The following is a 72,089-nucleotide window of genomic DNA, read 5'->3' on the forward strand; positions in this document are numbered from 1 at the left end:
CTACATTTAAGATATGTTTGTGTTTCCTTTCGACAATCCCATTTTGTTGGGGTGTTTCCACACAAGATCTCTGATGGAGGATACCTTTTGTATGAAAAAATAAGATCATATTGAACTCAGGACCATTATCAGTTCTAAGGATCTTTAAAGTGGATTGAAACTGATTTTCCATATAAGTAATGAACCCTTCTAAATGATATGCAGTTTCTGATTTACATTTCATGAGAATGACCCATGTATACCGTGTGAAGTCATCAACAAGGGTAAGAAAATATCTATGACCATGTAAAGATCGAGTGGCATAAGGACCCCAAATATCAGCATGCAAAAGTTCAAGAAATTTGGTAGATTTAGATGTACTAATTGAAAATGGCAATCTGTGTTGCTTAGAAAATTGACAAATATCACAGGGAGAGACATGTTTATTTGGAATGAAAGTATATTGATTGGACAATGTTTGTAAGACTGTATGAGACACATGGCCAAGTCTATAATGCCAAAGTACATGGTCATTACTCAAAATTGTATCTGAAACTGGAAAATTACAATTGAGGGAACTATTATTAAAAACTGTATGGGATTGCAGAATAGGAAGTGAGCTGCTGGTCTTTGGGATGATTAACATGTAGAGTCCTCTTCTGAGTTCAGCTGAACCAATCATGTCCTTGGTATGTTTCTGTACAATAAGACAGGTGGAATCAGAAAAGGTGATAAAACATGGTGAAGTTTGAAGAAGCTTAGGAACTGAAAGCAAATTCACTGTAAATTCAGGAACATATAACACATTGTTCAATCTAAGCTTATCAGTCACATCAACCATTCCACTGTACTTAGCTGTAATTTGATGTCCATTCGGCAAGCTAATAGAGATAGGCAATATTTCATGTAAGGATGTAAAAGCAGAATGTTGAAAGCATATATGGTCAGTAGCACCTGTATCCAATATCCAGTCATGAAATGATATACCTCCTGAGTTTGGCTTTTATGCTGTCATAGCAGAAGCTTGAACCAAATTGGTCGAATGGTGCAAGGATGCTGTATTAGAATGCAACAATTGAAGCAATTGCTGATGCTGCTCAACAGTAAAAGGTGTACCAGGTGCTAGCTGGATGTTATTGTCTGATGTAACAGCTTGATTAGTGCTTCTCTTTGTCCTGTAGCCAGGGGGAAAACCATATTTGAAGTAACAATTCTCAATTGTGTGGTTTGTCATTTTGCAATGAGAGCAATATTTCCCTTTCTCTCTGGTGTTGGTACCTCCTTTAGTGAAAGAAGTCTTTCCCTTAGCTGTGTTGATATTATTCTTGGAAGCAGAATCATAAGAGAAGGCACGAGATGTGACTGTTACATCAGTATGAGTTTGACTACCTAATTTTCTCTCTTGTTGTACAATCATGGAAAAGGCCTTGTTAACAACAGGAAGTGGATCAATGAGCATGATTTGAGAACTAACATGCTCATATTGATCATTTAATCCCTTAAGAAATCTAATCACTCGATCTCTATCTCTGATCTTGCGCATGCTACTATATCCACCACAAGAACATTGTACCTGACATGTGCATCTTGGAAGTGGAATCAGGTTGTCAAACTCATCCCAAAGGATCTTCAATTCTGTGAAATATTGAGCAACTGTTCTGTTTCCTTGCTCTAATCTGCAAATGTCGTCTTGCAGATCTGATATCCGAAAGATGTCAGCCTGAGAAAATCGATCCTTGAGATCATTCCAAGCATCTTCTGCATAGTCGATCCACAAAATCGATTGTGCAATAGAGTCATCAACCGATCTTTGAATCCAGCCTAGGACTGTGTTATTGCATCGCTGCCAATCTGAATAGTTTTCATCAGATCTTGAAAGAATCTTCATAGATCCGTCTATAAAACATAGTTTATTCTTTGAACTAAGAGCCATCTGCATAGCTCGTGACCAGGAATGATAATTTGAACCATGCAAAAGCGGTGAAACAAGTATGGTGGATGGATTTTCATTAGGATGAAGATAGAGAGGATTTCGCGGATTATTCAGGAAATCAGACGATTGGATCTGATTTTCCTTCGAGGTATGTGTATGGTTGTGGTTTGTGTTTGGATCTTGATTTTCTGCTTCACTTGAGTTTTCCATGTTGAAGTCTGAAGGATCCATGGAAGCACTCGAAGTAAACGCAGCAAAAGAATAGTGGATACCAGAGCTTCAAAGCTCTGATACCATGATGATGATGCAGAAGAAGATGAAGCGCATCTCAGAAAGAGGAAAACAGAAAAGAAAGCATGTATTCATTGAATAAAACTCGTGAACCAGTTTAACACTTGGATGAGTATTTATACAACTCATTAACTGAATAACCAACTTATCAAAACACATTTAATGCAACTAACTAATACAATTAGTTAGTGCCACATCATCAATTATATATGATTACAGTAATTTATGTAGTGTATATTATATTTAATATTCAATAATTTAAAAAATGAAATTAAACTTAAAATATTCATCAATTTAATATAAACTAAATATTTATATTAAATGATAATTGTAATCCAACGAATCTAATAGTTGGAACTAAAAACTCAACGCAACGCAACCTTTGAACTTTTTTTGAATTTATATAACGCGTGTTGGAGTGTCGGACACGACACGTCAGAGTTTTTAAAATGTCGATGCTTCTTAGCTCTCCTCTCTCCTCTTTACGGGAGACCAATGGTCCTGGACCACTACATATCTTCCTTCTATTGGGCCTTCATACATGTTATTTAGATTTGTGTGGCAAAAGAAAATACAAAAACATTTTAGAGATATTTGCTTTCAATGAATAAATAATAAACTAATAAGGATAAAGAATGTCAATAACAAAAAATAATGACATTACAATTAAGTATATATATATTTTTATAATGTTATACTTATAATTTATTCTCGTTTACAACTTCTTACAATCATATTTTAACCGTTGATTTTCATCAATTTACGGTTGTTATTTATTGTGAATTAATAAATTTAATTTGCGAAAATCTTAACTATTAATTGACGGAAATCAATGGTTAAAATGTGATTGTAAGAAGTTATAAATAAAAATAAGTGGTAAGTATAACCTTCCCAGTATTTTTAATCTAAATCTTACTGGGCGTTTTAAATTCTCCTTATGATCCATTTTCACATTGAACAAATGAATGGTGAAAATCTGAATTCAATTCTAGATCACAATTTCACGCTTTAAGACTTGTCATGGTCGTGGTCAGAGAGAGGCTCAAGCGCAGGAGATTATTTAGAGTGAACCGTGACTATCATTTTTTAGGTGATTTCTTAGTGTTTTAATAGTAGAGTAAAATTGGAAAAGAAAAAAATAACAAGAATAAAAAAGAAAAGAAAAAATTAATAATGTAAGAGAACTACTAAAAGATTCAGGAATCCTAGACCATGTTAAATATTTCACAAGTGCAGACCTATTGCAATTGTAAGAAAGAGTAGTTGCTCGTATTTACCACTGACCATTTACTACATTGTTTTTAGTACGAGAGCGTTGAAATTGCTACAATATAGGGTAAAAGAACAGGGTGAAGTAGGTGAATATCGAATATTGATTAGGATAGGGACCCTGCAAGTTACAACTTGGAAAAGACTCTGCTGATTATTTGTGAAAGCTTTTACTACTGACACAGCCCCACAGGGTACACAGACTGCGCAGCTGCTGCACTAACGTGATGAATGCACAACGGCGCTCTTTGCTTCTTCTGATATTTTCAGATCACCTGCATCTGTAATGTATCTCAAACACCAATGACAAATAAATCATTTAAGTATGTTGCAGCAGTAGACACTAAAAACAGCGTTCCGTTTATTTGCAAATAGGGTAATGTTATATGAACTTGGATTTAAATATATAAAAATATAATAAATCGCTAAATATGTAAAGAATAGACAAAGATTGATAAATAGGCAAAGAGTTTCTGTTTTTATTGATAAATAGGCAAGAGTATCAATAAGCTAGTAATATTGTTTGTAAGAGTAAGAATTTATGATGGAGAAAAATTCTGAATAATGTGAAGGAAAGAGCGGGCTTAAATAAATGACAATTGTGTCAATCGCATCCAAGGGGGGCAAGTTATGCTGCTGGGTCGCGCCTGGGGTAGACAAAATATCCAAACCATGCATGTTTGGCTTGAGCACGAGTGGTCATGCCTAATTGAGACGTGAACGACATAGGTATCTCGTCTGCTTGGGATGTGAGTAAAGACACTCAATTTAGACGTGACATTTTGCAATAGATCCGTAATGAAAACAATTATATATTCGTAATTATTTAGTTAAATTATAATTTTTTAATTTTTTACCAATAAATTAATAATAAAAAAAATAAAGAATAAAAAAATTGAGATAGTAAAAAACGAACGAAAATCCGAGTGCATACGAAACTAGATTATGGTTTTTATCCCTCGGTCCGCTAATGAAGCTTAATTGAGCAAAAAGAATGAAGGCTCGGAAACACAGGCTTTTCTTATAGGCCCAATTGGTTTATCGTCATAGTTTTATAGGCTCACTTAGTCATTGCATGCTGTCCATACCCAAAAAAAAAAAAAAAAAACCCAATTTTTGCACGCGTTAAACATTGTGAAGTTTTTCAAGAGTAGTTGTTGTCAATGTTAGAAAGTACTGTGTTTGGACTAAATTTCCAATTTGAAGATTATTTGTTGAAGATGAATTTCGATCGGGTTAGAAATAATTAGATTTTACCCATAATATTTAAATAGTTATTGTTAGTTTTAAATTTTTCAAGAATATTTAGATAATTAATAAGCATCCAAAGGTATTAAGTCAAAAAATATTCAATATCTTTATTATGTGTTTAATTACTTAAATAAGTAAATTAAGTATTAAATATTTTATAATTTTATAATATTTAAATGATTTTTTTTTATTTCCTTCACGAGTTCTCTAGTATCTCTGCTGCAAACAACATTATTTTGATATTACAATAGATAATTTTATCTTTTATAACATGTAACAAGAGAGACACTAAACTCATATTGTTTATTGTTTATTTAATTTTTTTTATCTGTAAATATTATATATGATTTGTTTAAGATAATTTTATTCATTTTAAGTATTCAAAGTTTGCGGAGGAAGGGATATAGTAATCCTTGTTGCATAGCATGGCTAGAGTAAAAAAAAAAAGGGAAATTGTAAAACGAAAATAAAAAAGGGAGAATAAAAAAAGAGAAAAAGTGAATAGAAAGAAAAAAAAAAGTGTTCATCTACAATGAAAAAAGGGCTGCGTGTAATTATGGAGGGTTTTCTAAACCACAGGCCATGCCAGAACATATGATTGATGAAGCAGAAAGACCATGATTACAGCAAACAATTAGGAATACTTGTACTGGAACGTGTTTGATATAATAACCATACCACATGACTTTAAATGATTGTGTAACTCTACGTGTTCCTCCCTATCTGTCTCTTCCAGAAAAAATGCTCCTAATTAAATCTCAATTAAAAAATTAATTCTTTTTCCTTTTTTTTAAGGTTCACATCAATCAACAATGAGCCATCTGCACATGGCAAACCAATAAATTAGAACTCATAAGAGAACCAATATTTATATTGAATATGACTCGAAAATAACAAGTTTTCATAAGGGCCAAGACCGTTTGGATTGTTATAAAAAAAAAAAAAAAAAAAAGACCGTTTGGATGGATTTATGAAAAAAAGTACTTGTATATCTTATTTATTTTAAAATTGTTTTTTATAAGAGTTAAAGTTATTTAAATTTTTTTAAAAATATTTGAATTTTGACTTTTGCTTTTTTTATAAGTTAAAATTTTAGCTTAAAAAAAACAGATTTTTAACTTTTTTTTATAACTTCTGTTTTTTTTTTTTTTAAAAAAAACAGACATTCAAATATATTTGATAATATAAATATATATATATTTTTGTATAAAAATATAAATATTTTTTTTTTCTTAAAAAAAAGCAGCTTTTGATCATAGGCCTAAACATAACATATGAATTTGAGTGGAAAATGCATTCTGTGACATATTACTCACCAGGCCAGTGCGTTACACCGATTCACACATTGTCACAATCACAAGTGATCCAAATTGAACCCTGTTGCTTTCGGATCACTAATTTAATTATTGTAACCTTCATGCCAGGATATCCGTTACAAAGCTCGGAAACACACCCACCATTATATTATCTTTGACTTTATTTGAGAATAGCTTGACTACGAAAAGCCATACCAAGCAAATAAATAATTGATGCCTGATGGTGATGAAATGATAATATATAATTAACAGAAAACCGATACGTTTTAACATAAAAAATAATTGACGTGGGGTGGCAGGGGATGGATTTAAAGATAAAAAAGGAATTCAATTAATCTTTGGGAATAGAATTAGTCTGATCATTAATTTTATATACATCAATGGCATAGCATTTCCCCACCGTTTAGCAAGATTCTTTGTTCTCATATATATATATATATTATATCAGCATGAGTCATAATCACGGCTAATACTAGCTAGTACATTAATGAACAGGAGCCATGTGATAGTAGCTAGTAAATGGGAGAAGTGGGGGATAATGTTACAAAGTCCAAAAATTAAAGCTCTGAGCTTTCAAGCCATGACTCATTACTCTTTTGACAACTAGGTTGGTATTCTCTTATCCCATTTGGTGCAAGACAGAATGCTGCACATATGATGCATGTAACACTTCTTTGGAAGTCTTTTGCTATTGAACCAGTTAACATGAGGGCCTCATTTGGTCCCTCTCTACACAAATGTGGCTGAAAATCGTTGGTTGAACCTTTTTTCTTTGTCTAACTTTAGCTCCTTCTAAATTATTTTAGACAATAAATGACGTTTGTTAAACCTAATATTAATTGAACCTTATTTCATGAATGATGATGATGGTGTACTCCATTTGGATCCTCATCCCCTCTCCTTACATAATGGAGTATGAAATTCCTCTTCTGGCTGGGAATTTAATGCCTTTGTATTCTTCCATTGACAAGTGACATATAATGATATAATAGTCGCTTAAAATGGCCAAGTTAAAAGTGAGATTTCTTTTCATAGCAAATAAAGCGTCGGTAGATACTCTACCGGAAATTGTATATGCAATATTTGACTAAATTTACGGTGCACCTAACAAATTGGATCCTTTGATTATAAGTTGTAACTTCATTTTAAGCATATATAAATTTTTTTTTTTTTTTTGGAGGAATGGGAGATTGCTTGACTCCTAATCCATTAATCAAGGAATAATTTTATGAAATTCTGACCAAAATAACAACGAGATTGAAAACGAAGGGCATTGATGTGAAACAGCATGTGCTCTTGCATGTGCACAAAGGAGAAATTATTGGTTTGAGAAAGACTGCCACATGGCAACGAGTAATCAGCACCAGGTGTTTGAGGTGTGTATATATGTGGAGGTTGCTATGTAATTGTCATAAGCCAGCCATAAGTACCCTCTTCAAACTACCTTTCTTCAACCCAAGCCAACTAACATGGCCGTGCTTTTAATCAAACCCTACCTTAACTACCCAACAAAGACCCTCACGTTAGTTTTGTCCCACAAATCACTTTTGATTAAAGTTGGATTCCCATTCCAATTCCCATTCTCATTAACCCCTCTCACGCTCACGTCCGTTATGTCATGAATCAACGTTTTCCATTTATCTTCAAATCCATTATGAACGGCTGGGATTACTCCAAACGACAAGCGTATCTATAGCGGAGAACAAAATCCACAAACGTCACGACGTATTATCTCGAAACAGTTGCACAAGTCATCAGCCAGGACCTATCGGGTAGGACCAAGTGTCGAGTTCGTTTTCACTTTTCAAAACGACAAGTGGTTGTCGCGCACCTTGTCGTTAGGCGTTCCCGTTGTGCCATGTCAGCATGTCATGCGGTATTCTTGTTTATAGGTGTGAAATTTCGGCATAGTTTGCGCTTAGGAAAATTTAATATAGGGGAAGATAATCAAAGCGTAAAAGAAAAGGAGGGAGAGGGATACGTTTGGCCCTACCTAATGCCTCCCGAGTTTGAATTTTGAGTGCAAAGCATGTGCTTGTCTCACGAAGGGATTTTATTTTTATATCCTAATTATTTTCTCACATATATCGAGAGAAAAAAAACAAATAAATAATTGAGCTTGAAATATATTAGGATTCTTTCTGTTTCATGTCATACGGAACACAATTCTTAGATACTTTCTTCCAAACAAAACATGCAATATATACGAAACTTTTAAATTCACATTGCCAAGTTGAATTCTTATATTGATGTTGTGCTATCGGAAAAGAAAATAGTGTCTAAAGAGTATTAAGAATGGGATATTTTCCAATTTTAAAAATGTACGGTAAAATTTCCGTTTCATCCCTCATAAATAACTAGGGAAAATATTTTCTATACATTCATTAATGCTTCACATTTCTCGTATCGTTTAGTAGTGTATTAAATTGCAGGCACTTAAAATGCTTCCAAAATAATGTTCTTTCGACGGAAATATTTTTTTCTGAATTTTCGACGGACATAATTGGTCCATTGAAATTGTAATTCTAACGAGATAAACAAACGATGTGATTTTGGTAAAAAAGTTCTATCAATTTATATCTTTTTGACAGAATTCCGATGAAATTCGATGGAAAAGTTCGGTCGATGATAATACATTTTCTAATACTGATAAGAGGTCAATATTTAATAATGTGCATGGCTTGGTTAATTAATTCAATGGATTATGTTAATGTGTGTCAAAGTGTATGAGAATTTCTACATACAACCTATGATGGGAGCATGCTTCTTGCAATTTGACATAATAATAATAATAAAAATAATAATAATTATTATTATTGTTATTTTTGAATCATCAAGAGAATTAATTAAAAACATTATTGAAAAAAGGTGGTAACATAAAAAAAAATTAAAATATTACTTTTTTTAATAAATAATTACGAAAACATTGCAATTTGGAACTTATTTACGAATCTGTAGCAACCAATTGCGTTAAAAATAGGGTAGAACTGGTCATGCCCAAAATCAAGTGCGCTAGGGGACTTGGTTGCACCTCATTTTGGATGGGATTGACCGTGCCCAAAATGGAGCTCGAATAGAAACACACGAACGAAATTAGAATTTGAACTCATTTTTAAATAGATAAACAAAAAGTATGAACAAACAAGCGATAATGTATCTAAGAGAACGCGATTATGAGGGAGAATAGTTGTAGAGAGTGCGGAAAGAAGAGATGTTTATATAGGGGAGGGGTAAGGTGATGGGTGGTGTTGATTCGACTAGTCACGCCTAAAAGTAGGCATGTTAGGCGCGTGTGTGATCACACCCACATTTAGGTCGGGCCGAAAATAAGGCTTATTTCAATTCCCGACGCATCAGTCTTGACCAGAAATGGTTCCTTGAAATTCGGTAAAGCCAGAATTAGGGCTTCAATTAAGGAGGTCTTCAGATCACAAAAAGCCTTGTCTGCTGCTGGAGTCCACAAAAATCCATCCTTGGTCAAGAGATCTGTTAAAGGGGTTGATATGGAAGCATAATGTCTTATAAAGTGGCGATAATATCTAGATAATCCCAAGAAGGCTCAGACTTGGTGAACTGAGGTTGCAACAGGCCACTCCAGAATAACTTCGGTATTGCTTGGGTCAGGTTTGACTCATTTTCCTGAGATGATATGTCTCAATAACTGAATTGAAGGTTGTACAAAAATGCATTTGGATAGCTTTGTGTATAAGGAATGAGTCCTTAGGATATTAAGAACTTGTTCTAAGTGCGAAATATATTCCTGAAGACATGAATTATACACCAAAATATCATCGAAAAAATCACAACAAAGTCGAAGGGGCATTAGACAATCCGAAGGGCATAACCAAGAACTCATAATGGCCCTGATGTGCTTTGAATGCTGTCTTATAGATGTCATCAGGATTTATTCGAATCTGGTGATAACCAGATCACAAATCCAATTTGGAGAATATAATTGCTCTGTGCAATTCATCCATCAATGGTTGGAATTGGAAATTTGCCACGAATGGTTATAGCATTTGAGGCACAATAATCTACACAAAAGCGCCAAGTACCATCCTTTTTCTTCACCAATAGGACCAGGGAATGAAATGCCAACTAACTAGGTTAGATTAAGCCATTCTGAAGCATTTCTGAGACCAGCTTTTCAATTTCATTTTTCTGGAAGTGGGGATATCCATATGGTTTGACCTGCATGAGTTTAGTGTTAGTTACTAACCGTATACGGTGATTATTGGGTCGATCAGGAGGCATTGAAGTTGTTGTGGAGAAGACATCTGTAAAAGTTTCAAATAAATGCTTAATTGATGGATCATGTGTATCACTCCTTGGAGGCACTCATGGAGGAGCAGCAATTATTGCAGTATTAAGAAAGAGATACGTAAGGCAAGAATCCAATGATTTTTAAGTCATTTATTTTTGCAATTGAGAAAAAGTTATCATGGAAGTAGCAATGCGGTGGTCTCCTTATAGAATAACTCTTTCACCTCGATGATTCAAACCCTTGGTCATATTGCTATAATAGGTCAAAATGGGCCCTAATATGGCCAACCATTGATTGTGACTCCTGAAGTTGAGAATTAGACTCTTGGAGGCCCATAAATTGTTGGTATCTCACTTGCAGAACGAAATTACTGCTCCAATAAATCTAAGGGATGTGTGTGCTGCTCCAAGGCATTGAGACGATGTGCTATGTCATGTAGGCGAGTGTTTTCAGCCATTAGTGGGAAAGATGAATTTAAAACGAGAGCATCAAATGTTAGAGCACCAAATGTTATTGTTGAGTTAGGAATTTAGGAAGAAGAAAGATGATATAAGGGTTGGAGAAGATGGAGAGAGAAAAGATTATTCAAACTTTTCATATCCTCTTTTACTTTCTGTATTTTCAATTTATATGGTCCCTTATCAAGTGGGCTTACTAGTATTCATTACAAGGCACTATGGCCCAATAAAAGCTTCTCATGTCTCATACTCCTGCAAATACTAGGGCTGCCTAAGGACTCTTATGGGCTTTGTAACATCCTTTAAAATTAACTCTTATAAAGAATATTACATGATTTCTTTAAATTTATGTTTTTTTATGTATAAATAGTAAAAAATAAAATTGAGAGGTATCGGCGTGGTTAATAAAAGAAAACTTTACCGTTAATATTAAGAATAATTTAAGTAAAGAACTATAGAAACAACAAATTTTAATACAAATTTACTAATGTTGCTTTATACATAACTTCAAGCTAAGTACACATTGAGACTATTTTAGAGTAGTTCTATGTCCTACTATACATGACATCACTTCATTACTTATTTTACATCCTGATGTCATATAGTTACATAATACATCAGTCTTAGTCTAATATAATCTATAAGTGTAGGTCTCAACACTTTCAGCGTATAAGATTGCAGCAGCTCTTTGATTTCCTACTATAATATAGAACTTCATGTGATCCTCGTAAGAGTAAATAGTAATACTCCACCCTTCACTTGACAAGCTTAGACTAAGCATTATGGTTATCTGTGTTAAGAATGTGGCTTCCATACTCAAGAGGGGGGGGGGTGAATTGAGTATTACAAGATTTTCGCAAAAACCCCCTTCTAGTTTCCAAATAATCATTTCAAGCAAACTTTGATATGTAGAAAGCTAATCAATATATTCAGACAGTTCATAACATATAATATATCACAATTATAGAACTTATACTAGCACATACAAGATATCAGAGAAGTAATTAAAGTGCTAAAAATAAAGAGTTTAGAGTTTAGAGAATTGCAAACACAATATATCCTGGTTCGGTCACCACTACTTGTGACCTACGACCAGACTGAAGCCGCTCGATCAAATCTTTCACTAATGGTCAAGCTTCACTGGTGCTTGACAAACCTTTACAATCTTTCAAGACTTCGGGTTCTTGGATACCTTACAATCTCCAAGTTTACGGGTACTTGGTAACCTTACAATTCACTCCAAATTTACTTAGGTATTTGGCCACCTCTCAAACAATAGGTCTCACAACCCTTTCAACTCAAGAATACAAGGAGTGAAATATTTAGAAATGAATATACACTCTCAAAGTGTGGATATACAACTTGAAGCACTATGAGTATATGAATTTTCAAGATATGAGCTCAAATATATTTGATCTTTGAAAGATATGAAAGAATATGCAAGTGATAGTGTAGAAGCTCTCAAAGTATGCTTAATATGTGCAGGAATGATGCCCAATTATTTTTAGAGTAATTGAGAATGCATATATAGTGTTTCCAAAAACTAGCCGTTTATAGCCGTTGGAAAACTAGCCATTTATAGCCGTTGGAAAATTAGCTGTTGGGAAACTAGCCATTTATAGCTGTTGAAAAACTAGTTGTTTATAGCCGTTGGGATCTCATTTGAAAAACTAGCCGTTTTATAGCTATTTATAGCCGTTGGGATAGCTTTTGAAAAACTAGCTGTTTTATAGTCGTTGGGATCTGTTGCAGTAGTAATCGATTCCCAACTTGACAGCAAGAACATTGTTTTATATTTTGGCTATAATTTGAGTTATACTTGTCGGATTGATGTGATCTTGGTCTCGTTGGAAAGATAAAAGAGATATCTACAACTTTTATGAAGAACACAAGATCCAAATCCATTATCTTAGATACGAAAAATTGTATGGAAGTCAGCAGCGAAGTTAAACAACAAGTTTTAAGTTCAAATGTGTTCTAGCTTGCTTCCAACTACTTTTTATGAAAGATCTTGACTTGATAAATATGTTTTGAAGTTATAAAATATGTCAAGGATATTTTCCATGAATTTTTCAACTTTATTTCAACTATATAAAGGTTATGATTATGCAATTTGAAAAACACATTTACTTTGAGAAAAACTTTGAGCTCATGCAATGCAATCTATCATATACCCTCACATATATTCTAAGTCCTAAGGATATATTCTAAATATGATTTTAGACTTAGCTTCATGTCTTGTGTCTTGGATCTTTTCTTGAACTTGATGCTTTGACTTGTTGAATATGACAATGCTTGACACTTTGCTGGTTTTGATAATTTTTCACCATGGTTATAATATTGAGCTTCTCTTAGATGTTATCCATGGTTAGTTGTCTTTGATCTTGTTATTGCTCTCCTAATTATTCTTTGTTGCTCTTGATCCAATGATCTTGCCACTTTGATATGACATCACTCTTCTTGTGTGGCTACATCATACATCTTCAATATCCACATATGGTTGATGTTTTTTGCTCTTGATCAAATGATCTTGCCTTTTTGTTGTTGCCATTTTGTTATCTTCAAAACATACATTGTATCTACACTCTGGAAAGGTTAGCACAGAATAAAAATACAAATGAGATAAATCTCAGTAATATTGATGTTTTCTAACTATAACCAGTTCCAGCCGTAATAACGGAAAATACCATTCTCTCAAATAATTTCTTAAACTGAAATAGTATAATAAATAATGCATTGTGTAATATTTAACTGAAGATAAATAATTTTTCAACTTTGTGGGTTTCTGCATATGAAAGATTTATTGTGGAGGAGCTCAAGCCACGATAAGGCATCCCTTATCCTATAATCGTTTGAACCCAAACTCTACGGTTCAGTTCATAGCATTCTTCATCAATTAAGTTTACATATTCTCTTCGTAAATACTTGGTACCAATTAATTATCCCACTTGATAATCATTTTGTGAAAAGAAATCAAATTTAAAAGAAAATAAATATACTATAAAAAAATGAAATCACTGAATAAAATCAAACTACTGTAATGGAATAAACTTGAACTAAAGAATATATAAAGAAAAAGTTTGGCAGAACGACAATGGCATGTAAATTAATCTTCGTTTTGAAGAATAAAAAAAGACGAGAAAACGTTTTTCATCACCCAATATTATTTTCTTCTTCGTTACTTTCCTTCTTTATTTTTCTCAGGTTCCTCTCTTTCTCTTCTCGCTGTTTTCTTTTTTCTTCTCTTATGGTTAGCAACACACACACGCACACACACACATATAAAGAAAAACTTGCTTACGTTCGAATAATTATCGTATTTCGTTACCTTTTAACAAAACTAGTTAAATTCTAACTAGATAATCATTATTTTTCAGATGATAATTAACCACGTAATCATCAACGTAAACATTTCTAGAACTTTTTTTGTAAGCGTTTGGTGGGGCACTTCCACGTGTTTTCTGTCATGGGTTTTATATGTATAAGGTTTGTTTGTTTTCTGTAGTTTATTCATATATATATATATATATATATATATATATATATATATATATATATATATATATATATATATGAGTCAGGATCATTTTACACTAGTGTTAGTTACACTCTTAATCTTGTCCGTTGATCCCACTTATATTCAAGGGCTCTAATTTTTTAGTAATGTGAGCCATTGGATACAAGTGAATCAATAGTCAAGATTATTGAGTGTTAGACTTGTAACTCTAACACTGGTGTAAGAATATCTTGTCCCTACATATATACATATATTCATTTATTTATCGATTATTATATTATTAATTAATTATTTTATTATTATTATATTATTTTTATATTTACTATTTATTTATATTTTATTATTTAATAATTATATCACAATTATTATATATATGTGTGTTCAAGCCATTTGCGCTCAAGTAGCACTCAACTCCTCCAAATTTGGGAGCCAGCGCTGCCTCAACGCTGGCAGCTTCAAATTTTATTTATTTATTTTTTTTATAATTTTGTTTTTTTGAAATTTGAATATTACAAGCTTTAACCCTATGTCCTTGTTATTATTGAATTCTGCATTGGCTTTGATACATTCATGGACAATATTTCATAGAATTGAATGAATTATCTTTATTCTTTTGGCAGAAATTTCACATAAAATAAGTTCACTGAATTTAACTTATGCATGATCAATCGCACTAAAGTAGAAGACTGCAGTAAAGAATATGCAAAAACGAATAAGGAAAAAACTCATGTTAATGATTATTTATTTATTTATAAAAAACGGAGAGTCACGATTTAAATAAACTCATTCAAAGATGAAACAACACATTTGATTGTCGATTGAATCACACATTTTTTAAAATCAAACTTCTTATTCATAAAAATAATTAATTCAAAATTAATTTCAACAAAAAATTATAATCATTTTCCAGAGTCATCGCGAAAATAATTTTCACTGAGTATTCCAACTCAGTTAGAACAAAGTTTTATGCTCCACAGACCGCAACATATTGCATCAAAATTAAACTCAATTTTTTTAGACAAATATCCCCTTAGAATATTTTGATTGTAATTCTAACAAACCAAATTAATTTAAACATGGGCAAAATAGTTTTCTATTAAATAAAAGCTTATTTCATAGTTAAAATTACCTTTTTTTTAAAAAAAAACCTCTGTAATTTAATAAACTAACTAGTTTAATCTTAATTTTATTTCCGGAACACGATTTAAACGCAATTGTTTTCCATGGTCACACAAGTAAAGCAAGAGTTGGGGGACCCCATGAAAACCTAGATATCAATGGGCAAGCAATTATATGCCATGGAGATAAAAAATTTCTATTAATTTCCTTTTAGGTGTCCCAATCTTATTATTATGAATATGGACTCCTACAATTACTGAAGTGGAAAGCACCTCGGATTAAGATAGTAATGTTTTTCTTTATATGGGAATCTCTCTATCTACCTATACAGCTAAATGCTTAACAGCAAGCATATATGTGTGTGAGAGATGATTAGATGAAATATTCAATATTTCAATAACAAACAAAAAGTTGTAGGGTGTTACCCGCACCTTGATTAGACCTATCTTGGTGTCGGTGTATGTTTTCATCGTATCATTATACCTGCGTACATTTCCTCTTCAAGTGTGTACTAATCCCATCATGTTATTGCATGTATATTAAGATGAAATTATATAATATATTAGTATTTGGAAAAAACCATTTAAGGAAAATATTGATTTTCAAAAATCACCACAAAAACTTGCAATAATTATTTGATATACTATTAAATTAAAATTATTTATATTAAATATGATTAGTAAATATATAATATATATAGAGAGAGAGATATCTTTTGACAATGGCATCAAATTAAAATTTTGACACATCATTTGAACCGTTGATTTTTTGTTAATTTGAAATTATAATTTATTAAAAATTAATAATTATTTAATGGGTCTAACCTAATAAATTACAACAACCAAATTAGTAGAAATCAACCGTATTAAATGATCCTATCCCTTTAAAATTGTGATAAATTAAAAACTCCTTTATGATACAAATTAACAACGTAACTATTTAATTATTAATTTTTCACCAGCTGGGCTGGCGTGGTTCACCTTTTCTTAAAGCCCTACGTTGTGTTGTTTATGAATGAGTTTCTCCAATGTCCCAATGGGAATTCAGAATGCAGAATATGGATATCAAGCTCAAGATTTTCCAAGATGCCTCCTGACTTAAAGGAATAGATGGACCCATCATAGCAAACAAGTCAATCTCTTCCACTAGGTAACGCTTTAATTTTTCACGATCTAACTCGACCGTTTGGATAAAACAAAGTCAAAGTATAAAGAATTTGCTGCCAAGAACATATATCACACAGGATGAGAAAGAATTTATTTTCACAGCCAATATAAACTAATTTAGTTAACTGAAGTTCCCAGAACTTCATTACGTGATGCTTGACTATTCTCATATGAGGCATTGATCTAGTTAAGTCTAACTGCTGTAATTTATTAACTAATTGTGATCACATGATTGTTTCTTTCTCGTTCCAGATTTTTTATTTTTGTTTTCTTTAATAAATTGAAGCTTTAAAAGTTAGATCAATGACTCATATTAAGTATATAAGACTTTTACTTTTATATATACACGTATAAAATAAGCCTGTCGCATATAATGTATATATATAATTTTGATCTCAATGAACCAACTAACTACGTAGTAATTGTAGAATTTTGCATGTGACACTATATACGGATGCTCTCAAGTAATGAAATTTTACATAAGAAAAAATTTGAATCCATCTCTCTTGGTAGACATTTTAATAAGGTAATGCCTTTGTTATATGAAAATTTTATATCTATCTCACTTCATAGACATTTTAATAAAGTGGGATCCTAGAATCCTTTCTTTGAAATTATAAAGATTTGGGTATAGACGAAGAAAAAAAGAGAAGAGTAAATAATATTGGATATCAATATATTATGAAGTGATTATTGAGATAATTACCAAAGATAAAACACTAATTTCTATGTTTATAAATAGGGGCTCTAATATAGTCTAAATTATATTAAAATACAATCTTAATATTATAAGATATTATTCAAATAATATAAAACTTTCATCGGTTAAAAGCTAAAACCAACATTACTTAGTATTAAAAGAAGGCCATACATTGTTTAACAAAAAAAAAAAAAGAAGGCCATACATTTGATTGTAATTAGTTACTTACACTGTTTGGACTTTCCACCATCATTTGGGGTTCGCTTAAGGGACAAAACTGCCCAATTGGAATCCCGTAAAACCAGAAATCACGAAGCACCTTGGTCCCACATGTTCAGTTTAATCACGCCATTGAGCCCGGCTTTAGTTCCTTTATATACACCTCCTCCTACGTACATTCTTCTCACCTCATTCCTTTCCTTCTCACAACACTTAGCAAATTAAAGAAGACCAAACATGACCACCACCTCACTCTCTTTGATCTTCTTGCTCTTCTCTTTCCTCACCCCAACCCTCATTTCCTCTTCACCTGTTCAGAACCCTGAATTTGTGACACAAGAGGTAAACAGGTAAATGTTAAAGTCACAACCTTTATGCTTCTCCTCTCTATATACGTACATAAAATGTGCATTATGTAATTGTATACATACAATATGTCAAATGCAAGTACATTTAGAGAAATGTCTTCCGAATCATATACTAATATTAATGTTTGATTTTTTTAATTTTTTTTTGGGGGGCAGGAAAATCAATGCCACTGTAGCTAGGAGGAATTTGGGGTACCTCTCGTGTGGGAGTGGCAACCCCATTGATGATTGTTGGAGATGTGACTCCAATTGGGAGAATAATAGGCAAAGGCTAGCAGATTGTGCAATTGGTTTCGGAAAGAACGCCATTGGTGGAAGGGATGGTAAGATATATGTTGTCACCGACTCCGGCGACGATGATCCGGTGACCCCCAAACCGGGGACCCTCCGGTATGCGGTGATTCAAGACGAGCCATTGTGGATCATATTTGCAAGAGACATGGTGATTCAATTGAAGGAAGAACTCATCATGAACTCATTCAAGACCATTGATGGAAGAGGCGCGAGTGTGCATATTGCTGGTGGTCCATGCATTACTATTCAGTATGTTACCAATGTTATAATACATGGGATACATATACATGATTGTAAGCAAGGTGGGAATGCTATGGTGCGGAGCTCCCCACGGCACTACGGGTGGAGAACCATATCGGATGGTGATGGTGTCTCCATCTTCGGAGGAAGTCACGTATGGGTGGACCATTGCTCCTTGTCTAACTGCGCTGATGGTTTGATCGATGCCATTGAAGGGTCCACAGCAATTACTATCTCCAACAATTACATGACACACCACGACAAGGCTATGCTGTTGGGTCATAGTGACTCATACACTCAAGACAAAAACATGCAGGTCACAATAGCTTTCAACCACTTTGGAGAAGGGCTTGTTCAAAGGATGCCAAGGTAAAATAAATAAATTAAAGAAGTACCAATAAAGTGATAACAAAAGTAAGGGGAAAAAAAAAGCATAGAAATCAATGTGTATGGGAGTGACTCATGAGTTACTTTGTCAATACTCCTAATTAGCTTTTACAATGTGGGGCCACATGTGCTGAAATTTGAAAAAACATTTGTGATGTTTGCAGGTGTAGGCATGGATATTTTCATGTGGTGAACAATGACTATACTCACTGGGAAATGTATGCCATTGGGGGAAGTGCTAACCCAACCATCAATAGCCAAGGCAACAGATTTGTTGCACCCGATAACAGATTCAGCAAGGAGGTAATCATTAAATAAAAAATAAACACTTTTTTAAAAGTTTCTTTTGATTAATTTTGATTAAATATATTAAATCATTTTTATAATGAAATATTTAATTATATTATGTGAATTTGGTTAGGTGACAAAGCATGAGGATGCACCAGAGAGTGAATGGAAGGGGTGGAACTGGAGGTCAGAAGGAGACTTGCTGGTAAATGGTGCGTTTTTCACAGCATCAGGGGCAGGGGCCTCTTCTAGCTATGCAAGAGCTTCTAGCTTAAGTGCAAGGCCATCTTCACTTGTGGGTTCGATAACTACTGGTGCTGGTTCACTCAATTGTAGGAAGGGTTCTCGTTGCTGATTAAGACCCCTCGAGCAACTGTCTCTGCAGGCCGGTCCATTAATTCCAAAAATATATAAGAAAACAAAAGGGGAGGAAGTGGGAAAATGAATAGCCCTATATACTATGGTCCTTTCTTTAGCTAGGATGTACTTTTCCTATGAGAAATTTCCTTCCTCCATTATTTTCTTTTCTTTTCTTTTTTAACATTGTTTCTTGCTATTTGTCCCCCCTTTTTTTTTTTCTTTCTTTTGGTTTTCTGATTTCCTCTACTTTTTCCTTGATTACAACCTCCGCCTGTTAACCTCTTAGTACCAAATCTGAGAATATGGTATAAGAGAACAAGTGCAGAAGAGTTGATATGATATATAAATACATAATTACATGTTTCTACGTTGAACTCTCTCTCTCTCTCTCTCTCTCTCTCTCTCTCTCTCTGTTACCGACACATGCGCAGACACACAAATGCACGAGTTGACTAAGACCGGGAAAAAAGTGAAAGTAATAAATTGAAAATCCAATCGAGAACAAAAGATAATATTCTTATCCCACCAATCAAGCTAGGATAGCATGTGCATATTGCAGGAATCAAAAAAGTTCAACGACCGAAATAACCGTAACTAATTGGTGAAAAGAAGGTACAACTACCACCTGAGTAGAACCCAATAGATTTTCCCGCGTTAAAATTTGTGTTTATTCCTTTTTATAAATATTAAACAAGCGGAGTTGTATTAAAATTATGAATATTATGAAAAGGTTAGAAGATCCTTCTCAGTATATCATTTGCTATTATAGTAAAGTTCTTTAATAATTCTTTATATTAATAGTGGACAAATGGATCTTGGGGCAAAAATTGTTTTTTTTTTTCGTAGAAGATAAGAATTAATTTTGAATACAAATTTTAATAATTTAGAACTAAAATAACATTAATAATTAGAAAAGGAAAAATTAAGAATTTCATAGCACAAAATTGTTTCTAATGTGAAAATCGGAACAAAAAATTACTTTATTCATGTTTCCTTTTTTATATTGTTAATCCTTAGTTTTCAATCAATTAAAGATACATGTTTTCAATTTCATCTAATTTCTCTATATTATATATTATTCAAATAAAAAAAAAATCATACTCTATAAATTTATTTCTCTTTTTCATTATTATCACTCACTCAATTTTTTTCTTCCCTTAATGATGTTTAGAAAAGGAGGGGAGGGGCACAAAAAGCCACTTAATATATGTTTGAATGTTTCTATCCGCAATCAGAAAAGCGAAAAAGTGGAAGATATAACCACAGTGGTTGATTTATACAGGGACACTTTATATACTTTTAATTCATTTTTTGACCAAGATAAATATTTTTTTCAATCACCAACTAGGTGAAGATTGACTGTAGAATATTCGAAAAAGAAAAGGTGCCCCGACAGAATACTCGAAAGTTACAAATCCCTTCCACCAGTTTGGGGAATAGCGATGGGATTCAACTTAGAGCAAAATACGTGGGAGGAAGAAAAGAAAAAAAAAATGCACATGGATGGGCCTCTTAAGTGGAACTTCATTTCATGGACGCACCTGCCGTGTGGTGATTGTGGGCGGAGATTAATTAAGGTATTTGTTTTTACAATATTTAGTTTCAAAAATAATTTTTTAAATATATTATTGTGAATTTTCTTGGGAACTTCTCTCTCTCTCTCTCTCTCTCTCTCTCTCTCTCTCTCTCTCTCTCTCTCTTTTAATTTCACTTATGTTGTCTTCATTGAAATGCTATATAAGTTAATAAAAGTGGACTAACAACAATAATTTTTGTATAATTAATTACTCACAATTTTAGACTAAGGATGGTAGTTAGAAAACAACAAATTTAAATAATTTATGAAAACTATAAATTCAAGTCTTTCTTAAAAAAGGATATACGTGTTGGATGATGTTTCTCTAAATTAGGAAGTAAAGATGTATTTATTATTAATTTAATTTAAAATGTATCTTAATTTTAACTCACTAAAATTCAATGATAGATACATTTTTACGTACTCAGTTCATAGACAAATTCTTTCTAAAATAATTTGTTCTCTACATGTTATATATTTTGAGTGAATTATCTAGAATCTCAATAATAATGATGCATACAACAGAAAATGAGCAAAACGTACTATGATACATTGTACATTATGTATTAAGGTACGATTAAGTGTCTTATGAGGGTTGGAATGGATTGGTTTGGAAATAAAAACTTCACCAATTAGTTTGATTTAGATTTCGAACTAACTTAGCAAAAGCTAATTGAAATTAGTTTAACGATTTTTTTACCAAAATCTTTAAGTCTAGTGTTTTAAAACATGACTTGGACCAGCTGAGTTGACTCAGGTTTTGGTAATCCGGTGCCCTCAGCGGTTCGAGTTGGACATCAAATCTCGAACTAAACCAAAATTTGATCCAACCGATTTTATGTTAAATTGTATAAAATATATATATATATATATTTTACAAGTAAGGGGATTCAAACTTGAGTTCCTTGTTTGAAGATCAAATGACTTAAAACTGTTTAAGACTATAATTCAGCGAGCTAAAAGCAAATATCCCTTTAAAAATTAAACAAAAAAATAAAAGAAAAAAATTAATTTGACATGCATAAAAATAGGAAATGTACCACAAGAACTACAACCATCCTTAGCAGATGGACCTGGAAGAACCGTTCCCAAAAAGGGAATGCTTACTGATACGATCTTATTGTCATTGTTTTTCAGTCTTTTCCATACTCTGATACATACATACTGTATTTCCAAATTTATGGATGAATCAAATTTTTTTCCTGCCCGATTTTGTTGTTCTTTTTCATGTTATGCTCATATGATACCTATCTCTCTCACGCACACATATAGGTTTAATCAGTATTAAAATGGCATATTGTGATGAAATTGTAACTATGTGAGTTTAACTCTCTCGAACTCTGTCTCTACACTAACTCTACCAATTTAGAGGCTGCTCTTTTTCATTGGACAAATCAACAGGTTTTGTGTTTTCATCTTGTGATCAGCCTTCTCCAAATGAAAATTAGCACCCGAACTTTCAGGAGTTTCCTCCTTATCTTTTGGTAACATCTTCCTCAACTAACGATGTCATGTTCTACCTCTGTTTTGATTAACATCTTATTGTATTTCATATACAATTATAGGTGGCATCCTATTTACTATACGCAATTCTTCTTCTGCTAGTCCCTTTTCATGTCATGTAAACCGAAAAGATCGTACCTATGAAGAGTTTGTACTTATTTGCTAAAAAGAAAAAAAATATTAAATGTGTAAATATTATTTTTTATCATATTTAATAAATGGGAAAATATACTCTTATATTGTAGGAGAAATTTTTTTTCTTCTACACATACATCGATTTTCGTGTTATTTTTTTTATTCTTTTTCTATAGTGGGTGGATCCCACACATGATTATTTCTATTGCACGAGAGAATTCTCTCTTATTGCATAAGATTAATAAAGGCTTTAATAAATAATATAATAAGTGCTCGGTACAACCGAAGTACTAAAAACATTACGTTACCGCGTGGCAGCCTCTAGTATACATATCCACTGTGTTTCCCTTGTCTACCAGGTAGTAGTTTTATAATCATCTTTCCAAATTTTACAACTTTTTTTATTTTTATTTTCTTACCTAATGTAAATGTTAAGTAATATCATAAATAATATTTACTATTTAATAATGAAAATATTAAATAATATAATTATTATTATATATAATAATAAATTTATTAAATTAAATAATAATTGTTCGATCTGAGAGGATCAGGATGTGCAACTTAACGTTCGATCTTAGAATTATCCAGTGGCGGAGCCAAGATTTTATTTTTGTCGGGGCCAAAAAATTTGACACATCAAATTATTAAAACATTTATCGTAATTACACAAATCTATTAGGAAAAAAATTTACCATAAATTCTAGCATACTTATCTAAAAAGCCATCGAGATGCTGCATAATTTCATAATTTATCAAGAGAGAGTGTATAAAGTCATAAAGCCGAATCAAATATTTAAGGAAACATGAAAGACCAAAACACTCAAAGACACTCCACTCTAACAAGCATATCTTCACAAAATAAAATCAATCACGGGGAAAACTAGAAAAATTTCAGAATGAAAAAGCACCAATTTAAGAGCAAATACCATTAGGGTCTAACTTTGAGAGAATAGCAAGCAAATACGAAGTCACTGTTGTAGTTTCCAACTCCACTCAGAATGTATTAGGCTATCAGCTGAGAAAGAGAGCATAGATGGGGCCAAATTTTAACTTTAGAAGGGGCCAAATAATAATTACTTATAAAATTATATATAATAATAATTTTTTTAAAAAAATCAGCAGGGCCCAGGCCCCATCTACTTATGTAAAAAAAAAAAAACACGTTCGATCCTTAGAAGATCGTGATGTCCAACTGGTGATTGATAATTATATCTTGGATTTGTACTCTTACAGGACTCTATGGAAGAACGCTGGCAAAAGATAGCAGATCAGTATGTACAATAATATTGTGTATAGCCCAAGGCATGTCACATGTGGTGTGTGCTCGATGACAACTAAGAGAATATAGAGTTCAGTGTGGGTATAGTAGATTTTATCTCTTATTTATATAATTTACTTGTGAGTAGTGAAATTTTGGATCTTTAGTGAATTGTGGAGTCCAATGTCTAATTTGTCACTGTCGCACTAGGATTAACATCTGTTAGGAATCTTTTCAACTAACCGTAAATAATTTTCCTTTAGTTGATATATCTTTTGATCTCTCCAAATTTATAGACGTTAAATTTATTATTAATAATAATTTAAGTTCATTGAGTGATATACCTTGCATAAACTATATATAATTATTTGAATGAAATAACTTGTAATGATATGATAGACAAGATGTCCAATAAGAGATTGATATGTTAATATAGAATCTGTTTGTCCTCTTTCATGTACCTACGAGGGAGATATCCTAGAGATCAGCGGATCACTGTGCACAATAATATAAATGACATAATCAAGGTGTGAGGTGTGTGCACAGTGACAAGTGACAAGCTAATAGAGAGAGTTTATAGTATGTGTACCTTATTGACTTAACCTCTTATTTATAGATGAGTTACCTTACATGAATGGACTTCTGGGTATTTTACGAGTATTGAAGGTCTAATTGTTGATCCATTGCTGTCGTAGTAGGATTAGTAGAATTAAGAAATATTTCCTTAATTCTCTCTTAGCTGTTAGCTCTATTTGGACTTTCTAAAATATGGGCTTTTATCAAATCCATAACATAACTATTTGTGAAATATCACTATTTTTATTATTTGATTCTATTTATTTTTTGGGTAATTAATCAACATATTCTGATATTACATTGATTTTTTTTTTCGGTGATCATATTATTTAGTGATCATATTATTTGATTATAATATGATTACCAAAATGTGACAGTTTGTCACAGTTCACTACCAGAAATTCGGTATTTTCTGGCGGATGGATAAAGTCGGTTGTTTATAAACGCCGTTGATTAGGTCCATAAAGGAATGATAAGATGGGATATGATAAATGTACCATTATTTCTTTGGAATTTTATAACCATTATCCTTTCAAATAATTCTACGCACTTTCTCAGCTCATATTTCCTCTTCTTCCCAACCTCCCTGTATAGATCTTTCTTATTTTTCCTTTCTCTCTCTCTCTTTGAATAACTGTCTACTACACAGCAACAGATCCCTGTGACTCGGTGGCTATCTCGCTTTTCTCAAATGATTTTTTCTCTTATTTTCTTGGTATTTCTCTGCAACCAAGCACTCGAATATTGTTCATCTTCCTTGTATTTTCCTCACTGATCCCTAACGATCCTATTTAGATCTCTCTTGTATTTCGTTCGTGAGTAGCTTCTCTATCCATATCTTTTTGCAGCTCATGGAATCAATTTGTAAACCCTAATCCCAATTGTAATTGAAAAAAAATTGGGATTATGTTTTTTGATTTAATTGTACTTTGAATTGTACAATTTTTGATTGCCAGAGGGAACGACGTGATTGTGATTGATAATTTCTTCACTGAGGAAGGAGAACCTGGTGCACTTGTTTGGGAACCCGAGGTTCGAGCTCATTCGTCACGATGTGGTGGATCCTATTCTGTTAGAGGTGGATCAGATTTATCACCTCGCTTGCCCTGCCTCACCCGTGCATTCCAAGTACAATCCCGTTAAGACCATTGTATCCTTGTTTTTTTCTAATTGCAATTGGAATTGCAGTGAGTACAAAAGATCAGTTTCTAATTGAATGTCATGTTATTAGATTGTTTTGGGATCCTTAACTGTGTTTTGTGTGTGTGTGTGTGTGTGTGTGTATGGGGCTTACAAGACCAATGTGATGGATACCCTTAACATGTTGGGCCTTGCAAAGAGGATTGGGACAAGGTTTCTGCCTCCATGTCAGTGATGGTCACAATCTAACTGTAAGCTTCTCGATTAGAGATATTTAATTATGATTATGATATATACATTCGTTACCAATTAATTAATCTCTCTCAAATTTCAACCTTGTTAATCATCATCTTTTTTCTTTTTTCTTTTTAAATTAATCCTTTCCACATCAACAAATTAATTATGATTCAGGATCGCCCATCAACAAGAGTCAAATCGGTTCCTGGTGGACATTCATCGCTTGGATACTTGTTTGGAGATAAGTGACATTTTCTTTTATATATATATATATATGGAATTTCCTGGTAGTGGTGCCTCTGAAAAGAAGTATCAACAATTAAGTAGTACATCAATATGTGCTTTCGATCTCTGGTAGTTTATATATCAGTGAAATCAGATGTGTCAAGAATATGTTAACATTATATTTGCTGTAAATTTCAGTTTTATGTTGGTTGATCTTCTCATATCATATACTTAAATTCAGTTGGCACAAAACTTGTTTAATTCTTCGTGTTATGTTAATTGCGGAGCTTCGATCTGTTGTTGATTCACTGGTTGTATATTAAGTCTTTTAATGAGTATCAGATTGTTACTTTTGCTTGTAAAGATAGTAATATATCAATGGCTAACACTTCCGTTTTAATTTTACGTGGATCTGATTAAGTTTTATAGTTTATTCTTCTTCTTGGCACAATCACTAAACTTCCAAGTTCAAAGTTAATTTAGAGTTCACAACCCTATGGGTGCGCTTTCCGTTTTCTTCATCAAGTTATTCCCCTTCCTCCACATTGTTATTCCAGAAAATAAAAACACTCACAACCACACACTTGATAAAAACAGCAACGTACAGTTCTTCCTTTGTTAGTAATTAATTGTTTTATACCTTGATTATTGTGTTGCATATTTTATGTCGAATGTATTTTTAATTTTAGGGGACTTTTCAGATTGCATTGTGGCGTGGAATTCAAGTTGCTGTCAAAACTTTTGGGGAGGAAGTGTTCAATGATGATGAAAAGGTGAGTTTGTCTAATTATACAATCTGTTATTTTGCTTGGGATAATTGGATTTTTCAGTTCACAAATTGTATTCTCATAATCGGTTTTTAATGTCCTTGACTGTCTTCTTAGAAATGAGCTTACATTACTTCAGAAAATAAGGCATCCAAATGTAATCCAGTTTTTTTATTTATTCTATCAAGGGTATATAAAAGTACTAGAATTATTTATTCTTACTACTATCTCTTATACATAAAAATAATCAAATAAACCTCAGATTGGCCGGTAACTTGTAATTAAATTTGCTTTGCTAATATTTACGTGGTAGAATTGTTTGTCTTGTGAACCACATCATTATTGTCCTCCCCATAGTTTAAATCTTTCACTATGACACTGAATAATTTAAATCTTTGGCTGGCCTACAATAATTTAAATCTTTCACACTGAATATTTAAATCTTTCACACTGAATAGTCTCAGGCTAGACACGCAGACTAAAAATTTGTTATGGTAGGTATTGGCAGCAGCTCAAACACCTGGTGAATCAGGGTACTGCCGATGTTGTAAGACAATTTCTTTGGTTGTTTGAGGTATGCCATTATTCTTTTTCCTGCTCATAAAATTATAGATTAGGCAGAGTAGTTCTTTTTGTCAATAAGCAGATAGGATTGACACAGATGCAAGAGTTTAAGATTTGACTGGCAAGGTATTTATGTCATTCTAACATTGACAACACTGATTGATTAGGATGCTGAGCATAAAAACATAGAGAACATTCTGATATTGTGTGGTGATCAACTCTATCGAATGGATTACATGGAACTAGTGCAGGTTGGTATTAGCTGTTTTGTTCATTCACTTTCACTACGTGAATATTTCTAATGACAACTGATTTATATCTGCAGAAGCACATCAATTCATGTGCTGATATATCGGTTTCTTGTCTCCCTGTGGATGGCAGATATTCTAAGTAAAGTTTCCCCTTAAGACCATATATTCCATGTTTTCATTTTTATAAAAAAATTATTTTCATGTTAAAAAATATTGTTGTTTCTTTTAGATAATTTTATCTTGAATTTATTGCTATATTCCAAATAACGTTAACTGTTTTATCTCTAAGTTAATTGAAAATGTGACAAACTGTGAAAAGTTTATGTTCGAAGAATCGAAAATTTTGATTACTAAAATTCTTCAGGTTTTATCAAACATTTGATTTTTTGAACTATTAGAAAAAAATCTTATTGTTATTAATAATAATTTGATGTTTTTGAATTTGTATGGATTTCAAAAAGAATTGCACACATGCAAAAATAAAAGTCATTTAATATTTGACTGAATATATTTGATGTCAATCTGTAAAATAATAATAGTTGATTGTTTGTGATTATAATTATGAGATACTAATTATTACTTATGTACTAATCAATATTTATTGTCAACAATAATTTGATTATTTCCCCCTTTTATGAAATATTTATATTATTTAAGTTGAGTGAGCGATATTAGCATAGCCTTTAATAGTTTAAATGATAGAGTTATTCATTAAATATTATGATTCTTGTGCAATGATTTCCATTTTTTTGGCGATTAATTAATATACTATATATTTTTTTATTTTTAACATATTTAAAATTAGAAAAACCAGGAGAAGTTAATATTTCAAGAAACAAAATCTTTGGTAACTTAAAATTTTAGGATATTATAAAACATTTAGATTTTTCTCACGAACAGGAAAAACTGAAAAATCAATTATTATCATTGATAATATATTTAATAGTTTTGAATTTATAAAGATAAAAAATATCACTCACATAAATGAGAATAGTTTAATTCTTGAATCTTCATTTAATTAATTAATTTGATTTCTATTTAAAATAAAATTTCCTTGCTTAATATTTTATTTATTAAACTTTAATAATTTTTTATAATATTATTTAATATTTAAGTGAAGAAGGAGAAAAGGAGGTGGTAAGATAGGAAAAAAAACTTTAATGCATTAGATGTATTACATCTTTTTTAAAAGGAGAAAAAAATTCAAAGTGGTGGGAAAAAAATTCAAAAGTAGTGAAAAGTTTTCCAAATATAAAAAAAGAAAGATATACACAATGAGATACATCTATGTACCAAAGATATTTTTTTCATTCACCAAAGAAGTAAATAACTTTGAATTTATTTATTTTTTCTTTAATTTGTGACTCTCCGGGCCTTCCACCATTGTTGGGCCTCTCTTAAGGGGAAAAATTGCCCAATTAGTATCAGTAGATTAAGAAATCACGATTCACCCGGATCCCAAATATGCCATTTAGCTCAGCTTTATTCCCTTTATATGCACCCCATTCCTAAGTACATATTCTCACCTCATTCATTCCATCTCACATCACTTGGCAAAGTAGACCAAACATGACTACCACTTCATTCTCTTTGATCTTCTTTCTCTTCTCCTTCCTCACCCCAACCCTCATTTTCTCTTCACCTGATTATGACCCTGAATTTGTGGCCCAGGAGGTAAACAGGTAATTAAAGTCACAACCTTTATGCTTCTCCTCTCTATATACATAAAATGTGCATTATGTAATTGTATACATGATGCTAGTACATTTAGAGAAATGTTTTCCAAATCATATACCAATATTAACGTTTGATCTTATTTCATTTATTTTTGGTGACAGGAATATCACTGCTTCCATGGCTAATGCAGATTTGATGTCCCGCTCTTGTGGGACTGGCAACCCCATTGATGATTGTTGGAGATGTGACCCCAATTGGGCTTACAACAGGAGAAGGCTAGCAGATTGTGCAATCGGTTTCGGCAAGAAAGCCATTGGTGGAAAAAATGGTAAGTTATATATTGTCACCGACTCCGGCGACTATGACGCGGTGAAACCGAAACCGGGGACACTCCGGCATGCAGTGATTCAAGACGAGCCATTGTGGATCATATTCGCAAGAGATATGACTATTAAACTGAAGGTAGAGTTAATCATGAACTCGCATAAGACAATTGATGGAAGAGGCGCGAACGTGCATATAGCTGGGGTCCATGCATTACTATACAATATGTGACCAATGTTATAATACATGGGATACATATACATGATTGTAAGCCAGGTGGGAATGCTATGGTGCGGGACTCACCACAACACTACGGGTGGAGAACCATATCGGATGGTGATGGTATCTCCATCTTAGGAGGAAGCCACATATGGATTGACCATTGCTCATTCTCTCAATGCACTGATGGTTTGATCGATGCCGTTCTTGCGTCCACTGCAATTACCATTTCCAACAATTACTTTACCAAGCACGACAAGGTTATGCTGTTGGGTCACAGCGATTCATACACTCAAGACAAAAACATGCATGTCACTATAGCTTTCAACCACTTTGCAGAAGGGCTTGTTCAAATGATTAACTCTACCTTCAGTTTAATAGTCATATCTATATCTCTTGCGAATATGATCCACAATGGCTCGTCTTGAATCACTGCATGCCGGAGTGTCCCCGGTTTCGGTTTCACCGCGTCATAGTCGCCGGAGTCGGTGACAATATATAACTTACCATTTTTTCCACCAATGGCTTTCTTGCCGAAACCGATTGCACAATCTGCTAGCCTTCTCCTGTTGTAAGCCCAATTGGGGTCACATCTGCAACAATCATCAATGGGGTTGCCAGTCCCACAAGAGCGGGACATCAAATCTGTATTAGCCATAGAAGCAGTGATATTCCTGTCACCAAAAATAAATGAAATAAGATCAAACATTAATATTGGTATATGATTTGGAAAACATTTCTCTAAATGTACTAGCATTTGACATATTGTATACAATTACATAAACAGGTGAAGAAGCATAAAGGTTGTGACTTTTATTACCTGTTTACCTCTTGGGCCACAAATTCAGGGTCATAAACAGGTGAAGAAAATATGAGGGTTGGGGTGAGGAAGGAGAAGAGAAAGAAGATCAAAGAGAATGAAGTGGTAGTCATGTTTGGTCTACTTTGCCAAGTGATGTGAGAAGGAAAAAATCAGGTGAGAATAATGTACTTAGGAATGGGGTGTATATAAAGGGAATAAAGTTGGGCTAAATGACGTATTTGGAGACCAGGTGAGTCGTGATTTCTGAATCTACGGATATCAGAGAGGCTCAAAAATGGTGGAAGGCCCAGAAAGTCACAAATTAAAGAAAAATAAAATAAATTCAAAGTTATTTACTTCTTTGGTGAATGAAAAAAATATCTTTGGTACATTAGATGTATCTGATTGTGTATATCTTCTTCTTTTTTATATTTGGAAAACTTTCACTACTTTTGAATTTTTTTCCCACCAATTTGAAATTTTTTCTCCTTTTTAAAAAAAGTACCTAATTGGATACATCTGATGCTAAAGTTTTGTTCGCGAATTTGAATCAAACTGGCTGATACAATGCACTGGACACCAGCCCTCAAATTTGGTGTTTAGAGATTTGGATCCTCTCATGTGAAAAAGTGATTATATGATCATGTTATTCGATTACAATCACTCATTTAGAAATCATATACTTTTCTCTCTCTTATCTCATCATCAATGAATGATTATGATCAAATAAAATGACCACATGACCAGCTTTCACATGATTGATCCAAATCCAGCGTTTAGGATTAGGAGGACCTGTCACCTGACAATTTCGTTATCGTCCTACATAAAAAATTTCCTATCTTAGCCTCTTTTTTCTCCTTCTTCACTTAAATATTAATTAATATTATAAATAATTATTAAAGTTTAATAAATAAAATATTAAGCAAGGAAATTATTTTTTAAATAGAAATCAAATTAATTTTATTAATTGAAGATTTATGTGAGTGATTTTTTTGTATCTTTATAAATTCAAAACTATTAAATTTATTATCAATGATAATAATTGATTTTTCATTTTTTTCCTGTTCGTTTGAAAAATCTAAATATTTTATAATATCCGAAATTTTAAGTTACCAAAATTTTTGTTTCTTGAAATAGTATCTTCTCCAGGTTTTTCTAATTTTAAATATGTTAAAAATAAAACAATATATAGTATATTAATTAATCGCCAAAAAATGGAAATCATTGCACAAGAATCGTAATATTTAATGAATAACTCTATACTTTAATCTGTTACGGACTACTTTATCAAAAAAAAAAAAAAATGTTACAGACTATGCTAATATCACTCACTCAACTTAAATAATATAAATATTTCATTAAAGGGGAAATAATCAAAGTGTTGTTGACAATAAATATCGATTAGTATCATAAATAATAATTAGTATCTAATAATTATAATAAAAAACAATCAACCATTATTATTTTACAGATTGACATCAAATATATTCAGTCAAATATTAAATGATTTTTATTTGTGCATGTGTGCACTTTTTTTTTTTGAAATCCATACAAATTGAAAATCATCAAATTATTACTAATAACAATAAGGGAAAAATGTTTCCGCAGTTAATGCAGAGAAGTTATCTGCATTTATTTCCAAAATGACGTCGTTTTGGTATTAAAATCTTAAAAAATTATAAATATAAAGACTATTATAACCCTAAAATAAATTAAAATTACAAAAATACCATGATTTCCGTTCCAAAACGACGTCGTATTGGCTTACTGCAGATAATTTATCTACAGTAACTGCAGAAAACATGAACCCTAACAATAATTCATTTTTTTTTCTAATAGTTAAAAAAATCAAATGTTTGATAATTAATCCTGAAGACTTTTAGTAATCAAATGTTTCGGTTCTTCGAACATAAACTTTTTACAGTTTGTCACATTTTGAATTAACTTAAGATGTAATAATATCAGAGTATGTTGATTAATTACCCAAAAAAAAAGTAGAATCAAATAATAAAAATAGATATATTTCACAAATAGTTATTTCATTCAAACAATTATAGTTCATGCAATGTATCACTCAATGAACTTAAATTATTATTAATAATAAATTTAACGTCTATAAATTTGGAGAGATTAAAAGATATATCAACTAAAGGAAGATTATTTACTGTTAATTGAAAAGAATCTTAAAATATATTAATCCTAATGCGTCAATGGCGAATCAAGTATTGGACTCCAAAATTCATCAAATGTCCAAAATTTCACTATCCACAAATAAACTATATAAATAAGAGGTAGTCTACATGTAGCAGATCATTGTGTACAATAGGGGTGTTCGCTAGGGGTGTTCATCAACCTATCCAAACCGATTCAAACTGCGGTGTCCGAACCGAAAAATTGATAACCGAATAAATTGAAAACCGAAAAAAAATTGCAAATTTTAATTGGATTGGATCGGTTTTCGGATTGGTAGATGAAAACCGATCTAATCCAAACCGATCCAATATATTAATTTCCTTCTACCTACTTGGGTCTTTCTCCAATCATAATTCAAAAATTTCTAAACCCAAGACCCATTAACCCATCAACTAAACCAAGAAAAAATCTAATCACATCTCATTAACAAAATTTCATCTATGTATACCTTCATATCTCATTGTCTAAAAAAAAAACTATATTATCGTTTACTGACGCTTTTGTATTTTAAAAAAAAAATTACATAGCCAATATATACAAAAGATGTTATTTGCACAATAATCATAAAATAAATTTTAGGATTTTCAAAAAACCAAAAATCGATCCAATCCAAACCGAAAAAAATTAGATTGGATCGGGTCGGATTTGAAAAAAAATTCAAACCGAATGGATGATTACATGCTCAAACTGAAGGGATTGGATCAGATGATTTTTGCTTCTAAAACAGATCCAATCCAGACCGCGAACACCCCTAGTGTTCGCGTTTGGATTGAATCGGTTTTGGAAGAAAAAATCATCTGATCCAATCCTTCGGTTTGATTATGTAATCATCCATTCGGTTAGGATTTTTTTCAAATCCGATCCAATCCAATTTTTTTCGGTTTGGATTGGATCGATTTTCGATTTTTTGAAAATCCTAAAATTTGTTTCATGATTATTGTGCAAATAAAATCTTTTGTATATATTGACTTTGTAAAAAAAAATTATTGAAATACAAAAGCATCAGTAAACGATAATATAATTTTTTTTTTGTCGAAGAAATATGAAGCTCTACACAGATGAAATTTTGTTGATGAGATGTGACTAGGCTTTTTTGTGGGTTTAGTTGATGGGTTAATGGGTCTTGGGTTTAGAAATTTTTGGGCTATGATTGAGGAAAGACCCAAGTAGATAGAGGGGATATAATATATTGGATCGGTTTGCTGGATTGGAACGGTTTTCATCAACCAATCTGAAAACCGATCCAATCCAATTAAAATTTGTGAGTTTTTTTTTTTGGTTTTTGGTTTATTCGGTTATCGATTTTTCAGTTCGGTCACCGCGGTTCGAATCGGTTGATGAACACCCCTAGTGTACAATAATAATGGCTTATAGCCCAAGACGTATAGTGTGTTCATTATGACAATTAAGATAGTATAGAATTCATTTTGGGTCTCTTCCATAGACACTTGCGAGAGTACAAATACAAGATATAATTATCAATCACTAGTTGGATATCCTGACCCTCTTAAATTGAACAATTATAATTTAATTTAATAAATTTATTATTAATTTAGAAAATATAATAATGTTATTCAATATCTTAATTATTAAATAGTAAATATTATCTATGATATTAATTAACATGTACATTATGTAAGAAAATAAAAATAAAAAAAGATGTGAAATTTGGAAAGATGATTATGAAACTACTACGCGGTAGATAAGGGAAACACAATGAATATGCTTATTAGGAGCACTTTTTTGGTGCTGTAGCATGTATGTATCCCAAAAAAGTAAAAATTTGAGATTCGATGGGAAATACTTAAAAAGAAATAGATTAAATGAGATTTTTTTTTTCTTTTTGATAAAAAGATGTATCCACTTGAATACATCTGATGTACAGGAGAAATTTCAATTTACTATGGGTCAACTTAATGTTTTAGTATTTCGGTTGTACCGAGTACTTATTATATTATTTATCAAATATGATAAAAAATAATATTTTTATTTTATCCTTATTTGTATTATTATTTTTACCATAAGATCAGTTGAAGTATACGATATAATTTTGTAGACTTGATTTTGGTCCGGTTCAAACTGGGTCAACCGATTATTCGAGATCTGATGTCCATCTTCAATCGATGAGGACATCGGGTTACCAAAATTCGGGTCAACCCAACCTGTCTGAGTCGTGTTTTAAAACACTGGTCTAAAAGATTATGATAAAAATCATTAAACTAATTTCAATTAGCTTTTGCTAAGTTAGCTCGAAATAATCAAACTAATTGATCCGAAGAACTAATTGTGTTAATTGGTGAAGTTTTTATTTCCAAACCAATCCATTCCAACCCTCATAACACACTTAATCCTACATTTTATACTTACGCCCTATGATTGCCAAGAATTATAGGGTGTGCATGACAATCATTATGTTCCCTGGTACTGTTTTTGAGAAGAAATAATTTTTTTCTATTTCTGAGTCTTGGAACAGTTTTTGAGAAAAAAAATTGTTTGATAATATGTTCTATTTTTATTCCGAGAATGATAATTGCGTTTGATAACACAACAAATAATATAATAAAAAATTATTTCTATTAAGCATAAAAGAATTTCGGATCATCACTTTCCTTTTCATGTAATGTGGTGGTGGTGGTGGTGGTGGCAAAGTGGCTGTGGTGACAAAGTGGCGGTGGTGACGATAGTGGTTTGTGGCGATGATGGTGACTATAATAACCCTAATTATATGAATTTTAAATTAGAGGGTTATGATGAGGACCTTATGGTCATAAATAGAATGAGAATGAAATTCTAAGAAATTGGATACCCATATTGAGGGTATTCTAGTCAGGTGAATTTTCATCTGTTATTTTTGACTGCTGACGCAGTAATAGACCGTAGAATAGCTCCAGTAAAGTGAATTTAAGTTAGAGAGCTATCTTAATGATATGAATATCATAAATGATGTAAGCATAAGATTTGATGAAGTTTGATACCCATATTGGGGGTATTCTGAACAGTTGAGTTTTCAGCTATTGTTTTTGATTGCTGACGCAGTCACAGTCTGTAGAATAGCTTCAATCTAGAAAATTATAGTTAGAGAGCTAATCTAATTATATAAACATCATGAATGAGGTTAGTATATGATTTGATGAAGTTTGATACCCATATTGGGGTATTTTGAAAAAGTCACTTCTGCCGGATATTTTGTACTGCTGTAGGAGCAGACGGTAGAATCCTGGAACGGGAAAAAGATGAGAAAATGGAAATAAAGATCAATATATGCCTAACAAGTCATAATTAGACCCATAATGTTAAAGTTAAGAAGATTATGAAATCCTGGTACAGTTAAGAACACCGGTAAAAACTATAGTGCAATTAAACAACTGTTAGTGGATCTGTGATCTACTAATCAAAATTTTAAGTTATGAACATGATAATTAGACAAAATTAATGTTAAGTACTTAAAGTTAGAGTCTTGGGGGTTTTCGGGTAAAAATTTGACGATGGTTCAGATAAAAATTACACCGGGTCTCACTGAAGGACAAGGTGTCACTTAAGTGACATGGCAACCCTAATTAGGGCACCTTCCCCTCCATTTTCTGGTCAGATTCCAACATCCCTTTCTCACTTCTCTCTCTAAAATTCAAACTTCAAACTTTGCTCTCACTTCTCTATAAGATTTCATCTCCAAAACCTCACCAAATCACCAAACCTCCTTCATCAAAGTTGTTCCTCTTATCATCCTCTTCAAGAATATACCATTTTTGTTGCTAGAAAACAAAATTTTGTGGTGACTCTCCTTCTATACAGCCACGGTTTTGACAAGTTCAAGCCTTGGAGATGATGTTTTGAGTTCTCTTTGAAGAACACTGATTTGGTTCTTGTTTACTTGAGTTTTAGTATAACTATCTTGAATCTTTTTCTTGAAAAATCTCACCTTTGAGTTGTGTTCTTGAGTTTTAACTTTGAGCCTTTCTTAAAGGTGTGTTCATTGTGGAAAAGATGCATCCTTGCTTGAGAAAAGTGGAATCTTGAAGCCTTGGAGCTAACTTGAAGAAGTAAGCATGATTACTTGGAGAAATGTTGACCAAAATGCTTTCCCATCCACCTATATGATTCAGCCATCATGAGTTTTCTATGGGGTTGATGTTTTAATTTGATAAAAATGGGTTCTTGATGTTCAAAAGTGTGGATAACCATAAGTGGAACTAAGGAAAAGGTTAAAAATGCAACCTTTAATCTTAAGAACACTAATTATGACCAAGGAATGAATTTGAACCCTAATAATACCACCTAATCAAATCTGTCCTAAATAGTATGATTAGGGTTTTATGTTTAAAATTTAATTAAATGATGGATTAGTGGACTAATTAAGTGTAGGGCTTAATTAACTAATGAAATGGTAAAGTTAACAAGTTAAAAACCTAGTTTTTATAACTTAAACAATTCAGCCACCTAAGGACCAATTAGGGTTAGGATGTTAAAAATTGGTTCAAGACCTAATTAGGATACTATTCTAAGGTTTAAGTGAGGCGGACCATGCATAATGAATTAATTAACTATAAAAACCCTAAAATGGACCTAATGAGGGTTTAGAAGCACTAATTATGTAATTAGTGAACCTAATGAACTAAGACCTAATGTGACTATGTGAGAATGTATAAGTGACCTAATAATAGAAAAATCCTAAAATTAAAGTGACTTAGAGTTTCTAACCAAAGATAATTAGGATTTGCTAATTAAACAGTTTTTAGGCTAACTTTAGGAGAGAATATCTCCCTCCATAGAGGTACAATAGGGATGTGCCATATATCATTTTGAAGCTTGAGATGTTAGTTATGTGTTGTCAAAGGATTTGTTAATTAAATAAAAAGGTGTCTAGTTGTCTGCATAAAAATTTGAGAGAAATTGGTTTAGTATATTTTCCAGAATCGCAGAAATGGTAAAGGATGTTTATGGCTCTGTTCGGAGTTGGCAAACAGCTTTGCTTGTCCAAATTCAAATGGTGATAACCGGAGCTAGAAAACTCCAAATGAGGCATGTGTTACCTTTTTGGAAATTTAATTGAGTATAGATTAACATACTAAAAGACGAGAATTTAATAACAAGTGAGTTGCGCTTAGTGACTAGAAAACAGAAGCATGTACAGTTGTGAGAATATAAGTTTAAAAGGGGTCCTCAAGGATCTTCCACCCCAAGCTCACTTACATGTGCAATATAAGTTTAAAAGCAGTTCATCAATATCATTTCTAAAACAGTGCAATGCAGCAGATAATCATGTCATGTGTGTCAATTCTATTCTACTGGCCAGAGAAATGCATGATTTATATACGTCTAATACCCACAAATAGTGCAAGACGCTACTTGCATCCACCCCGGATCACCGTCTTGTATGACGCCACATACTCAGGCTTACCGTCAAGATAGAATAACACATGCATATTAAAAGCCATTACACATAAAGCTCAACAGCATTTCAAATATCCAAAACATGTAACACAGCATGCATATAACCCTACCCCCATGGGACATGGTGGAACCACAACATGGCTAAACTGAGGACACGAAAGCTTACCTCGCAAGCTAAAAACCCAAACCAAGGTCCACACTAGCTCGAGGTCCACAAACAACACAATCACAATCTGTTTTAGACCAACAATTATATCAATATTCATATTCCAATATTTTACCATGATAAACAGAATTTCCAGCAACCAAAACGCGACTTATAATAGACACTGAGGTCAAACCACTGTTTCAATGGCTACGAAAATTTACAGAGTTGTAGCCCTATGTGTTAGCATCACATAGGTCTAGACGACACTCAATTTGGAGCTCTGTAGCCCAAGATATCGAATTTTTACTAAAACAGGTTCGTTGCTGTCCAGACCAAAATATCGGGATATCTCCAACTGAATATCGGGATATCTGATATCCGGATATTTCCAACCAAATATCGGGATATCCGATATCCGGATATTTCCAACCAAATATCGAGATATCAGATATCCGGATATTTGCAACCAAATATCGGGATATCAGATATCCGGATATTTCCAACCAAATATCGGGATATTTCGCGTCAGAATGCAGATTTTGCATTTCGCGAGATATCAATCCCAAGGGTCCATTTATAACACTTAATTACGTTAAAGCATGCATCTTTATATTGATTAAGGTCCACACCCCAGTTGGTTACTTGATTAACTCATTAAACATGCAAAGATCACACCTTTAACCCATTAAAACACAAGTTCAAGGTAGGTACAACTCACCAAAGCTCAAAACATAGAAGCAAAGGCTCTTGGAGCTCCACACTCTGCTTCTCCAAGTCTGACTTGAAGGGTACACCAAAAAGCTACCAAAGCTTGGCCCTTTCAACACAAAGGAAGCTCCTTGGAGCTTCACAAGCCAAGAACAAGACTCTCACCACCTCGACTCAAGAGGACAGCCCCTCCAACATTCACAAACAGCAACCCCAACACAGAACAAGGTCAACAACACAGCCCCAAAGCTACTCTCATCCACACCAAGTGTTTAAGAGAAGGATTTGTGAAGGAAGTTTCCTCACAGCTCAAGAAATGGAAGAGGAAAAACAATGGAACAGTACTCAGCAGTTGGCCAGCCCCAAGACTCACGTAGAAAATGTGTTATGGCCTAGGGTTTTGTGCTAACAAGCCTATATATAGCCACTTAACGTTTAAACACACAATATTAACTTTAATTGCTACGCTTAGCATTTTAATCCCAAACTTTGGAATCTGAAACTACACATTTTTCCAAGAATTAACATATTTTTCTTATAATTTTCTGAGCACCTTTCTGGTATGCGCTTTTCAAAGCCAGTACCAGTTTCTAGCACCAGTTCTCATTATTGGGACTTGAAACTCGTTTTACAAGTCCTACATATTATTCTAGTAATTATCAAGCACTTAATATAATTTTTCGGGATACTTTTTCGGTACGCATTTATAGCGACTAGCAGAACCAGTATCTGCACTTTTCTTCCGAAAAGCGACTTTCAGCATTATTAATCACTTACTATAATTATTAAAGCCTCATAATAATTATTAGGGTCAATTATGGAATCATTTCCTATTTTCACATAATTAATTAATTAAATACCTTAATTAACGGTGCGGGTTCTTACATTCACCCCCACCTTTTTAGGATTTTGACCTCAAAATCAGAATATACCTGTCTCGGAAGTCGGGATACTGCCGGAGAAGCTCGTCCTCTCGCTCCCAGGTACACTCCTCAGGAGTCCTTCCTGACCATTGCACTTTGACCATCGGAATGATCTTGCTCCTCAGCTGCTTCTCGCCACGATAGAGAATCTTTAGTGGTCCTACGGGAGTCTTTAAGTTCTCCCGAACCTCCACATCATCCGGTTGCACCACGTGTGACAGATCTGTTATGTACCTCCGAAGCTGAGACACGTGAAACACGTCGTGGATGTTAGCCAGGTTCGGAGGCAAGGCAAGCCGGTAGGCAACAGGTCCTACTCTACCAAGAATCTGGTATGGCCCAATAAACCGCGGGCTCAGCTTCCTCACTCCGAGTGCCCGTCCAACACCGGTGACAGGTGAAAGTCTCACAAACACGTGCTCACCCTCACTGAACTTCAGTGGACAATGCTTGACATAGTAGTAGCTTTTCTGACGATTCTACGCCTGCTTCTGCTTTTCCCAGATCATCTGGATCTGTAGGGTGGTATCTTGGACAAAGTCCAAGCCAAACAACTCACGATCCCCAACCTCAGACCAGCAGGTAGGTGTACGACACCTCCTACTGTAGAGCGCCTCGTAGGGTGCCATGCCCAGGCTAGCATGAAAACTGTTGTTATACGAAAACTCCACCAATGGAAGGTACCTATCCCATGCCGAGCCCTGCTCCAACGTGCAAGCCCGCAACATGTCCTCCAAAGTCTGGATAGTCCGCTCAGTCTGTCTATCAGTCTGAGGGTGATAGGTTGTACTCAGTCTCAACTGCGTACCAAAAGCTCCCTGCAGCGCCTCCCAAAACCGAGATGTGAACTTCGGGTCCCTATCACTAATGATACTCTCGGGCACCCCGTGAAGCCTCACGATCTCGCGAACATACAGTTTGGCCAACTGCTCTGTAGTGGAGCTCACCTTCACTGGAAGAAAATGGGCAGACTTTGTCAATCTGTCCACAATGACCCATATCGAGTCACAGCCAACCTGAGTCTTCGGCAAACCCACAACGAAGTCCATGGAAATGCTCTCCCATTTCCACTCTGGAATCTCAAGAGGTTGAAATTTACCAGACGGCTTCTGGTGTTCAATCTTCACCTTCTGGCAGATCAAACACTTGGACACATACACAACTATGTCCTTCATTCCTGGCCACCAGAAATTTCTCTTCCGGTCTTGGCACATCATTGTAGCACCAGGATGAACAGTAAACTGCCCCTTATGGGCCTCCGCCATAACCTCTTCGGTCAAGGGACCTCGAGGAATCACAATACGCTTCTGAAACAACAGAAGTCCATCCTCATTCCAAGACACACCGTCTTGGTTCTTCACGTAGTCAAGACACTCTCTCTGCACTTGTGCCTCTTGGATTTTCTCCATAAGCTCATTCCTGACTCTCACAGTCTCCATCTCGAGAAGTGAACTCCCAAACAAGGTGGTCACCTTCAGATCTCGAAACTTCTTTATGAGGTCGAAGTCACCCATCGTCAAACTGGATAGACTCACGAATTTCCGACTCAAAGCATCAGCTACCACATTGGCCTTGCCAGGATGGTACTTCAACTCAAAGTCGTAGTCCTTCAGAAACTCCATCCATCTCCTCTGCCTCATGTTCAGCTCTTTCTGATCAAACAGATACTTCAAGCTCTTGTGGTCACTGAACACCGCAAACTGCATGCCAAACAGGTAATGCCTCCAAATCTTGAAAGCAAACACAATCGCAGCCAACTCCAAATCATGAGTCGGGTAGTTCTCCTCATGAGGCTTCAACTGCCTCGAAGCAAAAGCAACAGCTCTACCAAACTGCATGAACACATAGCCCAGCCCCTTTCCAGAAGCATCACAGTAAAGCTCAAATTGCTCCTCAGGATCAGGAAGGATCAACACAGGTGAAGAAGTTAATCTCTCCTTCAACTCCTGAAAGCACGCCTCACACTCGTGAGTCTACACAAATGGAGTCTCCTTTCGGGTAAGGCGAGTCAAAGGGAGAACCATCGTGGAGAAACCCTTGATGAACCTCCGATAGTAACCTGCCAAATCTAAGAAGCTCCTCACCTCCGTAACTGTCTTGGGCCTCTCCCAATCCAGTACGACCTCAATCTTGTTGGGATCCACTGCAACTCCATCTGCTGAAATCACATGCCCCAGAAACTTGACTGATTTGAGCCAAAACTCATACTTAGAAGGCTTAGCATAAAGCTTTTTCTCCTTCAGCACTTGCAGAACAATCCTTAGATGCTCCGCATGCTCCTCCTCAGTCTTGGAGTAAATTAGGATGTCATCAATGAAGACGATCGCAAACTGATCCAGATACGGCTGGAAAATCCTGTTCATGTAATCCATGAACATTGCCGGCGCATTGGTGAGTCTGAACGGGATCACCAAATACTCAAAGTGACCGTATCTCGAACGAAACGCGGTCTTAGGGACATCCTCCGGCTTCACCCGAATCTGATGGTATCCGGACCAGAGATCAATCTTTGAATACACATAAGCACCCCTGAGCTGATCCAACAGATCTTCAATCCGAGGAAGGGGATACTTGTTCTTGATTGTCACCTTGTTCAACTGCCTGTAGTCGGTGCACAATCGCATTGTCCTGTCCTTCTTCTTCACAAAGATGACCGGTGCTCCCCAACGAGACACACTCGGTCTGATGAAATCTTTCGCCGAAAGATCCTCAATATGCTTCTTAAGCTCAGCCAACTCCGGTGGCGACATCCGATATGGAGCTAAAGAAATCGGCCCCACACCAGGCAACAAGTCAATGAAGAACTCTATCTCCCGTTGTGGCGGGAACTCAGGAATCTCCTCAGGAAACACCTCGAGGAACTCCCCCACCACAGGAATGCCAGTGATATCCTCCTGTGTCCCACTCACCAAACCTCCCAACATGACATAACCAAATGCCCCTGCTCTCAAGGCCTTCCTAGCCTGCAGCAATGAAATATATGGCGAGGAACTAGCTGTAGAATCACACGGAGACATCACCACGCGCTTTGCACAACAATCAATCAGTGCACATTTTCTAGACAACCAATCCATGCCCAGAATAATCTCAAGGTTGGCCATCGGCAATCCTATCAGATCTACCGAGAACTCACGACCATCCCACTGAAACGCTACATTGCGATGTACAGTGGTAGAATCACAAACTTCTCCGGTGGCGGTAGTCACCCGCAACGGTGGAGAAAGCACAGACATGGGCAACTCAAGCCCCAAAGCAATCGGGGTAGCAACAAACGAATGCGTAGCCTCAGAGTCAAACAATGCATCAACAACAATACCACCAATAGACACAGTACCTCTAACAAGGTTCGGAGCGCGGTCCGACTGCTGCCTACCCAAGGTGTACACACGCCCAACAGAAGGTGGCACTGCAGGTGCCGAAGTAGAAGCCATCGGAACCATCTGTAAAGGAACTGCCTGAACAGCTGCAGCTCTCGCCGTCGACGACAGACAGTCTCTAGAAAAGTAGCCCTCCTTGCCACACTGGAAACAAACCAACTGCCCCGAAGCACAACGTCCCACATGCTCCTTTCCACACCCCGCACATCTCGGAGTGGAATGAGGACTAGCAAAACTCTCCTGCTGTGAAGCAGTCCTCTTGAACTGACCAGACGTATGCCTAGTCGCCAACTGTTTACCCTTGCCTTTCCCAGCAAACCTCTTGTCCTTCCAGGACGTAGTAACAGGAGTGGAACCAACAGTCCCCTTGGTCTCGTCGACCTTGGCCCTCTTGGCCTTACTCGCTATGCAGACATCCTCAATGTCCTTACACTGCTGAACCAGTGTACCAAAGTCTCTCGAAGCAGCTCCAGCTAAATGCTCAGCAATCACCTCACTAAGTCCTCTACGGAACTTAGCAACCAGAAACATCGGAGTAGGAGGAACCATCCGGAAGTGCGCAAACTTCACTAGCTCATTGAACTTGGCCAGGTACTCATCAACAGTCATCGAGCCCTGGACCAATCTATCAAACTCCCCATGCTTCCTCTCCTGCGCATCATAGGGAAAGTATCTGCCCAAGAAACACTCCTAGAAGAATGGCCATGTCAAAACACGACCCTGCATCTCATAAGCACGAGAGGTGTTCGTCCACCACTCATGGGCATCGCCCTCCAGCATGTAAGTCGAGAACATCAGCTTCTGCGGATCTGTACACTGCATGACCCGAAATATCTTGTCTAGCGACTCCAGCCATCTCGCAGCAGCAATAGGATCCAAAGACCTCTCAAACACAGGTGGCTTATGCTTCCTGAAAGAATTCAGCCGGCGATCTATCACATCACGATCCTCAGCATGCTCTACCAGAGTCTCCCTCGTCTCAGCGACTTGAGCAGCACTGCCAATGTGACTCAGGCTCTCATCCTGAACACTAGGTGGAGGCGGCGGCGATGGTGGCGGTGGTGCCTGGCCTACAGCAGGACCAGCCCTCATCTCCTCCAACATGACTCTCATCATCGTCATGTTCGCCATCCTGTTCGCCTCGAGGACATCCTCAGTGGTCCTCCGGTTCGCTTCACGAACCTCTTCTGCGGCTATCCGGTTCGCCTCGCGAACAACATCCATCATTGTCGCGTTGGCCAATCTAGTGGCCTCCTGATCGGCTAACCTAGCCGCCTGCATCTCAGCCAATGCGGTCAGGATAGGATCGGGTTGATCCTCATAAGTCTCTCGTGTTCTCCCGGACCTTACCATGACTCTGCACAAGTTACAGAAATTATGAGTTGATCAGGCCCACGCAATGCGATTACATATGCAGTATCATAATAAAATTCGACGGAGTAAACACACAAGACAGACACAACCAAACATCTTAAATATTGCAATACATACAGGCTTTTCCCTCGAACCATTGCTCTGATACCATAAATGTATCACCCCGTATATATCCGGTAATGTTATCATACTATCGTATTAAGCAGCGCTTAATTAAAAATGCAGAATATCTTTTTCTTTTCAATTATGATGTCATTATCATTACCAACTTGCTTATTAATCAATTAATAAAACATCGCCTGTATGTAATTGCAATAAAACAGCTAACTGAAATACCTCATAACATAGATAATAAAAGTGTGGCTCTAGTCACGGAACTACAACAACGTAGACCGGACCATCTAACAGTTTATACAACTCCAATCTAAAAGTACTAACATAAAGTGTCATGGACAATCCCCATGCTCACTCAAATAAGGCAACACGCCCAATATCAGTCTCAACAACAACATAAACATACATAGCGGAAAACATAAACAGCATCCAAATCCAGTCATGGCAGCAATACAACATAATATCATAATCAGCCAAGCTCTAGCCTCCTGCCGCCAGAGGCATCAGTCACCATACTACCTGAACCTGAAATAAGCATTCCCCAAACGTGGGGTGAGATCTCTAAACAAGAAATCTCAGTAAGACAAGGGGTCCTCAAGGATCTTCCACCCCAAGCTCACTTACATGTGCAATATAAGTTCAAAAGTAGTTTATCATTATCAGTTCTAAAATAGTGCAATGCAGCAGATAATCATGTCATGTGTGTCAATTCTATTCTACTGGCCAGAGAAATGCAGGATTTATATACGTCCAATACCCACAAATAGTGCAAGACGCTACTTGCATCCACCCCGGATCACCGTCTTGTATGACGCCACATACTCACGCTTATCGTCAAGATGGAACAACACATGCATATTAAAAGCCATTACACATAAAGCTCAACAGCATTTCAAATATCCAAAGCATGTAACACAACATGCATATAACATACCCCCATAGGACATGGTGGAACCACAACATGGCTAAACCGAGGACAAGAAAGCTTACCTCGCAAGCTAAAAACCCAAACCAAGGTCCACACTAGCTCGAGGTCCACAAACAGCACAATCACAATCTGTTTTAGACCAACAATTATATCAATATTCATATTCCAATATTTTACCATTATAAACAGAATTTCCAGCAACCAAAATGCGACTTATAATAGACACTGAGATCAAACCACTGATCCAATGGCTACGAAAATTTATAGAGTTGTAGCCCTAGGTGTTAGCATCACATAGGTCCAGACGGCACTCAATTTGGAGCTCTGTAGCCCAAGATATTGAATTTTTACTAAAACAGGTTCGTTGTTGTCCAGACCAAAATATCGGGATATCTCCAACTGAATATCGGGATATCTGATATCCGGATATTTCCAACCAAATATCGGGATATCCGATATCCGGATATTTCCAACCAAATATCGAGATATCAGATATCCGGATATTTACAACCAAATATCGGGATATCAGATATCCGGATGTTTACAACCAAATATCGAGATATCACATATTCGGATATTTACAACCAAATATCTGGATATTTCGCGTCAGAATGCAGATTTTGCATTTCGCGAGATATCAATCCCAGTGGTCCATTTATAACACTTAATTACGTTAAAGCATACATCTTTATATTGATTAAGGTCCACACCCCAGTTTGTTACTTGATTAACTCATTAAACATGCAAAGATCACACCTTTAACCCATTAAAACACTAGCTCAAGGTAGGTACAACTCACCAAAGCTCAAAACAGAGAAGCAAAGGCTCTTGGAGCTCCACACTCTGCCTCTCCAAGTCTGACTTGAAGGGTACACGAAAAAGCTACCAAAGCTTGGCCCTTTCAACACAAAGGAAGCTCCTTGGAGCTTCACAAGCCAAGAACAAGACTCTCACCACCTCAACTCAAGAGGACAGCCCCTCCAACATTCACAAACAGCAACCCCAACACAGAACAAGGTCAACAACACAGCCCCAAAGCTACTCTCATCCACACCAAGTGTTTAGGAGAAGGATTTGTGAAGGAAGTTTCCTCAAAGCTCAAGAAATGGAAGAGGAAAAACAATGGAACAGTACTCAGCAGTTGGCCAGCCCCAAGACTCACGTAGAAAATGTGTTATGGCCTAGGGTTTTGTGCTAACAAGCCTATATATAGCCACTTAACGTTTAAACACACAATATTAACTTTAATTGCTACGCTTAGCATTTTAATCCCAAACTTTGGAATCTGAAACTACACATTTTTCCAAGAATTAACATATTTTTCTTAGAATTTTCTGAGCACCTTTCCGGTACGCGCTTTTCAAAGCCAGTACCGATTTCTAGCACTAGTTCTCATGATTTGGACTTGAAACTCGTTTTACAAGTCCTACATATTATTCTAGTAATTATCAAGCACTTAATATAATTTTCCGGGATACTTTTTCGATTCGCATTTATACTGACTAGCAGAACCAGTATCTGCACTTTTCTTCCGAAAAGAGACTTTCAACATTATTAATCACTTACTATAATTATTAAAGCCTCATAATAATTGTTAGGGTCAATTATGGAATCATTTACTATTTTCACATAATTAATTAATTAAATACCTTAATTAATGGTGCGAGTTCTTACAATTATGAAATCCGGGTATAGTTAAGAACACCGGTAAAGCTTATAGTGCAATTAAAACACTATTAGTGGATCTGTGATCTACCAATCAAATTTTTAAGTTATGAACATGATAATTAGACAAAATTAATGTTAAGTACTTAAAGTTAGAGTCTTGGGAGTTTTCGGGTAAAAATTTAACGACGGTTCAGTTAAAAATTACACCGGGTCCCACTAAAGGACAAAAGCCACTAAAGTGACATGACACCCCCTCATTAGGGCACCCTCCTCTCTTCCTTCCTTGCTGATAAGCGCCCCTCCTCACCTTCTCTCTCTCTCTAAATTTTAAATTTTGAAAACTCTCTCACTTCTATCTAAGATTTCTTCACCTAAATATCTCCAAACTGTAAGAACCCGCACCGTTAATTTAGGAATTTAATTAATTAAATATGAGATTAATGAGATAATTCCATAATTGATCTAATAATTATGAGAAGGCTTAAATAATTATAGTAAGTGATTAATAATGCTGAAAGTCGTTTTTCTGACGAAAAGTGCAAATATCGGTTCTGCCTCACGGTATAAATGTGTACCGATAAAGTATCTCAGAAAATTATGAAAAATATGTATATATCACTAGAATAATATCTAGGACTAGTATAACAAGTTTGGAGTCAGGTCAATGCTAGGTCAATTGGCAGAAGCAATCAGAAGCAGACCTCAAGGAACCTTGCCAAGCAACACTGAAGTTCCAAAGAAGAATGGAGAAGAACAGGTCAATGCTATATCATTACTGAGTGGTAAAACCGTAGATGAGCCAGAAGTCATAAAGAACTACCATGAGCAGAAGCAGAAGGCATTGAATCAGAATGAAGAAGATAAAGTTGCTGAAGAGGAGGAAAATCATGATTAACTCAAAGAACCTCAAGTTGCTGGCACTGAGAATATTGCTATAGCAAAGCCACAACAAGATCAGACTGTCAGCAAAGCAACACGACCACCATCTCCCTTTCCTCTAAGATTGCAGAAGCAAACTGATGACAAGCAGTACAAAAAGTTCCTTGATGTTCTAAAACAGTTGCATATTAATGTACCCTTGGTTGAAGCTCTTGAGCAAATGCCAAGTTATGCAAAATTTATGAAGGACATCTTGGCAAGGAAGAGGAAGATAGAGGAATATGAGACAGTAGCTCTCACCCAAGAAAGTAGTCAATACTACCTCAACAAGTTACCACCAAAGCCTAAGGATCCATGGAGTTTTACTATTCCTTGTACTATTGGTAACCAATATGTAGGTAATGCATTATTAGATTTAGGTTCAAGTATTAACCTTATGCCTAAAAGTATTTTTAGGAAGCTTGGAAGAGGAGAAGCACGTCCAACCACTGTCACGTTACTAATGGCTGATAGATCATTGACTTATCCAGAAGGAAAAATTGAAGATGTGTTGGTAAGGGTGGATAAATTCATTTTTCCCACTGACTTTATTGTTCTTGACTTTGAAGCAGATAGGGAAGTACCCATCATTTTGGGAAGAGCATTCTTAGCCATAGGACGAGCAGTGATTGATGTTGAGAAAAGAGACTTGACTATGAGAGTCAATGATGAGCAAGTTACATTCAATGTACTCAAAGCCATGAAGTATCCTGAACAAGTGGAAGAATGCACTAGCATGGACACTATTGATGCAGTTCTGTTACAGCAACTCAAGCAGCAAACAGAGACAGAACCACTGAATGTTGCTATAGCATAGGAATGTGAAGAAAATGAAGAAGAGATGAAGGAATGCCTTGCATGGATAGAATCCCAACCAATAAGGCCATACAAAGAGAGACACTTTAAGTCTCTTGGAGAAAGAGTGATAAAGACACTCAAGCCATCTATAGAAGAACCTCCAATCCTTGAGCTCAAACCACTGCCCCAGCATCTTAAATATGCATATTTGGGAGATGAAAATACTTTACCTGTTATTATTTCATCTTTTCTCTCTGATGCAGAAACGGAGCAGTTGCTACTAGTACTAAAGGAGCATAAAACAGCCCTCAGATGGAGCATTGTAGACATAAAAGGAATTAGACCTACATTCTGCACAGATAAAATATTGCTTCAGGAAGGCTACAGCAGCACCGTGTGTAACACCCCGTATATATCCGGTAATGTTATCATAATATCGTATTAAGCTGCGCTTAATTAAAATGTGGAATTACTTTTTTTTCTTTTCAATTATGATGCCATTAACATTACCAACTTGCTTAATAATCAATTAATAAAACATCGCCTGTATATAATTGCAATAAAACAGCTAACTGAAATACCTCATAACATAGATAATATAAGTGTGGCTCTAGTCACGGAACTAAAACAACGTAGACCGGACCATCTAACAGTTTATACAACTCCAAACTACAAGTACTAACAGAAAGTGTCATGGACAATCCCCATGCTCACTCAAATAAGGCAACATGCCCAACATCAGTCTCAACAACAACATATCATAAATAGCGGAAAACATAAATAGCATCCAAATCCAGTCATGCTAATGTAAGCAGTAAAACATAATCAGCTAAGCTCCGGCCTCCTGCCGCCTGAGGAATCAGTACCCATACTACCTGATCCTGAAATAAGCATTCCCCGAACGTGGGGTAAGATCTCTAATCTAGAAATCTCAGTAAGTCAGTGAGTCCTCAAGGATCTTCCACCCCAAGCTCACTTACATGTGCAATATAAGTTCAAAAGCAGTTTATCTTTTATCATTTCTAAAACAATGCAATGCAGCAGATAATCATGTCATGTGTGTCAATACTAATCTACTGGCCAGAGACAGTGCAGGTATACGTCTATCACCTACACACCGTGCAAGTACCACTTGCATTCACCCCGGTACACCGTCTTGTATGGCGCTACATACTCAGGCTTCCCGTCAAGATGAAACAACACATGCATATTAAAAGCCATTACATGTAAAGTTCAATCAACATATCAAATATCCAAAAGCATGTACACAACATGTATAAACCATACCCCCATGGGACATGGTGGAACCACAACATAGCTAAACCGAGGACACGAAAGCTTACCTTGCAAGCTAACTCCAAAAGCCAAGAGTCCACAGCTCAAAGTCCAAACACAGCAGATTCACAATCTGTTATGGACCAATACTATATCAATAATAATGCAACACAAGCATATAACTTAAAGACAACGCCTCTCCTTACGTTTTACGTCTTAAGGCTCCATACCAAGCCATAAGTCCTTAATCACTTGATTCTGACTTAGTTTAATTAAAACAGAAGTTCAACTTCATCAATCTAGGGTCCACAAACCCCCAATAGCCTACTGTAGACACAGCGCAGCTACTGTTCTACGAAATTCCAGAATATCCGGATATTCCTCGGGACCATATCCGGATATGCAATATCCGGATATCTCACTGGACGTATCCGGATATGCAATATCCGGATATCCAGAATCCCATATCCGGATACTCAAAACCCATATCCGGATATCACATATCCGTATATTCATCGGGCACATATCCGGATATTTCACGACAGAATGCAGAAAACGCATTTCGTGAAGATATCCTTCCAAGGTTGGGTTTTTAACGATTTAAAGCACCTAAACATGCATTTCTAGGTGTGTTCAACATTACCCCACAACAAGTTATCATCTTTAAGCCTTAACATGCATCAAGCTTTCATTTTTAAGTTCAAAGACTCAAGACCAAAGGTGACAAGGCTTACCAAAACTCAATCAGCCAACAAGAGGTGCTCTTGGAGCTCAAAAGGTCACTCCAAGGTTCTGTCTCTCTCTGCACACGAAAATGTAAGTTGAAGGTTGGTCCTTTCTCCACAAAGAACACACCTTGAAGCTTAACAAGCCAACTCCAAGGTTCCCACCACTCAACTCTCCAACTCAGCCCTCAAAGCTGACTCCCAACAGCCTCCCAACTTAGAACACCAGCTCTCTACATACTCACAAGGCCACTCACACAAGGCTCAAGTGTTTGGAGGTGAAGAGAATCAAGAAAGGAAGTGTCTTGGACACAAAATGGAGAAGAAACCCCAAGGAGCAGCCAAGCTGATCAGCCACCCTCACACACTCACGTAGAGAAAGCAATATGGCCTAGGGTTTAGTGCCCACTAAGGCTTAAATAGCCCACTTAAAGGTTAACACACAGTATTAACTTTAATTGCTACGCTTAGCATTTTAATCCCAAATTTTGGATTATGAGACTACATAATTTTCTAAGATTTATCATATTTTTCTTATAATTTTCTGAGCATTTTTCCGGTACGCACTTTTCCAAGCCAGTACCTCTGAAGCTAAGACACGTGAAACACGTCGTGGATGTTGGCCAGGTTCGGGGGCAAGGCAAGCCGGTAGGCAACAGGTCCTACTCTACCAAGAATCTGGTATGGCCCAATAAAGCGCGGGCTCAGCTTCCTCACTCCGAGTGCCCGTCCAACACCGGTGACAAGTGAAAGTCTCACAAACACGTGCTCACCCTCACTGAACTCCAGTGGTCGATACTTGACATCGCAGTAGCTCTTCTGACGATTCTGCGTCTGCTTCAGCTTTTCCCTGATCATCTGGATTTGCAGGGTGGTATCTTGGACAAAATCCAAGCCAAACAACTCATGATCCCCAACCTCCGACCAGCAGGTAGGTGTACGACACCTCCTACCGTAGAGCGCCTCGTAGGGTGCCATGCCCAGGCTAGCATGGAAACTGTTGTTATAAGAAAACTCTACCAATGGAAGGTACCTATCCCATGCCGAGCCCTGCTCCAACGTGCAAGCCCGCAACATGTCCTCTAAGGTCTGGATAGTCCGCTCAGTCTGTCCATCAGTCTGAGGGTGATAGGCTGTACTCAGTCTCAACTGCGTACCAAAAGCTCCCTGCAGCGCCTCCCAGAACCGAGATGTGAACTTCGAGTCCCTATCACTGATGATACTCACGGGCACCCCGTGAAGCCTCACAATCTCGCGAACATACAATCTGGCCAACTGCTCTGTAGTGAAGCTCACCTTCACTGGAAGGAAATGGGCAGACTTTGTCAATCTGTCCACAATGACCCATATCGAGTCACAGCCAACCTGAGTCTTCGGAAAACCCACAACGAAGTCCATGAAAATGCTCTCCCATTTCCACTCTGGAATCTCAAGAGGCCGAAGTTTATGAGACGGCTTCTGGTGTTCAATCTTCACCGTCTGGCAGATCAAACACTTGGACACAAACACAGCTATGTCCTTCTTCATTCCCGGCCACCAGAAATTCTTCTTCAAGTCTTGATACATCTTAGTAGCACCAGGGTGGATAGAAAACTGACCTTTATGGCCTTCTTCCATAACCTCTTCTATCAACGGACCTCGAGGAACCACAATCCTCCGCTGGAACAAAAGCAATCCATCATCATTCCAAGATACACCGTCTTGGTTCTTCACATAATCCAGACACTCTCTCCGAACTTGTGCCTCTTTAATCTTTTCTAGCAGCTCGTTCACAACATCAGATGCTTCCAACCCGAGAAGTACGCTCGCACACGGAGCGGTCACTGCCAAGTGGCGGAACTTCTCAACCACATTGAAGTTACTAAGTAGCAAACTGGACGAACTACTGGATTTCCGACTCAAAGCATCAGCTACCACATTGGCCTTGCCAGGGTGATACCTTAGCTCAAAGTCGTAGTCCTTTATGAACTCCATCCATCTCCTCTGCCTCATGTTCAACTCCTTCTGGTCGAACAGGTACTTCAAACTCTTGTGGTCACTGAACACCACAAACCTCAAGCCAAACAGGTAATGCCTCCAAATCTTGAAAGCATACACGATTGAGAAGCTGCCCATACCCGTTAATGTCAAAGGAATCAGAAGCTTTTTTGGACATGTTGGATTCTATAGGCGGTTTATCAAGAACTTCTCAAAAATTTCCAGACCTCTATGTAGATTGCTGGAGAGAACACCCCATTTACAGTTGATGATCAATGCAAGGCACCATTTGAAGAATTGAAGCAGAAGCTTGTTACAGCACCCATAATTGTTGCACCCGATTGGACTTCACCATTTGAAATCATGTGTGATGCTAGTGAATGTGCCATTGGTGCAGTACTTGGTCAAAGAAAGAATAAGATATTCCATCCTATCTATTATGCTAGCAAAACGCTTACAGGGGCACAATTTAATTATACAGTCACTGAAAAAGAACTTTTAGCTGTTGTTTTTGTATTTGAAAAGTTTAGATCTTATTTACTTGGTGGTCAAAAAGGACTCAAAGCCAAGATTGATAAGATGGATTCTTTTACTTCAAGAGTTTGATTTGGAGATTAAAGATAAAAAAGGCACAGAGATCCAAGTTGTAGACCACCTATCAAGACTAGACGATGGAAGGTCAGAAGTTGATGAAGAACCAGTGAAGGATGAATTCCCAGATGAAAATTTATTTGCTATTGACTATGCTATAGCACCATGGTACGCTGATATAGCAAACTTTCTTGTGAGTGGAATAATGCCAAATCATAAGAACTCACAGCAAAGGAAGAGGTTCATCCATGACTGTAAGTATTATCTTTGGGATGAACCATACTTATTTAAGAGATGCCCAGATTATATTTTAAGAAGATGTGTGCCGGAAAAGGAGATGCAATCTATACTTGAACATTGTCACTTATCTCCTTATGGTGGCTACTGTACTGGAGTCAGAACAGTAGCAAAGGTGTTGCAATCAAGTTTTTACTGGCCCTATTTATTTAAAGACTTACATATATTTGTTTCAAGTTGTGATAGGTGCCAAAGAACTGGAAATATATCAAGGAGACATGAAATGCCTCTCAATCCTATCTTGGAAGTTGAACTATTCGATGTTTGGGGGTTGGATTTCATAGGACCATTCCCACCATCGTTTGGAAATCAATACATCGTGGTGGCAGTGGACTACGTCTCCAAATGGGTAGAAGCAGCAGCATTACCCACTAATGACTCCAAGGTGGTTTGGAAGTTCCTCAAAAAGAATATATTCACAAGGTTTGGCACACCTAGAGCAATCATAAGTGATGAAGGAAATTGATGGGAAGAAAAATCGTTCCCATTTATACCCATTTTGATGACAAAATACCATCTGTTCCATCCACTAATGAGATACTTTAGCATTAAAAGCACGTGTTTAATATCTTTTTGACAAAAACACAGTGGGGAACAAAAGGTGACGTAAGCCCTTGGAAAAATATAAAAAGGGAAATAGATCGAGAACATTAAATACACATGCTTCACTCACTCAATCTCTCTGACCACTTTTCAGGAAACGTTGAAAAGAAGTTTCCATAAAGCATAAGCGGTGCAGCTATTCAGCAAAGGAAAACGTGGGCAACAGAGAATAAAGGGTTCCTATTAGCCAAAGAGGAAAGCAAGGCATGGATGTGGTCAGAAAGAAAGATAAATCTCAACAGCTATTGTCCCATCCAGCCACTTTGCACCCTTCGAAGCACCAGTGGCGGACGCAGGAATTTTAATAAGAGGGGGCGAAATTAAAAAATACTATATCATAAATAAAAGTACTTGAAATACAATACAAGCTTAATATACAAAAAATTGAAATAAATCTATTACAGAAATTAATATCACTTCACTTACTCTTGCTCTACGTGTTTTCATATTATTAAACTCATATATAATTGAATCCATGCCAAAATTCAAAATAATTTTTTTTTCAATGTATGTAATTAAAGATAGTCTATGACTATACATATATGCAAAGATCTTAGGAAGTGGAAGTTGATTTTGCCTGGCTCTAGAATTTACACAGCCAAAATCGAAAGGCTGAAGAAGGAGGTTGGTAATGAATGGAACACAGAAAGGAGAGAGAGAGGATGATATGATGTTTTAAAGGAAAAATATGGGTAAGAGAACGTTTGGTAGAAGAGAAATTTTTTTTTTACCAGGGAAATATAATTACTGAAAAATGGTAGAAAAGTCAGTTTGATGAAAAAATTTAAAAAAAGATATTTGGTTGACCGAAATATTACCGAAGAAATTTATTTAAATTTACAAAATTTAATCTATATTCGGGAGGAACTTCGCACCTGTTTTTTCACTTTCTCAGTTATCTCAAAATACCACATCTCAAGTGTTATTTTGTAACATTGAATTTCACCTAAAAATCAACATCAAAGTCATTTCCTAGCCTTCCTATTTTCCTAGTATTTTTTTTTTCAAAAACTTCAACCAAACGTGATATTTTCCAATATCCACCCACACTTCCCCATCAAACCCAAAATAAAACTTATACCAAACACACCCTAAGAGTGTGGGCAAAAGCATGGGGAACTGAAGGAAAAAATATACAACAGGATAATTTCATCATCACATTTTTCTACATATATTATAAGAAAATCCAAATTTTAGAGGGGGCGGGGGCCCACCCTAGCCCCCTACTAGGTTCGCCCCTGCGAAGCACTGTTCACACCGCCTCTTCTAAGCAGACAAGAGAACAAATCCAAGAGAATTACAAACTTTGCCATCCACTCTTCTGCTATAAATAGGATGTCCCAGCACGAAGACATCCATCGAATTCCTTAAGAAGAGATCACCTAGGATTGGATTCCTTAAGAAGAAGATCACTTAGTTTATTTTTGTAGTTTGTAGTTGTACAGTTTTAACTTTAGTTAAGTGACAACACTTCTTCTTCTTTCTATATCACCCACTTGAGACTCCTCACGAGCAACAACCATCTTCTCCACTTTTTATTTTGTTGTAATCTTTTTATTTCCATTTAAATATAAGTGTTATTTCTCTCCGTTCCATTCGTTATCTCCGAACTGAGTCTCAGGTCTATGGGATTTCAGTTTGGAATAATTATGTTTAATTTAGTAGCCATGGGCTAACTTATCTGTGAAATGGAAAAACTGCAAAGTTCTTAAAGAATTATTTTCAAAAATCTTGTATTACAGCTTTTGTGTTTCTTTGGTTAAGTGAGCTATCTTCATTGTGTATCTTTGGAAATCGAACACATACTGAGAAAGGATCTTCCACAAGGAAGGGATTTCAGACAGCTTAACCAGAGAGGGAAGGTAGTCTTGTGGAAACAAGGTTGCTGGTTGCCTTAGGAATAAGGGACCACCTCGTTCACTCAAAGGTCCTGTACCAGTACCTGTTGGAGTCAAGGGAGCCATAAGAATATGGAAACTTGTGAGCCATCTAGTCCATGAGCTGAGGAATCAGAGTTGGCAAAGAAGAGACTGGAACAAAGACATGAGTGTTGAGTCTTGAGTAGAGAAAATAATTGTTTATGAATGGAGCAGTGGATCCGTTCCGTCTGTTATTATTGTTTCTAACCATCCACCATGTTGTCTCTTACTATTATTATTACTTTTTATTTTTCTTTTCTTTATTTAATCTTGTATCTACAAATACCTCATGAATATTTCTGTTCCTTCTCTAACCAAGAAGGATAATATACATAACGAAGCGATGAACTATTTGCTGTCAGGTTGAACCTACTGTTCTTGAGGAACGTTGTCAAGACAGTAGGGAACGTTTGACCAAATTGGTCAATTACTAACTTTTCTTTTCATTTTCATTCTTTGTAAAATAGTATAAGGCATTAATTAGAGTTCTATCCTCGTGGGAACGATAATCTGGGCATTAACACTCCCATTTATTACTTGATGCGTGCACTTGCGCACTTGGGTTGAAACTAAGAGAGCCACTGTGTTTTCGCTTAGTAAACTAAGGAACGTTTTCATCATAATATATTTTTACCCAACAGCTTTTGCAACCCAACAGCAGTCATTTTTGCAGCAAGCAATTTGAACATCTTTTGGCAAAATATGGAGTGAAGCACAAGATTGCTACAACATACCACCCTCAGACTAGTGGGCAAGTTGAAGTGTCCAATAGAGAAATCAAGAGGATCTTAGAGAAGGTGGTAAATTCTTCAAGGAAGGATTGATCATTCAGATTGGATGACTCACTATGGGCATATAAGACTGCGTATAAGACAACATTAAGTGCATCTCCATACAGAATTGTCTATGGAAAAACATGTCATCTACCTGTTGAGATAGAGCATAAAGCATACTGGGCTATATCAAAGCTGAATCTGAATGAACAAGCAGCTGGACAGAAGAGAATGCTACAGCTAAATGAACTGGATGAGTTTAGGATGAATGCATATGAAAATGCCAAACTTTACAAGGAAAATATGAAAAAGTGGCATGATAATAAGATCCTGCCAAGGGTATTTGAAAAAGGTCAACAAGTTCTTCTATTTAACTGAAGGCTCAAGCTTTTTCCAAGCAAGCTCAAATCAAGGTGGACAGGACCCTTTAAAGTTGTACATGTGTACCCCTATGGAGCTATTGAAATTATGAATGAAAAAGATGGGAGCACATTCAAGGTTAAGGGACAAAGGCTGAAGCATTATCGGGGAGATCAAAATATCAAGGAGACAACCATTATCTCCTTGATTGAGCCAAGTTGAAATATGATGAGGAAGAAGTCAGGCTGAAGACTATAACACGAGCACTTTTGGGATGCAACCCAAAGTTCAATTAGGAAGTTTTTTAATTTTATGCATTTTGATTTCAGCATTTTAATTTCTTGCAATTTTTAATTTTCGTATTTTCAATTATTAGGATTAGTATAAGTTAGTATTCATGTTTTATTTTTAATTCTATTTGAGATGTTTTGCAGGGAGAGAAAGGGTGTTGATACCCATTAAAAATAAAAAAATTATAGGAACTCAAGCTGCAGCACAAGGTCAAGAAAAATAAGACACGACCCATAGCAATTGGGTTGGAATAAAAGAATCGGACCAAGCAAGCTTTGAGCCTGATGCTTCCCGGCAAGTATACCGATCGCACAAGTAATATAATAGTAAGTAAAGTTCGTCTCCACAGGGATTGTGATCGTTTATCAATTAATATTCCTTTCAAGAATGGAAGAGTTCAAAAGGGTTTGTTTGTGACAAATAATGTCGATTTGAGTAAAATTAAAGGTAAAGACTTGTTTTTGTATTTTTATATTGAAGAATAAAAATAAGAATAAGAATGAATTGATTTGTAAAAATGACAAAAGTATTGTAGCTAGGATACACTCACCATATGATCCCCACTCCTTACTCTGGATTGATTTACAATATTCATTTATAAAATTACTCGGATAAATTATTATCTAAAAAAATATTAATAGTTAACCCTCAATTCCTTGCAAGGTTAACCCTTTAAACCCAATTGGAACCCCAATTCCTTGCAATATTCCTCATGGTATTAAGCAATGAACTCAATAATTTAGGCATCCGTAATTCAATACACATCTATTCCTAGCATGCATACGAACCGTTATCCTACCCCCTTTCACGATGAAAACCCCAATATTCCTATCTAGGGTTCTAACCCTCAAACTATCCTCAACTATCAGATTGATCAATTCTAATAAAGAGAATATAAATACACACAGGATAGAGATAAAGACAATTTATATAAACGAAAAACCTTAAATCAATCTGTCGTAACAAGGGTTCACATAGGGTTTGTGACCCTAACTACAATAAAAAAGTAAACTACTAACCATAATCATGGCTAAAAATCCAATATTCAATAAAAACATAAAATTAAAAGAGAAGATGAAGAAGAACTTGATCTGCAGAATCCTCTCTGAGCATCGCCGTCGCTCCTTCAATAGAATAGGCATGCATTCCTAATTCTGTCCTGACGATCCTATTTATAAGTCTCTTTCATTCTTCCAAAATTGCCCTCGCACAGTACGATATAATTTTCCCGCAAATCGGCACCAGTTGGCGCCGATGTGGCGCAAGTTTGCGCCACATTGAAAAAAATCGGACTTAATTTCTCAGAAACTGGCGCCAGTTGGCGCCTTTATGGCGCAACTTGGCACCATTTCTCTGACCAACAAATGCCGCACTTCGGCGCTAGGTTTCTTCATTTTTTGTGCCACTTAGCTTGGAATGTGGCGCCATGTGTAACACCCCGTGTATACCCGGAATATTAACATTACATCGTATTAAGCAGTGCTTAATTAAAAATGCGGAATATTCTTTTTCTTTTCAATTATGACGTCATTATTAATTACCATCTTGATTACTTAATCAATTTCATAAAATATCGCCTGTATGTAAATTGCAATAAGACATCTACTGAAATACCTCAATATATAAATAAAGTGTGTATCTAAATCACGGCATTACATCTCGTAATCCGGACAATATCCTGATACATTATTACAACTCCCAAAAGACTCAAGACAAAACAATACTATGTGTCATGGAAAATTCCCATGCTCACCAAATAAACAGCGTAAACAACAAGTCTTAACATAAAACTTCATAAACATTAACTGAAGCTATAAGCATATAAGCAGCATACAAATCCAGCTTCCAACATGTCAGCATAATAACAACAAATCTAACTCAGCTCCGGCCTCCTGCCGCCTGAGGTCTCAACATTACCTGATCCTGAAATAAGCATTCCCCAAACGTGGGGTGAGATCTCTAAACAAGAAATCTCACTAAGACAAGGGGTCCTCAAGGATCTTCCACCCCAAGCTCACTTACATGTGCAATATAAGTTCTAAAAGCATTTATATCATTATCAGTTCCAAAACTATGTAGTGCAACAGATATCTATGACATGTGTGTAATCACTATTCTACTGGCCAGAGAAATGTAGGAATACGTCTATACCTACATGTAGTGCATGGAACACCGCTTGCACCTCACCCACAACCTCACCCTATTGTATTTTCTACATACTCAGGCTTACCGTATAGGTGGAACACCTCCATGCATATCAACAAGGCACTAACATACAATAGCTCAACAACATTTCCAAAACATCAAAAGCATGTAACACAGCATGCATATACCATATCCCCATGGAACATGGTGGAACCACAACATGGCTAAACCGAGGACACGAAAGCTTACCTTGCAAGCTCACTATCCAATGCCAAGAGTCCTCACAGCTCAAGTCCAACACACAGCAGATCACAATCTGATTTAGGACCAGCAAGTGTATCAACATACATAACTCAAAAGCATAAACATAAAGACTATGTTCTCCTTTAACGATTTACGTCTTAAGGCTTCCAACAAAGCCACAAGCCCTTAATCACATGATTCTGACTTAGTCCATTAATTAAAGAAGTTCAACTTCATCAATCTAGGGTCCACAAACCCCCAATAGCCTACTGTACACACAACACAGCTACTGTTCTACGAAATCCCAGAATATCCGGATATTCCTTGGGTACATATCCGGATATGCAATATCCGGATATCCCACTGTGTATATCCGGATATCCAATATCCGGATATTCCACGAGCAGATATCTGGATATTTCACGACAGAATGCAAAAACTGCATTTCGTGAAGATATCCTTCCAAGGTTGGGTTTTTACCGATTTTAAACACTTAAACATGCATTTCTAGGTGTGTTTGACATTACCCAACGTTAAGTTATCATCTTTTTTTTTTTTTTGTAAATAAGTTATCATCTTTTAGCCTTAACATGCGTCAAGCTTCCATTTTTAAGCATAAAACTCATGATCAAAGGGTGGTACAACATACCAAGGCTCAAAACTCAGAACCAAGAGGCTCTTGGAGCTCACCAACAGTCCCTCAACTTCTGACTAGGACAGAACACGAAAATGCTAGCACAAGATGGTTTCTTTCTTCACAAAGGTAGCTTCTTGAAGCTTCACAAACCAAGAAAAAGGTGGCTCTCAACCCACACCCCAACTCAGCACACTCCCTGACCAGAAACAGTGACTAAAACCCCAAGCAAGGCACCCTCACACCCTCACAAGATTATTCCCAAGTGTTTACAAGAAGAAAAGAGAAGGATCAATGCCAAAGGTCCCAACTTGGCTAAAGAAAAGGTGAAGGAGACCAATGGAACAGTGCTCAAGCAGCTGGTCAGCCTCTCTCACGAAGGAAAATCTGGTATATAGGGCAATGTGCCCTTAAATGAGTATATATAGCTACTTTCAAATAAAACACACAGTATTAACTTTAATTGCTACGCTTAGCATTTTATTCCCAAACTTAGGATTCTGAAACGACACATTTTTCCAAGAATTATCATATTTTTATAATATTTTTCTGAGCACCTTTCCGGTACGCGCTTTTCATAGCCAGTATCAGTTTCTGGCACCAGTTCTCATTATTTGGACTTGAAACTCGTTTTACAAGTTCTACATAACAATCTAGTAATTATCATGCACTAACTTTAATTTTTCGGGATACTTTTTGGTACGCATTTATACCGACTAGCAGAACCGGTATCTGCACTTTTCTTCCGAAAAGCGACTATCAGCATTCTTAATCACTTATCATAATTATTAGAGCCTCATAATAATTATTAGGGTCAATTATGGAATCATTTCCTAATTTTGCATAATTAATTAATTAAAATTCCTTAATTAACGGTGTGGGTTCTTACACCATGTAGCTTCAATCTTTTGGCACTAGTTGGCGCCACTAGGCGCCACTTGCAATTGTCCGCTTCACAGTTCGTAAACTGGCGCGGGTCCGCGCTAGTGTGGTGCCGGTCCGCGCTATGCATCTAGAATTTGTACTGTGATACACCCGTGTGGAATTGCGTTAACAAACTTTTTATAATTTTCACTTCTTTTTCCTGTAAAAACACAACCAAAAGGTGAATATTATTGACATAGAAAGAATCAATATAATAAGCAAATATGTATATAAATTGCTCTTTTATGACTCATTTCTTATCAATTTTAACTTAGAAAAATCACACTTGCCAGAGGCACATCAAATCATTCCCAGATTTAAACGCTGATGTCCCCAGCAATGTACAAGACTCAATTCAGGAAATATTCAATTATTCCAACATAACATCACACAGACAATCAATAGATCACTATGCTAAGTATGACTGAATCAATGCAAAGAACTCCTCGATTCCTTCTATTCTCATGAAAATATCAGAATCTAGCTTAAACACCCCTCACCAAGATAAACATATAACGCTCAGCACTCAAGTGTTTGGGGGAGTAACAATCACTCAATCCATCATAGCAATAACACTGCCATAAGCTTGATCATATTCTCAAGTTCCTAAAGATAAGGAACATTAACACATGCACAATTGATCAAAAGGACTTCTCATGGATATAATTTTGTCGGGCTTAAGGGTATGAATTTATGGGAAGTAGCTAAAATTGTGAGTTGAGATTGGAATACTGATACATTCTTGAAAACAATCAAATCTCAAACAAATTTCAGCTCCAATATTCTTTAAGATCAGGGGTCCATCATTTTTATTTTTCACCTTTTTTTTTTTTACATTGCTATAGACCCTTTCAAACATTTTCAAGAAATATTTTATATTTCTTCTTTTCTTTTTGACATATTACTTAGCTTCAATGAAACTTACCATAATCGATTTTTCTTTTCTTTTCAAGTATTTCAATCTCAACAACGGTAAGACAATATGAATATGGCTAAGCAATTAGCAGGCATTATGAACAAAAAGGCTCAGGCTCAAAGGGGTTAACAATGGAGAAATCAAACAAGTGGGCTATCTGGCCATGGCTAACAGAATACAATTGCCTTAATCATTTCAATCAATGCATGCATCTCAGAGAAACAGAGCAAGTTCTAGAATGCTATCACAGTGAGGTCTCTCAAAATAAAATAAGTGTTTAAGCACAAAACCTCACCAGCTATGATGTCAAGCTAGACTTCCAAAAGAAACATCAGGCATCATTAATCATTCAAGCACAAAATTCAGACAAACAAGCAATCATGAAATCTACTCATGCCCATACAATATCATGCCAGAAGTTCATACAACATATTTCCAAAAATTCAGTCAAGCACATTAACTAGATAAGCACATTTAAACCTGAGAATTGCTTGAAAAACAGATCATTTTTTTTAAATAAAGAGCAACACAAAATACTAACTAAAATGACTAAGAAAAATTAAAAGAGTTTAGAATATCTCCCCTGATAAAAGAACTGCAGTTCCAAAATGCTTTCCTAAAGCCTACCATTCCCAGATTTAATGAATTGCTATCCCTAGCAATAATCTAACCCAAAAGATGGATGATAATCCTGCACCAAGGAACAAACGGTGGCATATGGGATACTATAATGCGCACAATACAACATCAGAATGTTTGGAAAATATACAAACTTAAAACATTAAAGTGACCCTAACAGGACCTATGGTCATGATAAAAAAAACAGCAAAGTACGCAAAAGAAAAATATACTAAATCTCCGTCAGCAAAGAGACATCAATCATCCTCTTCGTCACTCTCCTCCATGACCATCCTCCTAACAGCATGGAATGGGTCAGGAACAGGACGATACAGCTGTAGGTCCATAAATGGCTGTGAGGGCATGGGAACATCAGCTGGAGCTGGAGCAGGATAAAGGTTTTGATACACATAAAGAGGAGGAACTTCTGGGTACACAGGCTGGAATGTCTCAAACGGTACAGTAGGATAGGCATGCTCCAGGAAATGCTAAAAATACTCTCCTTGCATAATGATCTTCTCATTCTGAATAGACAGCCGTGAAAGCTGCTGTTGCAGTCCATAAAAATCAAAAGCAGGAGGGGGTCCTTGTGGAGCAAATGGAGCTGCTTGAGCATAATGTGCTTCAGGAGCATCTGGCACAGGAACCTGAGGTAGAATAGGCATACGTGGAACGCGTGAGAAGGAGGCCGACTAGCTTTTCGGCTTTTGCTTCTGAACTCAACCTCAGATTTATTACACTGATCCGTGTATGTGGCCGAAGTCAGCGTAGATGCAGGCTGCACATCAAACTCCTCATCCTCAGAGAAAAGCACTCTTGCCCTGGTACACAAAAGGGAAATAAGAGAAGCAAAACCCAAATGTTCTTTCCTTCTATTCCCTTTTACCATATGACAAATTCTATCAGATAACACTGTAGAAATGTCCAATATTTCCTTCCCAGTAAGGATGTATAACAGAGATGCCCGCTCAATATTCACATCTGACAGATTAGAAGATGGCAAGATATTGGCATTCACAAAACAATGCCAGAACCGGCATTCACCAGTCAACTCTTTCATACGCAACTTTTTAGAGATACCACTTGTTTTAGTTACCCATGTAGAGAATGGTTGGGCAATCCCTGTCCTTACCCTTTCTGTCAAAAGAGGAAATTCATCCCGATACAGCTTGCGCCCCATACTAGGCAACATTCTGTTATACAAAGAGGTATACTCATAACACGAGCTGTCGAACTCGCGCAAATTAAAAATTAATTCTTTAGGGTTCAGAAAATTTTTGTAGTAAAGTGCAAACCCTAAGTCGTCTCTCAAGGAAATTGTTTGGGTAAAAATTGCTTATGATGACAGAAAATAAAAGGGGGGTTTGTTTTGATTTCAGTTTGATAATTTAAAAAGGCGGAATGTAAAATTGTATGTAAAATTCGTAATTAAAAATAATCAACCTAAGGTTTGGGTTCCATGGACGTCTTTCCTCGGATAAGAGGATATCAGAATCGTGATTGATTTGTCAATCGAATCAGAATCTTTATTTCCAATTGACAACCCTCTCTAAGCGATCGCTTAGCATTTGATCAAAGACGATGCTTCTACTCATACAATCGCAGAGTATGAGCCCGCTTGATTTAAGGTCATAGGGTCAATCAACCTAATCATCAAATCTGATGATTAATCCCTTTCCATAATCGCAATCGCGAACCTCAGATTGAATATCCACGATCGCACGATATCAATCTGAGTTTGGAAGGGAAACAAAACTGATTTAAAATAAAGCGCAGACCCTCAAGACTAATCCATGGAATCCGTCACCCTTAGGTTGATTAAAAAGTTCTTAGCCTCGCATGGCTAAGGTAAACATAATTGAAATAAAAAGATGAAGAAGAAGAAAAAGATGAAGAACGCAATTGAATAAAAACTCAGAGAGAACTTCTCTGTTGTAAGTACTGACTCCCAAGGGTTTCCTAGAGTCCCCTTTAAATAGCCGTCACGCAGGACGGCTAGGGTTTCATCGCCTCAACCCAAACATAAAATAAAAACCGAATAAAATAAAATGAAACAATAAAACTTGGCTTTGGGCCACTTAAGTAATTGGGTTTTAATTTAAATTACAAGCCCAATAGTCAAACAAAACTTCAGCAAAACGCGTCCAACTTGGCATCCGAAATCTACCAGCTTCCCGTCCGAATTGGGCTTCGAGCTCTGCATAAGAATTGTAGCTCTCTGTGTTATCTGAAAAACCCAACAAGAATAGAGTCAATCCGACAACTATGGACCGAGATATGGCCAAAATACAGAAGTAACGTAAAGCTGAAAAATTCTGACGAAAATAAATTAAACCCAATCAAAAACTAAAAACCTAAATTAACTCTAACAATCATTATTTTATTCAAATAAATCCTAAAAATACTAATCAAGAGTAACAAATAAGTGTAACAAAATATGTGTTATCAAATTCCCCCACACTTATCTTTTTGCACTCCTGGGCAAAAACTAAAATTGAAAGCAAATACTAATATCAACCAATCCTTTCTAACAATTACCAAGCATACAGAAAATATAAAGATCACAAGTCTTCTACAGATAAATCAATCAGGACAGAAATTCCCTAATCTCAAATCACAAGACCTGCTAATTTCAGCTGCATATGCCAATTACAGAAAATGGTTTCTCACATGATGCTCTAAATATTCTTCTCTCAAGTGTATCAGGTAATCAGTGTATCACTCAAATCTACTCCAGAAAATTATCCTACCATAGGCTTGCTCAAATTCTACTTCTCCACTGCTAATAACACATGCATGCACAAATCAAGAGGGCTTTATGCAGGGTTGTAATGGGGCTGAGGTAAAGGTATGGATGAATATGGAAGAGAAAGCTAAACACCCCAGAATTTTACAAAGAGCAAAAGTTAAGAACTAAACTAAGAACATAAAACAAAGGTACTGAAAAGATAAACACTTTTTTTTTTTATTTTTTTTTTTTTTTTTTTTTTTTTGTTTTTGTTTTTGTTTTTATTTTTTATTTTTTTTTTTGTTGTTTTTTTTTTTTTATGAAGTAAAACCACATAAGTACAACCGCATATGTCACCCCCCACACTTAAACTTTTGTCCGTCCCGGGCAAACCCCCACACTTAAACACAACATCGCAATGAAACCAATGCTCAGTAAAACTCCAGGGCGTGGAATTAATTGGTTTTTCACTTAGGCTTGTAATGCGGCTTAAGAAATAAAAGATATAAAGGCTCAAAGGGGCTCACCAAGGGATAATAATATAAGGGATGGCTATCTGGCTAAAGTGGGTACAGAAAAGAAAGAATGCCTCAATCATATTCATGCATGCAAGTGAAAAATGCAGTTTCAAAAAGAACAAGAGCAAGTTCTAGAGGACAACAATCAAGAGCAGAAACACACAAGAAAGAAAGCATGGCCAGAAGATATGCCATGTATGCGGGCTCAAAACCTCACAAGGGTAAACCAAGTCATGCAATCAACAACACAGAATCAATCAACAGGTAGTTGTAATCCAAGAATCGAGATTAAAGCCTAACAGATTATGCTATCAAACATTGTGATCTATGTCTTCTCCATGTACCACTCAATAATTACCAGAAAGAAAAGGAAAATCTCCTATGAAAAATCAAAAACGAAAAGAAAGAAGAAAATGCAAATAACAGAAAGAAAAGAAAAGAGGGAAGAAAACTCCCCTGAGCTCCTTAAGGAGAATAAACAGCTTCAAGCAGCCTGATCTCTGCTTCCATCTCTGTATCCTCAGGCTGCTGTGGTGTTCCTTCATAGAAGGGCTTCAGACGATGCCTATTCACAGTAAATGTGTTCCCATTCTGCTTATCACTTAATTCAACTGCTCCATAAGGAAAAATAGCAGTAATAATAAAGGGGCCATCCCATCTTGATCTGAGTTTACCAGGCATAAACTTAAGACGGGAATTGAATAATAGCACACTCTGGCCCACTGCAAATTCTTTCCTCAGGATCTGCTTATCATGGAATGCCTTTGTCTTTTCCTTGTATAGGCGTGAGCTCTCATAGGCATCCAGGCGAAGCTCCTCTAACTCTTGCAGCTGTAGTTTCCTTTCTCCACCTGACTGGATTAGGTCCATGTTACACTGTTTCACAGCCCAATATGCCCGATGCTCCAGCTCCACTGGCAGGTGACATGCCTTACCATAAACAAGCCGGTAAGGGGACATTCCAATCGGAGTCTTATAGGCCGTCCTGTATGCCCACAAAGCATCTTCCAACTTCTTGCTCCAATCCTTTCTATTAGCATTGATAGTCTTTTGAAGGATTTGCTTAACCTCTATGTTTGAAATTTCAGCTTGGCCATTTGTCTGTGGATGGTATGCTGTAGATACTTTGTGGAGGACTCCATATTTCTTAAGTAAGGCATCCATGCTCCTGTTGCAGAAATGTGAGCCCTGGTCACTGATAATAGCTCGAGGAATACCAAACCTGCAGAAAATATGAGAACAGACAAAATCTACAACAACAGCAGAATCTTCAGTTCGGGTGGCTTTCGCCTCAACCCATTTAGAGTCATAATCCACAGCTAAGAGTATGTAAGCAAAACCAAAGGAAACAGGAAAGGGACCCATAAAATCAATACCCCAAACATCAAAAACCTCACAGAAAAGTATAGGGTTTTGGGGCATCTCATGTCTACGGGAAATGCTACCTGCTCTCTGACAATTAGCACAAGACTTACAAAACTCATAAGCATCATGAAATAGAGAAGGCCAGAATAAACCAGAATCTAGAACCTTCCTAGCAGTTCTTTGTGGTCCAAAATGACCACCACAGGCAGATGCATGACAAAAATTTAAAACAGATAGAGTCTCACTGTCAGGCAGACATCTCCTAACCACTTGGTCACTACAAAATCTCCACAAGTAAGGATCGCCCCACACATAGTATTTAGACTCACTTTTCAATTTCAAGATCTGAGCCTTAGTGGAGTCAACAGGTAACGCTCCAGCAACCAAGTAATTAACTAAATCGGCAAACCAAGGGAACTTACCTTGCAGCTGTAAAAGCTGCTCATCAGGGAAATCATCCTCAATAGGTACAGGGTCAGATGGAAGAGAGGTGATGCGGCTCAGATGATCAGCAACTTGGTTTTCCGCTCTACTTCTATCCTTGATCTCAATGTCAAACTCTTGAAGCAGCAACATCCATCGGATGAGTCTAGGCTTAGCATCTGCTTTCTTTAAAAGAAGTTTCAAAGCTGCATGGTCAGAGAAAACAACAACCTTGGTATCTAAAAGATATGACCGAAACTTATCAAGAGCAAATACTATAGCCAAGAGTTCTTTTTCAGTGGTGGTATAGTTGGATTGAGCAGAATCCAACGTCCTGGATGCATATGCAATGGCATGTGGGGCCTTGTTGACCCGCTGAGCAAGAACAGCTCCAACAGCATAATTGGATGCATCGCACATCAACTCAAATGGGATAGACCAATCTGGTGCCCGGATCACAGGAGCTATGGTTAGGCAGCGCTTCAGATGATCAAAAGCTGCCTTGCATGCTTCACCAAACTCAAAGTCAATGTCTTTCTGGAGGAGATTGGACAGTGGAAGAGCGATCTTGCTGAAATCCTGAATGAAGCGCCTGTAAAAACCTGCATGGCCAAGAAAAGAACGAACTTCCCGCACAGAAGCGGGGTAAGGCAAAGCAGTAATAACATCAATTTTAGCAGGATCCACTTCAATACCCTTTTTAGAGACAACATGCCCTAAAACTATCCCTGACTCAACCATGAAATGACATTTTTCAAAATTCAACACAAGATTGGTTTGAATGCATTTGTTCAGAACTCTACTCAAATTATCCAAACATGCATCAAAAGAAGAACCATAGACACTAAAATCATCCATAAAAACCTCCATGCAATCCTCTAACAACTCAGAAAAGATGCTTACCATACAACGCTGAAAAGTACCTGGTGCGTTGCAAAGTCCAAAGGGCATCCGCCTGTATGCATATGTGCCAAAGGGGCATGTGAAGGTCGTCTTCTCCTGATCCTCAGGTGCAATGTGGATCTGGAAGTAGCCTGAGTATCCATCCAGAAAACAGTAGTGCGATTTACCAGCCAACCGCTCCAACATACTCTCCAACTGGAAGAGGGTAGTGATCTTTGCGGGTTGCCTGGTTGAGCCTACGGTAGTCTATACATACTCTCCAACTGTTTTGAGCTCTTGTTGTGATCAGCTCATTATTCTGGTTGGCAATCACAGTGACTCCCGACTTTTTAGGGACCACCTGAACAGGACTCACCCACTGGCTATCAGAGATGGGGTAAATCATGCCAGCTTGCAAGAGTTTTGTTACTTCCTTCTTCACCACATCTAGAATCAGTGGGTTCAAACGCCTTTGGGGTTGTCTCACTGGTTTAGCTCTTTCTTCAAGTAGAATACGGTGCATGCATGTCGAAGGACTAATACCAATAATGTCAGCCATTGTCCACCCAATTGCCCTCTTATTTTCCTTCAGCAAGGTTAACAGTTTATCCTCCTGCTCAGGTAGAAGGTTCTTTGCCAGAATGACTGGTAGCTGCTCATTCTCTTCAAGAAATGCATATTTCAAGTGGTCGGGCAGAACCTTCAACTCCAATTTCAGAGGCTGCTCAATGGATGGAAGAGGTGTAGTTGGTGGTGCAAATTCTGCAGAAAACAAGTCAGCAGCAATGCCTGTAAACAAATTCTCAGAAACAGGATTAGGATCATCAATAATATCAGCAGGCAATTCAGAAAATGCAGATTCACACTCATAATCAGAATCATCAATCAGTGCATCATTGAAACCAGAAAGATGAGATGCTATTTCTTCACATACAATGCACTCTCGACTATCACCACAACCACAGAAATCAGAATCAGTAGATGAAAAATCAGAAAAATCAGCAAGGAATTCAGCAGAAACATCCTCAACAACGTCGTCTATCACATCAATGCAGAAAACAGAATGCTCAGATGTATCAGTGCTCTGCTTCTTGGAGCTAGTGTCACTTCCCTTAGATGACTCAGCAGCAGTGTGGTTTGGCTCCTCCATATCCTTGCCAGACCGTAGAGTAATAGCACTCATATTTTCGCTTCCTTTTGGATTTGGAACTATTTGGGATGGAAGGGAGCTGCCACTTGCTTGTTGATTTTGACTAATTGACGTTGCAAGTTGGTCAATCTGTGTTTGCAGATTCTGGAGGGAAGACTCAGTAATCTGTTGGAACTGCAGATTGATAGTTGCCATCTGCTTCACTAAATCCTCCAAAGAAGGACCATTGCTACTGGCTTGCTGCTGCATTAGCGGTTGCTGCATTGGCTGTGGAGGTGCAAATTGTTGAAAATTTTGCCTCTGCTGAGAAGGTGCAAACTGCTGCCTCTGTTGGAATGGTGCACTTTGCTGGTTCTGATTCCAATTGAGATTTGGATGATTTTTCCAGCCAGGATTATATGCATTAGAGAAGGGATTGTTTTGCTGCTGCTGCATCTGCTAGTATTGTGGCTTTGCAAGAAAAACTGCAGCAGCAGACTGATCAACTTGGAAACCGCTGTGACTTTTGACAGGGATGATCGTCTCCTTCAGCTCACCAATTTTCAGAGTGATCAGAGCAAGTTGAACAAGTTCAGAAATACCCGATACGTCCTGCAACGACAAAGAAACAACAAAAATGGTTAGTAAACGACAGAATTTTGCAAAAATAAGGGTCACCTCACACCCTTCTAGGGTGTGACTTATGCTCAGAAGGTCGAATTCCTTTGGGGAATAGAACTCCTGGAACCAATAGCTCAAACTGAAGTTTTACCGATTTCCCCAATTTTTTTTATTTTATTTTTTTTTGATTTATTTTCAAAAATGAAAATTAAAGAAAAAGAAGATGAAGATGAAAAAGAAGATGATCAAGAATCAGAAAACGATTTAGACCGATGCAATTTCCCCGGCAAACGGCGCCAAATTTGACATGAGCTGTCGAACTCGCGCAAATTAAAAATTAATTCTTTAGGGTTCAGAAAATTTTTGTAGTAAAGTGCAAACCCTAAGTCGTCTCAAGGAAATTGTTTGGGTAAAAATCGCTTATGATGACAGAAAATAAAAGGGGGGTTTGTTTTGATTTCAGTTTGATAATTTAAAAAGGCGGAATGTAAAATTGTATGTAAAATTCGTAATTAAAAATAATCAACCTAAGGTTTGGGTTCCATGGACGTCTTTCCTCGGATAAGAGGATATCAGAATCGTGATTGATTTGTCAATCGAATCAGAATCCTTATTTCCAGTTGACAACCCTCTCTAAGCGATCACTTAGCATTTGATCAAAGACGATGCTTCTACTCATACAATCGCAGAGTATGAGCCCGCTTAATTTAAGGTCATAGGGTCAATCAACCTAATCATCAAATCTGATGATTAATCCCTTTCCATAATCGCAATCGCGATCCTCAGATTGAATATCCACGATCGCACGATATCAATCTGAGTTTGGAAGGAAAACAAAACTGATTTAAAATAAAGCGCAGACCCTCAAGACTAATCCATGGAATCCGTCACCCTTAGGTTGATTAAAAGTTCTTAG

The 72,089-nt window shown here is 36.2% G+C and overlaps 2 protein-coding genes, 1 long non-coding RNA gene and 2 pseudogenes across 7 annotated transcripts; 4 read left to right on the top strand and 1 right to left on the bottom strand.

Moving 5' to 3' along the window:
- Positions 1-17,707: 17,707 nt before the first annotated feature.
- On the top strand, positions 17,708-19,685 carry LOC133305213 (probable pectate lyase 18). The gene is made up of 4 exons (XM_061505355.1): positions 17,708-17,832; positions 18,007-18,753; positions 18,936-19,074; positions 19,193-19,685. The coding sequence occupies exons 1-4, from the start codon at positions 17,720-17,722 to the stop codon at positions 19,412-19,414; spliced, it is 1,221 nt and encodes a 406-aa protein (XP_061361339.1). The 5' UTR covers positions 17,708-17,719; the 3' UTR covers positions 19,415-19,685.
- Positions 19,686-25,015: 5,330 nt separating this feature from the next.
- On the top strand, positions 25,016-27,954 carry LOC133305218 (uncharacterized). Of its 5 annotated transcripts, none has more exons than XR_009750737.1 (8): positions 25,016-25,185; positions 25,266-25,334; positions 25,427-25,620; positions 25,768-25,861; positions 26,022-26,845; positions 27,338-27,413; positions 27,571-27,654; positions 27,729-27,954. It is a non-coding gene; the product is annotated as an uncharacterized LOC133305218 (long non-coding RNA). The 5 variants fall into 5 exon arrangements; XR_009750741.1 differs by having other exon boundaries at positions 25,810-25,861; XR_009750740.1 differs by having other exon boundaries at positions 25,427-25,598.
- A 1,263-nt stretch (positions 27,955-29,217) lies between these two features.
- On the top strand, positions 29,218-30,302 carry LOC133305250 (probable pectate lyase 5; annotated as a pseudogene).
- Positions 30,303-48,164: 17,862 nt separating this feature from the next.
- LOC133305259 (uncharacterized) lies at positions 48,165-49,235 on the top strand. Its single transcript, XM_061505423.1, has 2 exons — positions 48,165-48,365; positions 48,426-49,235. The coding sequence occupies exons 1-2, from the start codon at positions 48,165-48,167 to the stop codon at positions 49,233-49,235; spliced, it is 1,011 nt and encodes a 336-aa protein (XP_061361407.1).
- A 17,983-nt stretch (positions 49,236-67,218) lies between these two features.
- Positions 67,219-72,089, bottom strand: part of LOC133305266 (uncharacterized) — a 7,399-nt pseudogene continuing 2,528 nt past the window's right edge.

Source organism: Gastrolobium bilobum, unplaced genomic scaffold (assembly GCF_033153095.1).
Source record: "Gastrolobium bilobum isolate Gb01-03AN ecotype WA unplaced genomic scaffold, APGP_CSIRO_Gbil_v1 utg44380, whole genome shotgun sequence".
NCBI lineage: Eukaryota > Viridiplantae > Streptophyta > Magnoliopsida > Fabales > Fabaceae > Gastrolobium > Gastrolobium bilobum.

Excerpts from the sequence above, each read along its gene's own strand:
- LOC133305213 (XM_061505355.1), top strand. The coding sequence starts at position 17,720 with ATGACCACCACCTCACTCTCTTTGATCTTCTTGCTCTTCTCTTTCCTC. Across the intron at positions 18,754-18,935 it reads CTTGTTCAAAGGATGCCAAG|GTGTAGGCATGGATATTTTC; the intron begins GTAAAATAAATA and ends TGATGTTTGCAG. Across the intron at positions 19,075-19,192 it reads ATAACAGATTCAGCAAGGAG|GTGACAAAGCATGAGGATGC; the intron begins GTAATCATTAAA and ends GAATTTGGTTAG.
- LOC133305259 (XM_061505423.1), top strand. The coding sequence starts at position 48,165 with ATGCTAGGTCAATTGGCAGAAGCAATCAGAAGCAGACCTCAAGGAACC. Across the intron at positions 48,366-48,425 it reads ATCAGAATGAAGAAGATAAA|AATATTGCTATAGCAAAGCC; the intron begins GTTGCTGAAGAG and ends GCTGGCACTGAG.